The sequence below is a fragment of the Triticum aestivum genome, chromosome 2D, assembly GCF_018294505.1.
Source record: "Triticum aestivum cultivar Chinese Spring chromosome 2D, IWGSC CS RefSeq v2.1, whole genome shotgun sequence".
NCBI classification, from domain to species: domain Eukaryota; kingdom Viridiplantae; phylum Streptophyta; class Magnoliopsida; order Poales; family Poaceae; genus Triticum; species Triticum aestivum.
Window position 1 is genome coordinate 130,671,580 of NC_057799.1, and position 72,089 is coordinate 130,743,668.

A 72,089-nucleotide genomic window follows, 5' to 3' on the forward strand; every position below is an offset into this window, starting at 1 on the left:
TTATAGGATTTTTTGGCATTGGTTTCACGCTAGGATGGGCCTCGAGGTGAACACAATCCACCGGACAAGCCCGACCCCTCAGGCGCGCCCCGGTGTCTTGTGCCCTACTCCTTCACCTTCTGGTCCTTCCACGAAGCTTCGGGGGTCTCTTTTGTTCCAAAAAAATCGTCAAAAAGTTTCAACTCATTTGGAGAACTTTCATTTCTGCACAAAAAACAACACCACGGTAGTTCTGCTGAAAACAGCGTCAGTCCGGGTTAGTTCCATGCATCATATCAAAACCATATAAAATTATTGTAAACATGGCATGAATACTTCATAAATTATAGATACGTTGGAGATGTATCAATACTCCAGGTGGTTAAACCAAAATCACATAGAACAAGGGAGTAGCTTGCTCTGGTACCAATTGAAAGTGCGTTATATCGACTAGAGGGGGGTGAATAGGCAATTTTTACAAATTCGTCACTGAGGAAATACAACTTGAGGAATTTGGTAAGTGACGAACTACTAGCAGCGGAATAAGTACTCAGGTGTATGCATTACAAGACAGTAGCATAGTCATCACGATGAACTAAAACATACACAAAGCACAGGTAGCGTGTAAACAGGATAAGCAGGCAGAAGACAAGATGACTGAAGAAATAGGATTGAGGAAATTGAGAAAGTCTTTAGTCAAAGTCTTCAAACAGTAACGATCAATTTCATCAACACATGAACGAGGAAATGAAAGGGTTGAGGAAATAGAACCAGTAGCTCGGTGAAGACAGTGATTTGGTAGACAAGTTCCAACTGCTGTGACAGTTGTACGTCTAGTTGGAGCGGCTTGGTATTTAAACCAAAGAACACACAGTCCTTACCGTATTCTCCTTGAGCTAAGGTCACACAGACCTCGCCCAATCACTCGTGGTAAGTCTTCAAGGTGACTTCCAAACCTTCACAGACTAGGTCACCCGGCGATCCACAATTCCTCTTGGATGCTCTAGACCTTGACGGCTAACTGTCAGGAAGATGCACAGTCTTCTAAGGTAACAAGCGTCGGTTCCACACAGGAACAATCTCTTAAGTGATGCTCAATCACTTTGGGTTTTAGGTGTTGGGGTTTGGGGTTTTTCCTCACTGATGATTTTCGCTTAAAGTCCTCGGAGAATGGGATGCTCTAAATGACAAGTGTCAGTTTCTCTCGGAGCAGCCAACCAGCTAGTGGTTGAGGGGGCGGCTATTTATAGCCAGGGAGCAGCCAGACATGATAAGACATAAATGCCCTTCAATGATATGACCGTTAGGTGGATAAGATATTTGGTACAATTAGCACATAGCACAACAACGGTCGGAAATTTGAACTCTCAAATTCCTCAGGGCTATCATGTTCCTCACTTACAGGCAATCCGCACTGGCGAATTCCTAACTCCTCAATCAGAACAAATTCTCAGAGAACAGAAGATCTTTGTCTCTGTCACTGAAGAAATTGACCGAACTGTATGAGATTTCCAAATCCTTCACTCGAAGGATTGGGTAGGTGTAGGCTTTGAGATGAGCATCACTTGGAAATGTTTCCTTAGTATTACCTCAACCCCCTTTAACTGTATGGTGTTTCATATGACTCAATAAAGAAAAACGAAACTACGAAAACAAAAGTCTGCACGCTTCATAATCCTCGCATCACAATCAATGTCTTCAAGGTCACACCAATTTCCTCATTTTCAAAGTCTTCAAGAAAACCAAAGTCTTCAACTGAAGACATTCATTTTTAGGAATCGACTTTCTTCGGAAATATCAAACTCCTCAGAGACTTATAGAACTTGTGTACACTCACAAACACATTAGTCCCTTAACCTTTTTTTTTGCGAGAAATTGGTCCCTTAACCTATAAGTCTTCAATACACAAAAATCACTAAGGGGCACTAGATGCACTTACAATAGGGCTAAGACTAGTCTCAAGGAGGGCATGCTATCTTGTCTTGACAGTGTATGAATTAGATTGCCTCAAGAAACTTAATAAGTTAGATTAGTCATTTATTTCTAGTTTATCATCAACCATCTATATACAAGCCGCATTATTATTAAATAAATGACACAATAGGGGCCACCCAACTATTTTTGGTCAAAAATATAAATATTTATAAAAATGTTATGAACATATTTTTAAATACAATTTATATATTTTAAATGGCTTGAAACTTTTTTTGAATTACAAGATCGTTTTTTGTTGTATAAACATTTAAAAAAATGGTATGTACATTTATTTGAAATGCGTGAACATTTTTTGAATGCCATCTATATTTCTAAAAGCAGGATGGACATTTCTTAACACTACATAAACATTTATATTTTAAGATATTTCATAGTATGATACGAATATAAAAGAAAACAAAAGGCGAGAAAAAAAAGACGGACGATGAAAAAGAAGCGAACGAAGCAGTGACACTGGCAGCTGTGTTTCTCCGTCCGGGCCATTTACCTAAGCAATGTAGGGGAGCTCAAGTAACGGGAGCAACTAGTTGACGAGCGCTCATTCGGGAGTCTCACAACGATCAGCTCCACTTGGCGCGTTCTCAGCGCCCGCCACGTGTCGTGCTCTGGACGCTCCCTCTGGATTTTGTTTTTTATTTTATTTTTTCGCATTTGTTTTCGGCTTTTTACATGATTTTTTTCCGGGGTTTTTCGACGTTTCGGTTTTCCACCGGTCTTCCTTAGCTTTTCGATTAAAAATCATTTTTTTTCGTGAAAAAACGCATTTTTTTTTTCATGAGAGTCACGGTTGTGCCTCTCGGAAACGAAAAAAAAAACGCTTTCTGTTTTTTTCCTTCCGTGAGAGGCATGTTTTTGCTTTCGCGAGAGGCACGGCCGTGCCTCTCGGAAATGAAAAAATGTGTTTTCTGTTTCCTTTTCTTCTGCGAGAGGCACAACGAAAAAAAACGTGTTTTCTGTTTTTTTTCCTTCCGCGAGAGGCACGGGTGTGCTTTCGCGAGAGTCACGGTCATGCCTCTCGGAAACAAAAAAGACGCGTTTTCTTTTTTTTTCCTTCCGCGAGAGGCATGGTTTTGTTTCTGCGAGAGCCACGAGAGGCATGGGCGTGCCTTTTTCGGAAAGGGAAAAACCTCATGCTCCTGGTTCGGATTTTTCGTCCGGCTTTTTTCCTGAGAAAAGTTTGTCAAAACATATCAACATGGTATCTAGTTTTAAAGATCTCGACGCGAGGAATCCAACGGTCAAAACGGTTCAAGATTTGGACGCGCGTTTTAAGAGATAAAACGTTTTGAATAAACGGATCTACGAAAAAAAGGAAAACTTCCAGGTTGCGACAAGTGGCACACATGAAGCGCGACTTGTCGCAACCTGAAAAAATGGGAGTGATCTTTGCAACGAGTACTCCGCAATTAGTGATTTCGTAAGTTACATATTACAACAGATGCAGTATAGACGCACCCATATCTCGATACTAGCAAGACGGGAGAGCTATATCCCGCTTATAGCGAGAATGGCTCTTGTCTTCTGAAGGTTTTTCCTCTGTTTCTAGGACAGCCATTTGCTGTTTTTTTATTCACTTGATCGATTGTGTCTCGTTCGCTGTTTCTCATCCAGTTTTCTTTTTTTTCAAGAATTTCATTGTTATTTTGTTTTTCTTTGTTTCTTCATTATTTTTCTCTGTTTTCCTCCATTTTCATAGGTATTTCTTCTTTCCTAAGATTTCTTCGGTTCGTTTCTTCCTTCTCGGTTTTCACTGATATTTTTCTTTTCATTTTTTCAATTGTTTTTTTTGTTTTTTGTTTCCTTTTTCGTTTCATTGCTTTTTTTCATTTGTCTTTGTTTCTTTGTTGGTTCCCTCAATTACTTTTTTATTCAACATATGTCTACTTTATTCAGCATATGTTGTTTCCTTTGATTTCTTTCTTTTTAATTTTTTTGTTTGTTTTTCTTATTTCTTCTCTCGTTTTCTTTGGTTGTTTCTTTCTTATACTTTGGATTTTTTTTCCTTTTGTCTTTCTTTTGTTTCTTTCGTGGTTTTCATCGATTTTTCATTATTTTCTCTTGTTGCTTATTTTTTCAGTTTTTTCTATATTTATTTTTCAAGGTTTTTCTGTTTTTCTTTGTTTCTTTATCACTAATTGATATTATCTAGATATTGCATTTGTTTTTTCAGTTTTCTTTTTTGTTTCCTTTTTTCTCTGGTTTTTTTTCGAATTACATTTTTTATTTGTTTCTTTTGGTATTCGTTCTTCATTTTTTCTATATATATAAAAAAATATTGTCCATGAATTAAAAAAATTTAAACTTGTCAACATTTAACATTTTCATTCATGGACAACACTTTTTTAATTCATGGACAACATTTTTTCTATATATATATTTTTAATACATGGTCAACGTTTCTTCTATGCACATTTTAACATTTCCAAACGCTTGCTTAACATTTTTCAAACACAAGATCTACATTTCCTACTACATGGCCAAGAGTTTTTCTATACACATTTAACGTCTTTCAAATGCTTGATTACCATTTTTCAAATATTTGTTTTTTTTGCAAATTCTTTATTACATTTTCTAAATACATGATCACATTTTCACACATATTCTATATTATTTCTATACATTTTTTTCATACATGGGAAACATTTTATTTATTCATATTAACATTTTTCAAATGCTTTCTCAACATTTTTCTATACACTATTATGCTTTTCAAATGCTTCATTAACATTTTCAAATACAATATTTTTTTAGATGGTGGACCTTTTTTATATACATTTTAAAATTTTCAATTGCTTGATTAAGATTTTTGAATTACAAGTTTGACATTTTTTATACATGTTCAATTTTTTTTATACACATTTAACATTTTTCAAATGTGTGATTAACAGTTATCAAATACTTGTATGAAATCTTTTCAAATGCTTGATTAAATTTCTTAAAATACATGATCAACTTTTTTCACACATATTGTATTTTTATACATTTTTCGTATATATGAGAAACATTTTTGTTATACACATTTAACACTTTTCAAATGTTTAGTTAACATTTTTTCAAATGTTTTATGTAAGATATTAATTTATAATATTTGGAAGTATAAACGAAAGCAAAAAAAGATATAAAGACAAAAACAAAAAAAATGGGAAAACGAGGCCGTGGTCTACTGCACGCCTAAGCCGGCCCAGTTATGGAGGAGCCTGACGCGAGAGCACGCTAGGCCTCGCTAGAAGTAGAATCTTAGTCCTTTCGAATTTCTAAGTTGGGAATTTGATATCGACTAAATCAAGAAACTCGAGACATAGCGCTGGTTATTGCGAGATCTATGCACCTCTCGCCTAAAATCGTGCAGTGAATAGGCTGGCTTTGTAACAGATGTTATATCTTTGGTTTTCTGTCCGTTTCTTTGTTTCTTTTATTCAATTTTCTTCATTTACCACAAAAAACAATTGATTTTCTTCTTCAGTTTTTATGTTTTGATACCTTTTTTCAGTTTTTTCAGGCTTTTTTCTTCTTATTATTTTTGAATAACTGTCTACTTTTTCAATACATGTTGTACATTTTTCGAATACATGTGAAACATTTTTTAGGTACGCAATGAACATTTTTTAATAAATGATGAATATTTTCTCAAATACAATATTTGAATGACATTGACATTTTCAATGCTATTAAACATTTTCAAAAAAAATGAAAGAAAATTTATTTACATATTAGTATTTTTTAAATGCCAGTAAAAGAATTTGGAAGGATTTATCAGATTGGAATATTCTTGATCGATTTGGTCGGATATGTAGAAACCTTTTTCATTAACATAGTGGATCTTTGAAAAAATGGACTTTGTATCAACTATTCGACTTTTATGCGCTAGAACTTTAGCTCCTAAACATAAAAGCACAGTAGGAACTTTTATGCAACGATTGGCTTCGGCATTTTTACAAGATTTTTTTATGGAAGAAGAGCAAGTTTTCGTACATATTTTTGAAATGCATTGACATTTTTCTAAATGTGACGTACATTTACTTGAATGGTACAAAACATTTTTCATTTACTTGAACACTTTTTGCATGTATGAACTTTTTGAAAAAAAAAAGTCAAGAATATTTTTTCGAAACACATGAACATTTATTCTCACATTGTATAAGAAATTTTGAAAAATGTCACGGAATTACTTTTGGAAACGCTTTAACATTTTTTAAATTTCACAATTCTTTTTTTTGAATGCTCACAACATTTTTAAATGTTGTGCGAACATTGTTTTACACTGTATGAACAATCTTTAAACTTTCAATGAATACTTGTAAAATCTAAATTAAAGTAGTTTTAAAATATATATCATTTAGACTATTTCAAAAAAAAAAAAAGTTAAAACAAAAAATATTAAAAACTAATCTAAGGAGACTAATGAGCTAACGCTATTGCGTCGGTCCACTTCGTGCGCTCCAAGGCAAGGGGACACTCGGTCTCGCACCAAAGCGAGACAAAGCCACCATCCTCAAACCGGACAGAACCCCCCGCAACAACAGTTTCTCTAATAAGTAGCACGTCAATGGGCTGTGATCTTGGGTTGCTCATGGGGATTGGATATTACATTTCTGATTCGATCTTGAATTTTTTTATGTTCCTAATGTCAGACTCAGCTCAACTGACAGGGGGAAACGCAAGTTCAGGACAATAAGCCGGATGAAAACGTCCTCATCTCTTTCTTCACCGGCAAAAATCCAAATTATACAAGTTTAAACGTACTAAAAAACAGTAAGCATGCACAAATGTCTTAACGATTTTTGGTTCCATGTTTTGCATTCCACTGCAAGGTCAGATCCGGTTCCTTATCTAGACCAACTTGCTCCCGTACAGCTTTGCTTCGCTCTGCCTAAACCAAAGCTAAACTAACCACCCACATGCCCCATCTACACAAACAAGTCATTGCTTAGTAAACCCCCAAACAGTATAATATGCCCAGCTTAGCAAGCAAGCTTTCTCTCTTCGGGGCCGCGTACCAGTCTGAAATCTGAATAATGCAATGCAGGGCTGGCCTAGCTTCTGGAGGGTGCCTGTACCACATGACTGGCATGTGCCCCCCTGAGCTGCCAAGTATGCTGGTTGTGGTAGGTACTCTAGCCAGTCAATACGAACAGTGGGCACAAATAATGGGGATTGGTTAGTTAGTTAGTCGGTTAACGAGAGCTACTAGTTTGCAGTAGTATATTTCGGTGTCAATCTAGTGAGATCTACTCATCCATACTCTAACCGCGCTTTCAACGGTTTCGTTGGTCCAAAGGCCCCGTGCGCAACGCGGGAGTATCGTCTGCGATCCCTGCGGATCTTCGTGATCTTGAATTTTGACGCGCTACGGAGAGAAATGACACGTTCTTTTTTGACGGAAATGGCATGTTGATGGTGCATTATTAGCCTTTTGATCTTGATTTAACCGTGCAAACTACAAGGTCAGCAGCACTTGGTTGGTCGTGGCGGACTGGCGGGGACGGTGAGGGCTGGTTCCTGGTTGGTTAGGCTGCTGACAGTTGCATGGTTCGCTCGCTCGCTCGCATGTGAGCGGCACGTGGAATTTAACAACTTGTTGGCCGTGCATGTTCGCTACTAGTAGCTCTGTATTAAAACCCTTGGAACCTTTCTGATGTACGTACCCGTAGATCTGAAGAATCATGTGGATCTTGACTTTGAAGCCGGCCGGTTGCTTATCCCTAACGTGTCGTACGTACAACGTACACACACATGTATACATCCCAATCCGGCCCCAGCCATGTATGAAATGGAGAGTGCTACTAGCTAGCTTAGTAACATGCTTGACTTTGACTATTTCCCATCATTCTAATCGGAATGGTTATGTAACTACCCAAGCTACACTTATTAGAACCTTGTATGAAATGGAAAGTGCTAACTAGCTTAGTAACATGCTTGACTTTGACGATCTCCCACCATTCTAATCTGTTCGATATACTCCCTCCATTCCCTTATACAAGGCCATAAACTCATATTACAGGTATCAAGGTAAAATTTAATGAATGTTCCCACTTTTTTTCGTTAACCGGGTTCATTAATACGCCTGAATGCATGCAAAGAAGGAATGGGAAGGAAGTAGCACAATGTCATTTTGACTACATACATACAAATATTAAACAAGTTGCTAGTACTACGAGAAAACATTATTAATTTTTGCCTCGATTACTGTTAGTGGCCTTGTATAGATATAAAATGTATTTTTCATACTTCCTCCGTCTAGGTGAATAAGTCATCTTAGGTTGTGCACCGTGACCAAGAAGGAGTGGGAAACTAAAAAACTTAATGTTTATTTGCTAATTAATAGCATTGCATGCAATGAACTAACCACTGCATGTCGTGTTTGGTAGCCTCGAGTCATTGAAAACATGCACGCCCCGCATCTCTCATCATACGATAAAGGGTTTCCCCCCGCTTTATATTATAAAGCAAACCGCATCTCTTATTGGTTGATATGTCAAGAAATAAGATATGAGATGGGAGTTAATGCATCGCGCCTAAGTGTTTTAGAATTATTTGGTTTTTGTAAGGTGACTTATACACCTAGACGGAGGGAATAGTGGTCTTGTATAAGGGAATGGAGGGAGTATTCAAATGGCTGTGATTTCGTTACTACTACCACCGGTAATTCGTTTTAAAAAAATACCACTGTTAGCTGCTACCGTATCGAGTGAACCATGGTGTAATCTGACAATGATATTGATCGCACTGAAAGATGGGAACGTCAGCCAAAACGCTAATCAAAGGAAGCATTTTAATTAGTCCACGCCCATTTGTGTTGTGTAGGATCTACGTACGCCGCACTGTCAAATCACTGTCCAATCGGCGTGTTATTACCGAAGGACAACGTCATTATGAAGGCATGATCACTGCTCCCGGCTGCTGTTGGGCATGAGGAAAGCAGGCAGCTCAATGATTTTCCAGCTGTGCTAGGTAAGCTAGTCGATCTTGCTGGTTTAGGCCACTGATTGCCATCTACGGGGGACGTACTCCTACACCCTGCCTACTCATGGCGCGTGGGCCGGCCGAGCCACCCTTCATCTCGCTCGCTCTCCTGTTGGGACAGGGGCCCCACCTGTCTGCGCCCCACACCAAGTATAGCGAATCCCCTGGCTAGAAAAGCTTTGCTGGCTAGATGTTGTAGCATGTTCTGGCCTCAGCTTTCATGTCTCGTCTTGACAGGATACATGTACCAATCAGATGTTTTTTCCCTTTCCCAACCAAACAAGCTATGTTTGCACCTGCATGCGAACTTCAGTACTACGTGCTATTGGTGCTAGACTACTAGTACGAGTACTATTATTTATTCCTAGGCTGAAATGACAACAAAAAATACCGTAAAATACACAAATAACTGTTTTTTTTTCAGAAATCCTAAACCTACGGGCCATACTCACGGACTGTAACTTACGGGGCATGCCACTCCCAACTAATTGCCCCCCTCCCTCCCCGCCGCCCACTGGTAGTATGCCCATATTTTTTTCTTGAAACAGGGGCATAAACTTTGTCTCATCCATTTTTTTTGCATGGTTGTACGTGTCCCATTCACATCATAAAGATCAAAGTACAAATCATGTAAAGACCGACATGATAAAATTGAAAAGACAGCAGAACATCTCTAAGCTTGACAGCAATGCCCGTCACCTGCCTCCCCACCACCATGGCAGCCACCGAAGGAAAAAATGACGGATCACTTCCTCCCCGAGCTCGACGCGGCTCCATCGCTGATATGCACGATGAACGATGACATGTGTCTGAAATAAATACAAAAAAACATTAGTCTCCTGCATTTTTTGACCGAAACATTTTGCACCCGCGATGACCCAAAGTCTTGCTTACTCTTCTTGATGTTCTTGATAAGGATTGTTGGTGGCGGGGACTTGTGACAGAAAACCCTTGCATTTTTTTCTTTGTAAATGGTCCAACTAACAAGCATGGTTATAGATGCCATGGTGCTTCTGTTTGGGACATTAGCTCCGGACATGTTGATCCACCACTCTTTGGTTGAGCGCTCCAAGTGCCACGTCCAGTCACCTAATGCCACATCAGTCCGTAGATTGCTGATAGGTAGCTCAAACGAAGTTCTTTTTTTTTCTGCGATACATAAACCGCCGTGCTTTAAACATGTTGATCCAGCACTCTTTGGTTTGAGATTGCTGACCAGACCTACCGCCCGATAATTAGCAATCCTCATTGGTCAGCCAAAAGCAGTCTAGTCCAACTCATCCACCTATCAGCAGTTCTCGGTGCTCCATTGGTAGGAGAGTACGTGAGGTGAGGATGCACATCAACCCCGACCGATCAAGTGCATATGCACGACCTCCATCGCAGCCTCGCAACCACCAGTAGTGCATGGCATGACAGCACCACTTTTTTTTGAACAATGACAACACCACTTTTTTCACAAAAAATAAATAAATAACACCACCACTTTTTTCGCAAAAAAAAAATGACAACACCACTTGACATGCGTATATGCACAGCAATGCGAACGTACGAAAGCTCCCACGCACTACACGTACAACCGACCGGCCACTCCACGGCCGCGTGCCCCCATTTCACCGGGTTCGGCTCACCAGCGGGGTTCCCAGCAGGGATTATTATGCAGGGCCAATAAATGAGTGCCATGTGTCCATGTGGGCCAACAACTATAATTAACTTTAATTAATTTTGTTTCCTGCTGCTTCATCATCCGGCGTCTGCGCGGAAGAAATAGGAAGCTGGCTGTGCTTGCTCGGCCGCCGAGCCGAGTCGCCGACGATGTAGCTGGGTCGTGTACTGCCAATCGAGGACTATCCTGCGTCATTATTTTTCAGTCTGGTGGAGCGCCGCCGTCCTTATCTACCGTTTTGGCGAGATTACAATTTTAATGATGGATCTCTATCACACCGAGCAAACGACCACAGAAGCACGGCCATGGCAGTCTATACGATGACCCCGCAGTACCTGTACTTTCGGCCGCTCCAGCTCTGCACCAACGAAAATCAGTTCATCGTTTCATCCCTTTTTTGATCGGCCAAATTAAAAGAGGTTAAATATTGACTGAGGAATTGTTGGATCGTTGACGGAGGGTGCGAGGCGGACAGGTCTTCAACGGTGGTGTGCGTGAGCTCGGGCGCCATGGGCGCCGGCGGGCTGAGCGACTCCGACGAGGGAACATGCGCCTTCTTCTTGCCCCTCTCCTTTTTCCGCTTGTGCTTGTTCGCTCGTGGACGAGGCCTGGGCCGCGGCCAGCACGGCAGGTGCTTCGGCCACCGGCGGGGGCGTCGCCATGGGATGCAGCACTGCGGGAGCCACGGCTGGGGCGGCCATCCACGACAGGAGGTAGAACGCCCAGCGGTGCCGCGGGCCGACGAATCAAAACCCATCGGCGCTAGCAACTAGTCTCGGGGCGAGGAAGGATCGATGCAGCAGGAAACAAAATTAATCAAAGGTAATTGTAATTGTTGGCCCACAGAGACACATGGCACTAATTTATTGGCCCTGCACAATAATCCCTGCTGGGAACCCCGCAGGTGAGCCGGACCCCATTTCACCGGTCGATGTCTCAAAGCCGAACCCTGCATGGCTGCATGCATGCATGCATGATGCACGGGCCCACAGGGCACCACATCCCACATGGCCGGAGCGCAGCTCGTTTGTTCGGGCTCGTTTAGCCATATTAATGCGTTCGTATCATGCATGCATTGAGCCGTCGTGATCAGAACGGCAAGTTTACGAGCCCCCCGCAGGGCCAGCAAAGCTGGCGCTAGCCACCCATGGTTGTTAGTGGCGGGGGCCGGGCGGCGAAGTGCACATGCCGTCCCATGCCGATCGGCCGATGCAGCCACGACGCCGGCCGGCCGGCCGGTGATGCACTTCAGAACATGCCATGTGCACAGCCTCTTGTGGTTTTATTTTGCCTTATCGTCTACGAATCGCACGTACATGCATACTAGGTTCTTAGCAGCCGCATTGGTCGGCAAGGGAAACGGAACTGATGGCCGGCCCGCAGTGAGGAATCTGATCTACTACCCCCTAATTTACGTGGAAGATGCAGAGGCTGTCGTAAGAACTGAGAAGAGACGAGGCCGGCCGGTCGCCCCGCGCAGCGCAGAGCCAAGGAACTTCACCGAAACCCATGCAGAAGTTCCCCCGGAGAGACGCCGGCCAGCGCGACCGAGGAGTCCACGGGGAAACAGAGGCGGCTTTCCTGATTGTTGCCGGGCCAGGTTCCGGGGAGATTCTGCGTGGCTGCGGCCCTCCGATCCATGGTGGCGCACAGGCAGGAACCACGTGGGATGTGGCAAAGCACGTGGAACTGCTCCCTCGCAATTTCCCAAGTCTTATCTCTGGCGCACCAACCGGGGCAACCCATTGCTAGATGGAGATAGGTGCATCGTCTGTACGGGCACATGCCCATGCAGTGGGTCAATGAACACGCCATTGGCAAGGAGAAGAAGTTATCTACAGTATCTGGTTATAACGGTTAGATTATCTTCCAAACAAACTAACTTTTCTCAGCTCAAGCTCAAATGCTTCTGCCGTTACTAAAAAAGAAGAATTAAAACATTCTGAATTTTTTATGTGACATACTTTAAGGAATATTTGAAGTATATGCAAAGTTTCGTCACGAAATCCCATTGATGTTAGTAGTGGCCAAAAAAAATCAGAGCTCCAAAATGTTTTGATTCTTTCAAGTTTTGCATTTCGTAATGAAATTTTGCATGCACTTCAAACATTCTTTCAAGTTTGCCATAAAAAAATCAAATTTTTTCTTTGAATTTACTGTTCAGCTAGGAGTATATCGAAAAAGGCTTTCGCCCCGTTTTATATATAAAGCAAAGATCATCGACACAACGATACAAACGCACGCCACCACACACGCACATACCCAAGGCAGGATACATAGGCGCTGAGCGCAGCAACACCACCCCTATCTCGAAGAGATGAAGCCGCATACGACGAACCGTGGACTCCAAGGCGACGCCTTCAGAAAGGATACGACACCGGAGGGCCGCCGCCGCCCGACCAGAGGATCCTGGAGCAACACAATGGGCAATGAGAGTCGCGACGACGCCTTCAAGAAGGGAACGAGCTTCACCGTCGCCGGTCCGTCCGAGAATAGAACAGGTTTTCACCGCGGCCAACACTCACCGCCACCGAACGCCACACCCCGGCCACCACGCCGCCCACACGGCCATAGCAGCCGGGCAGCACCAAACCACGGGCTCTGCCCATGAGCACCGCGCTACCACCACCAGGGTCGCCGCCCCGGCATCCAAGACCAAGACACCACCTCACCCGAGACCCGTCGCTACCCAACCAAATAGACGAGCGGAAAGGTCCGGCCTTTCGCACCCCTGAGCGGCCCCCAGCGCCGAGACCCAATAGGCCGGCCACAACTGGCCACCATCGCCCCGTCCTGCAGCACCGAGCGCGATCTTGCCGCTAGGCGCGAGACGAGCTCGGTCCTGCTGCCAGGCGCGAGACGAGCTCGGTCCCGCGGCACCGGGCGCAAGACGAGCGATGGCCCATAGCTGGGAGCGGGCCAGCCCTTCGATGCAAGCAGAGCCCGGACGAGTAGGAGGTGAAGCAAAGGTCAAAACGGCCTGACCGCAGACGAGCCGACGCCGGATAAGCCGGCCGCCGCCGTGGACAGAGCCGCCGGCCACCCTGTAGCCGCCGCGCCATCGGGAGGCTAGCAGCCCCGGACCTCCCCGCGCCGCCGCCCACGGCCGGAAATGTCGCGTTAGATCCGGCCGGCACGCCCCCACCTCCGGCCCCGACCGAGAGGAGAGGGAGGCCGGGCCAGAGCCCGTAGAGAAGGGATCCACCAGATCGGCCCACAGCAGCCCGTGGCCAGATCTGAACCACCACCGCCACCAAGGGCACGCAGCCGCCGCGCCGCCGCCGTCGCCCACCACGCCACCGCACGCGCGCCGCAGCCGGGAGCCACCGCCACCGCACCACCGAGCCCCGCGTACGCCCGCCGCCGCCGCCAGACAAAGCCGCCCCACACCGGCCAACCCCGTGCGGCGGAGAAGAGGGGCCCCACCGCGAGGGGCTTTGCCCCGGCGGTGGTGGCCGGCGGCGAGGGCGGGAGAGAGCGGGAGAGGAAGAGGCGGGGGGAAGCCGCGCCGCCGCCCGAGTCGCCCGGGGGGGGGGGGACGACGCGGGGGCTAGGTCTTTCGTCTAAGGGCCGACCCATCTAGGAGTATATACTCCACGTTTGAAACGATGGCAAAAGCTTCGCCTCATCGCATTACTTAAGAAAGGTTAAGAGATTAACCTAACACAAGGCCGGGATATGTTTCGCTGGAACCTTACTACATTGGGGTCTTTCACGGTAGACTCCATGTACCGTGCACTCATGCATTCTGAGGTACCGGTGAATAATAATAAGAAACTATGGAAGTCGAAGATTCCACTAAAGGTCAAAATCTTCATGTGTAATCTTCGTAGGGGGGTTGTGCTAACCAAAGACAACCTCGCACGGCGCAACTGGCAAGGGAGTAAGAAGTGTTGTTTTTGTACTCATGACAAGACAATCAAACACCTTTTTTCAATGTAAGTTTGCACGTTCTACGTGGTCAGTCATCCAAATAGCGTCAAATTTGTATCCGCCCACAAGTGTTGTCAATATTTTTGGTCATTGGTTGGACGGTATTCCAAATAGGTTCAAAACGCTAATAAGGGTGGGAGCGTATGCCTTAATGTTGTCGCTATGGCTATGTAGAAATAATTTGGTTTTTAATGACAAAAATGCTTCTCCTCTACATGTTATTTTCAGGTGTACGCACCGCTTCGTATGTGGTCTACACTACACCGAGCGGAGTACCAACCGCTGTTCAAGGCGGTGTGTACGCGATTGGAGCAGGTGGCTACGGAGGTTTTTTTCCAACATGGGTGGCAGCATAACCTCCGGATTGACCCAACACCACTTTCGACATAGGCATATATATGTCGGTCTATAGGACTCTACTGTTGCCATTTTGTCGATTTTGTTTCTTTTCTTTCTGTCAAACTTTTTAGAATTGGCCGTGTGCATCTTAGTTATGCAGAGGACGGGTGTCACTCATAATGCTTTATATCCGTATGATGCTACATTTTTTAATAATAAAACGCCCTTTATCGAAAAAAGAAAGGTTAAGAGACTAACAAAAGACGGTCGATCAGGACGTGGATTATCTTAGCTCGGGTGAACAGTAATCCAGAAAAAAAATGTTTGAACAAACTGAGCTAACTATGACGATGAGACTGATAGGAAAAGATGAACAAAATATTTCAGCAGAATATTTTATGTAATTATGTTCGCAAAATGCCTCGACGTGAATTGGGAAATCACATGGGCGCACGTATCTGCAAGGACTTGCTCAATCTATCATACATCGTGTGCCTTATCTGGTTCTTCAATTATACTCCTCGTATGTACATCCCTGAGGTGTACGGTGTACTTCTTGTCCCATTTAATCATATCAGCGTATGACAATGAACTTTCATATTTATAGCACATTCCTGAGGTGCAGGCTGTACTTTTTGTCCCATTTAATCATGTCAATGTACAACGAGAAAGTGGCGTATATAGTCGTTTGTTTGCACATTCCTGAGCTGTACGGTGTACTTCGTCCCTCTGGTTTAATCACACCAGCGTATATAGCAATATTAAAAGAAAAGCCGGTATATATGGCTGAGTGAATCTTTGCAAGCATACACGGCTGGCGCCCAGGCTGGATAATTTGCTTGGATCATCTCAGGCTGTTTCTGCCTTGGCAATAATACAACAATACATGTACAAGAATTGTACGATTGTGCCTATACAAAGAACACCACAATTATATAACAGGGAATGAGCTGCGAAATTAAAATGAAACCACAAATTAACTGATAAGATTCCTAGCAGATAAATTAACCAGTTAAAGCCGCCTTTTTGAGAGAATATATTCTTGATGGTACGTGCAAAGTACATGTGCTGGTCAATTATTCCAGGAACATTTCTGCAAACCTAGCTAGCTTCCCCAAAAATTATGGTTCTAACTTCTAAGAGTCACATGCCCTGTCATGTGACTGTGATGCAACTTGCGATAATAATGCATAATCTCTTGGTGATAGAGTATTGGAGTGCATATAAGAGCGAGGAGGAACATGATGCACTATCATTGATCCAATATGTACAGGCACATACAGCCCATGCAATGGACGACGGACAAATACCTGGACCAAATAACTAGCTGTGTTAGCATTTGCATAATGGGAACTCAAAATATCTAATAGTTGCATTTCCAAGTTCTTACAAATAAAATTCTACACATTCTGTACATAGTGAGATGATCTACGCACATACATTTCTTCTTCTGCTGAAATATATCTTATTTGCGACGTAAAAAGGGGGTCGAATGTGATAGGCATTTTTTAGGAATATGCATTTTTTTAATAAACCAACTAAATGTCCTTCCTTTCAACAATAAACAATTAGAGTATGATTTACAAAGTGGCTTGGAATATGGATGAAGCCATGAGGCTACGAACCCCTGGGCGACATGCTAGAATTACTTGTGAAGAAAATGGCACTACAAGAGAGGCGTAGGTAGAGGGATGTCCGCTACTATTGGGGTGCTGCCTTGTTCCTTTTTAGTCTTGGTGGTTTCACTAAATTTTTTTAGAATACAAAATGGACATATGTATATTTTTTCAATAGAAGAGAGCGAAATGGCTAGTACAATGGCGTTTGGCTTACAACACTAGTAAAAATTAGGCACCACATACGCCATACCAATAATAAAAGGCCCCTCAACCAATAATAATAATAATAATAATAATAATAATAATGCACCAACTTACCAAATGAGAGTAACAAGGCCATGTCTCGACCAAAGGCAAGCATCTCCGTAGAACGATCACATCTTCAGGGCTGCCTTGGTCAATGTAACCCCCAACATTATGCACCTAAAAGAGTTAGTGGGTGAATTTACAGAACTCGGCTGATTCGAAGGAGACGTCACCTAGGAACTACCAGTGGTGGCGGTCAAGATTGACTAACATAACGTCACCCGACTTTTTGGCCACTGACATGTGGGGTTGCAACATTGGCCCACCTATTATTGGCCGAACTACGACAAAGTCAATGAATCTCACCCCCAATGGAGGTGGACATGGCGCCCATGAGATTGATACCATGAGAGCAACATTAACATCAGAGCGACACGCCATCATCGTTAGCCTCCTGCCAGTGGCACCCCCGCAGTCCAAGTGACCCAACAAACCCGAGAAGTACTGCCTCAAAAAATGCTTCTAACAAAGGGATGCCGCTGAAGACACATGTATCGCCGATTCAACAAGTATAATCTCGGTTTTCGTCACGAGACAACACCCCGAGAGTGAAGGAGAAGCCGGTGATCCTTAGCAATTTCTCCGAGGAGGAAGCGACCCTCAAAGCCATCATCATCGCCGGCACAAACAAAATTCAGGCATGGCTTTCTTCCAAAAAATCACACATTTATTGTCATCAAGCCCCGCTGCATCCAACAATGGAGGAAAGTGCTGAAGCCCGAGGCCAAACCATGACCATGCACCACCTCAGTGCCAATTTGATGCACCCCAACGTCAAGCTCCACCACGTACTCTGTGGCGTGGAAATATTTTTGTAGTAAGGATATGTACATTCATTTTAACTGCACACATTTTTCATTGAAAACATCAAAATTTGTTTTGACTAGTGGACAAATGCACATTTATTTGAACACTTTTCCGGTTGACACGATTACTTTTTTTTGAAAAATATTTTTCAGACGTGACCGTGTCAGTTCAAATATATGGCTATGATGTCGATGCAGCACCTGTCACCTGCTAGATTCTCTAGAAAATGTTCACCTGCAAGATCTTGCAACTTGTGTTATTTATGTCCGGTTAGTTTGTTTGCAATTGCAGGGGGGCAGGTTGCTTACTTCAGCAGCTTGCGTTGTTCGTGTCGGCACACCAAATACCGACGAGATAATTATTAAGCCCTAATCGCTGTCAGAAATCAAAATCACAGCTGCGAATCTCGTGTTAAACAAGAAGGGGGTCGTGCTTTTCTAGAGACGGTTGGTGTTCTTCTTGGAGTATGCAGAAAATGGTTGGTTTATTTGGTTGGAGGAGACGCGTCAGTGCGTCATGGCAATCTTTTCATTGCCTTTGTTTTTCGTTGAAGGAACACAGAGGGCTATACTTGACTGCTGCCAGTAATGATTAGAACTCAATGACAGTAGTTAAAGTTGACATGGAAACATATTTGCAGGAAAGAATAAGTTGCTCCCCCGTACACGATATGATCGACACATAAGTTTAGCTACTGGTAGTGTTTTGGGATGCGACGATCCTATTACTAAATTAATCGCATATATAATGCTTACGACAATTACTTCTAGTATGATGAAATGCACAACTTATTACAATCAACACAGAGGACCATTGATCTTGCATTGAGATATGTGCAAGAGTTCTGTTTTTTCCACTCTCAGAACAAACGCTGCAACTTTTGCGCTAGATGAATACATAATTATAATATGGTGGAACATCTTTCAGATTGCCATGAACATATTTGGAAATCAACCGAGAATCAGTTAATTCTGAGTCAACTGAGATACCATTATAATTATTTTTACTAGATCATTTTTTTAAAAAACTTCTGTAAACATTGTTTTATATTAACATTGTACAAATTCAAGAAACAACCCGTGAATTAGTCCATCGGGACATAACCACTCCCAAAATTCAATGTAGGAATATCGACGGTCACATGCATTGCATGGGTCGCTTTGCTATTGTTAGGTTAACAATCATGGTCATTTGGCACGGCCCTTTAATTCCCGGGTTCTTGCATCACTTGATTGACTTCTTTCATGATGGGATCTATGCATAATCCGTAGGGTTCTGTGCATGGATATATATACTCCATAGGGTTTTTGTGTGTGGGGAGACACTCCTTTCAAAGTACTTCCTTCGTCCGAAAATACTTGCCATCAAAATGGATAAAAAGAAATGTATCTAGAACTAAAATACATCTAGATACATCCCCTTTTATCTATTTTGATGACAAGTATTTCCGGACGGGGGGAGTATCATTTAGACCAAACAGTTGAATGAATATACCGCATCTTGTACTTCCTGCGTTTCTAAATATAAGTCTTTTTAGAGATTTCAACAAAAGACTACATACGGAGCAAAATAAATGAATTTATACTCTAAACTATGTCTATATACATCTGTATGTAGTTTATATTGAAATATCTAAAATGACTTACATTTAGGAACGCAGGGAGTATACACCGAATGGACTCATGCGTATTTAAAAAGAAGAAGAAGAAATTACATGTAAATATTACTAGACCCATCAACCAGCCACGGTAGCAATTGAAAGCTCACCAAACGCATGATCGTTTACCTGTCAAAATTGCACTGCGGCGCGCGCGCACATACTTTGCTGCACGCGTGCACGCTTTCACTCCACTCCGCACGTCCTTCCAAAACCAAAACCAAACCCCTTCACCTCTACTGGGTTTTTCTTCTCCCCATGCCGCTGACGTAGAACCTACATCCTACAAGCACACAAAAGGGCGCACACACACGAGCTAGGTGCTATCCAGAGCATCTGCATTTCGTGTAGATGAAACAGTGCCGGAGCCAGCGCCCGGCGACCCTGGGCACTTGCCCGGCCTCGCTGGTTGCTGGACAGCGTAGGAAGGCTTGTCACGATTGAGCAAACCCTCTACTGCCGAAATCACTAATTAAAGAGTACTCGTTGCAAAGAACACTCCACTATCCCAGGCCACTTGTCGCAATCTGGGAGTATTCCCTTTTTTCGTAGATCCGTTTATTCAAAGCGTTTTATCTCTTAAACCGTGTGTTCAAATCTCGAATCGTTTTCACCATTGGATTCCTCGCGTCGGGATCTTCAAAACTAGATCCCATGTTGATAGGTTTTGACGAAATTTTTTTCACGAAAAAAACCGGACAAAAAATCCGAACTGGGAGCACGGTTTTTTTCCCTTTCTGAAAGAGGCACGCCCGTGCCTCTCGCGAAATCACAACCGTGCCTCTCGTGGAAGCAAAACCGTGACTCTCGTGGAAGGAAAAAAAAACAGAAAACGTGTTTTTTTTCGTTTCCGAGAGGCACGGCCGTGACTCTCGCGAAAGAAAAGAAAACAGAAAACGCGTATTTTTTTTCCTTTTCCTAGAGGCACGGCCATGACTTTTGCGAAAGCACAACCGTGCCTCTCGTGGAAGCAAAATCGTGACTCTCACGAAAGAAAAAAAAAACAAAAAACGCGTTATTTTTTCGTTTCCGAAAGGCACGTCCGTGACTCTCGCTAAAGCACAACCATGCCTCTCACGGAAAAAAACCGTGACTTTCGCGAAAGAAAAAAAAAGAAACACGTTTTTTCGCGCAAAAAAGATAAAAAAATTTAATCGAAAAGCTAAGAAAGACAGGGGAAAACCAAAACGTCAAAAAAACCGTTTAAAAAGCCGAAAACGCGTGCGAAAAAATAAAAAGAACAAAATCCGAAGGGAGCGTCCAGAGCGCGACACGTGGCGAATGGCTGAGAGCGCGTCAAGTGGCGCTGATTGTTGCGAGGCTCCCGAAGGAGCGCACATCATTATTTACCCGGGAAAATTGTGCTGGGCTTCTTAAGTAATGGCTTAATGGGCTAATTATCTAGGCGTCTAGAGTCTGCTGAATTTGTTTGGATGCTTACTCGTGAAGGAAGGCCCAAAATAATTACTCACGAAGGAACACGAGCCGCCGTTACATCTCTGTTCAGTACTTCGGCCGTTCGTTTTTCATACGTATCGTGCAGACTTCTCTAAAAAAACGTATGGTGGAGACGACTGGCGGCGAGCGGAGGCTCGACGGAGCCGGATCCTCTAACATGCTCAAGGATGTCACAGAGCTACAGTATTCTTCTTGTGTAAAAAAGACAGGGAAAGTCAGGGAGCTTATGAAATTGAAATAGTTCTTTTGAAAAGAGTGAAATGAGTATTTCAAAATTCGAAATGAGTCTTCTAAAATTGAGTAAATTGTACAAAAGTACCACAATTGAGGCATTGGAAGCAGATTGGTACCAAGATTGGTAATTTTTACGTGTCAGTACCAACTTTGAGGCGAGACGTTGCAAAAGAGGCTAAAAGTGATGTTTATACGTATTGACAGGGAAACTGACCGGTTGGGCCCGCCCGTCAAGTGCCACGCTGGCCAGTTGGCGCGTGCCCGCGCGCTGACTCGGACAAGGCTGGGTCGCACCATTTAGTCGTTGCTGCCTCCGTCTCCTCCGTCGCCACCGCCGACCGCCCGCGCCGCCGCGAGCTCGAGGACCGCTCCTCCACGACCGCGGCCCCGCCCCGCCGCGCCCGCCTCGCGCTCTCCTCCATCCGCTTCCGCCGCGGCGCCAACTCCTCCTCCGCCTCCTCCATCGACGCCGCAGCCTCCTCCGCCTTCGCCGCCGCGGCTACCCTCCTGCCCCACCTCCTCTCCCCTTGCGCCGCCGCCTCCTCCTCATCCCCTTCCCCCTCTCCGTCAGCCCCCGCGTCCTTCCCCGCCACCATCTCGGCGCCTCCGCTGGCGCCCCGGTGGCCGTGGAGCTGCCGTGCGGGATGGCCGTCGGCTCGCGCGTCACGGTGGTGGCCCAGCCGACGAGGAGGGATAGGGCGGCGGCGTCGCAGTTCATGGTGGAGCTGCTCGACACCAAGGCCGTCCAGGGGGAGGAGCCGCCCAGGATCAGAGGCGACTTCAGCGGCCGCCCCGTCATCGAGCTCAACACCTGCTACCACATGCAGTGGGCGCTGCCGCAGCGCTGCGAGGGCCCGGCGTCCCGGCCCAACGAGGACAGAGGTGAGCTCCTTTGATTCCACAGTTCAATCTCGCTTTTTCTTCGTCGTTCGCTAAGAAATTTAATAGTAGCATCTCAATTTTGAAGCTATTTGTTCGTTAAAACCAACACAAATTTCATCAGTGAATTTGCTTGCTATTGGTTCCAATTTCAGTTGATGGCCTCACCTCTGCCGACTGAACCAGTCAAGTGTGAGAAATGGACTCGGGAATGTCTGCACAGTGGAAGGCCTCACCTCTGCCGACTGAACCTGTCGAGCTGTTCATTGGCATCCTTTCTGCAGCCAACAATTTCGCCGAGTGGATGGCCGGCCGCAAGTCATGGATGATTGCTACAAGGAAATCATCTAACAGTGTTGGCCGGTTCTTCGTCGCTCTGGTAAGTACCTGTGGATGATTGCTACAACTTTGAAGTTATATTGCTAATTTTTGCAAACTCTAATAGAAGACTTCTTTATAGAATGGGAAAAAGAGGTCAGCGAGGAGCTGAAGAAGGAGGCAGAGTTCTTTGGTGACATTGTTCTGGTCCCTTTCATGGATAGCTATGACCTCATTGTTTTAAAGACTATTGCCATTGCTGAGTATGGGGTAAGAAAAACTAGTACGTGTTTAACGGGTCATATCTGTTAGTTCCCCTTTCCGGTCTCATGTTTTAGTGCGTTCATGCTAGCCTCTGCCTTTCATAAAGCAAGCATGGGTTTAACTCCAGCTGGAACTATGATTATGATTGCAAATCTAATGATCGTCTTCTAAACACAGGGTGTTATGTTTATCATGCCTACTAGTGGTATTAGAGTATCATATTTATTTTAGAAAAAATAGAGTATAATCTTTCTGGCAAAGTTCTGGTACTGGTAGTGATATATTTCACCCTGCATACATGAGTGTGATGTAATTTTCCCGCTGCTCTTCAGGAATGGGAAGAAGAAGTATACCCACCTTACGCAAACGGACCGGGCTATGTGATTTCATCAGACATCGCTGAGTACATCGTATATGAGTTTGACAACTAGAAACTGAGAGTAAGTCATTACCACCATCCTTGTCAGTCAGTAAGTAAATATCCACTACTAGAAAAAGGCCTACTAATGGCGTACCTAATTTGGCCATTAATGGCGCATTAGTGGTGCGCCATTAGTAGCACGCCATTAGTATATTTTACTAATGGTGCACCACTGGTGCGCCATTAGTATGGTATACTAATGGCGCAGCCCAGATGCGCCATTAGTATATACAACAGTGCGCCATTAGTATGCCTCCCAGGGGGCCATCTATACCCAGGTGCTTTGGCATACTAATGGCGCACAACAACTGGATGCGCCATTAGTAACTTCGGCATACTAATGGCGCACTGTTTAGTGATGCGCCATTAGTATCCTCTGGCATACTAATGGCGCACTATGATGTGATGCGCCATTAGTATGAATATTAGGTTTTTTTTATTTTTTTATTTTCTGTTTTTTGCACAGGTTACAAAATGTATAATTGGACAAAATATAGACAGCACACATCAACAACAGATTCATCGAATACAATAGAAGATTAGTCTCTGAATACAATTCATCATTTTAGTCTCCGAATACAATTCATCATATTAGTCTCCGAATTGAAAAGACCGAACAAAGATAGAACATTATATTACAAGTCTCGAGACCGCGAGTTTGTCTTCACATTACAAGTCGATATCGATCATCTAAACTACCATCACATAGAAGAGAGCTGCGGTCATCACGGTGAGCATCATCACGATGAAACTCGTCTTCATCCGGTTCCTCCAACGCTCCCTCCCCTCTCCCGCTAGATAGCGGGCGTATCTAGATTCGGCCTCGGCCCTAGTGGCGTACCCTTTGTAACTGTTACCGCTGAATCGGTGAACCTGTCTCCGACACTCCTCCCAGTCGTCGTAGACTCCGGGAACCTTACCCTTGTACACGACATACCACGGCATCGCTATGCAGTAGCCAAACGAAACGTTAGTACCAATTCATAGACAATACATAAGCAATATATAAGTATGCAACAGAACGATCGGAAGAGAAAAGCAAGACATTAATAGCATCGATTAGATCTAAGTTGAAGGACTCTCGAAACCAAAGAGACATACTACAAGTTCATTAAAGTTTAATTACAACATGAGCCAATCGATGTTTCAGAACTAGACACAGCATCACTGCTTTCGACTCGACTCAAGGGACCGGAGCGTGGATGAAGCCGCCGTCTATCGTGGGAGTCATGAAACAACGGGCGTTGTCAGCCTGCATTTGTAGGATTGTGTCGATGTCACTGTTGGACGGTTGATTTCTGAGGTAGAACTGCCCCGAGGTATGAAGGACATCTTGATGGATGATTTCCGCAAACTCCGACTGGATGCGAAAGAATTATTGTCTGATGTCCGCGTCCTGGATTGCCGACACGCTCGCGGCCCAATCTTTGAGTCTACTCGGTAGCAGTAGTTGATGATGGTCCCGTACGATCGCCCGCATGTGATGGATGGCGTAGTAGGCACCCTTCTGATCGCCAGGCGGCTGCTTGATGCAGCAGAACGTCGTATTGTGGGAGAATACGTGCTTGCCGTACTTACGAATAGGCCTGGTGAAGGTGCCTCCAGATTTGACGTAGCCGGGGAGAACATCATCAAGAACCTTCTTGACATTTGTGTAGTCTACGTTCGACTGACGGTCCGGGTCGAAATACGTGGCCATGGAATATTTGGGGCTTAGGAGGATGAGCGTGCAATGTGTGTCACTGCAGAAAACACGGAATGTTAAAAGAAAAACGATCGAAATCTAAGAATTCATATGTTACGGGGTGGTTGAGGGGAGGACTTACTCGGGAAAGTAAGGCACGAGGAAGTTGTCCTTATCTTGGTTTGCCAGAATGACGCCTTCGAGGTAAGAACTCGCGACTTGCCGGTCCCCAGCGCTGCCCAAGATCTTGGCACACATGTAGAAGGGGTCGACTATCACGATGTCCGGGGTCTTGTCGCGAATGATCCGCATCTCCATACTCAGCGAAAATAGCCGAACGAAGGTGTAGTGCAGCGGATGAAGGTTCAACATAGCGTGGATGTCATCAAACCGCAGGACGATCGTACCCCCGATGGAGTTATCCACAAAGCCCTTGCCCTCTGGCACCTTGGCCGCGAAAACCGGGTATGCCACATCCTTCTCTCGGAGACGCCGCTTCTCCAAAGAAAGAACACTGTCATGCAGACTCCGCATAGCACCGGTTGCAGCATCGAGCATATTTCTCGGTAGCATCGGCCTACCCGCCACATGCACCCTCCTCGAGATATCCGCAGTTGAAGGTGGCCCGTCCTGAGCACGGATCGTACTCGGTGCCGGCTGGCCCGCACCCTTGTTAGTCTTTCTTTTGCGTGCCTTCTTCTTGATCTCCTGTAATGGGACCGAGTTCTGCTCACAGACCGCCTTCTTGAGTGTGTTGGGGCTGATCATATTTCGCACCTCGCCTATCTGAGGCTCGGTGAAGTCGGCAGCTGGAGGCGTCTCCTGAGAGCTGAACTGCAGACGACGCCTGTTGCAACTTGGCTTCTCCGCGGTACCAGCTAGATCGCACACGTCTTTTGTTGGGTTGGGTTCTTGAGAAGGAGGCCCCATGAAGTCGCCACCGTCCCCATGATCGGCAAAGTACTGATCGACGTTGGCAAATGTATCGTCGTCGTCGTCGTTCTGATCCTGTGCCATATGCATGTTTGGATCCAGTGACATAGGGATGTCCGGCACCGTTGCGGCGGTCTTGCCATGGGGCCGACTTGGCGCCGGCACGACTGGCGGTGTTGTCTTTGGGGTGGTGTCCCCCGCCCCCAAACGAATCTGGCTCTTCGGCCAAAGCAGGGGCCAGCTCAGGCAGGCGCTGAGGTTCATCACGTCATCATCGTCGGCCCCGATGGGTCGAATCGGAGGTAACACCTCGTCGCAGCCTGGCAGCACCCGAACCAGTTGAACCCTAAACAAGTTGGGTGGCATCTGGGTACCGTGGAACAAGGGGTTGCCCGGTTGAACGATTTTGCCCTTGGCGACATCGACCAACTCGTTGTTCACGAAGTGCAGGAGAGTGCACGGAACGTCGGCGGCGCCCTGCGAAAACATGTAGGGCGTTAGGGATGCCCAGTCAAAGGCAAGGAGATGAAGTCCTCGGCCGAGAGAGGCTTAATTAGTTACCGTGATGATGGCGTCGAGCTCGGCTAATGTCGAGGCACCACCAACGGCGGGCGTGCAGTTGACGGAGGGGCCGCTTGCTGCAGAGGTGCCGGCCGGCGTACACCCGGGTGCATTAAGCTCCCGTGCCGGCGTCGGAGACACCAATGCCGGCTCCGCCAGAGACACCAATGGCCCCGCCATCGCGTTCTGCGAGTTGCTGGCCGTGAAGCTAGGAATCGGGGGCGGCCCCTGTTGGCCGCCCGCAATCCACGCACTAATCCCCTGGATCAAGGTAGGCACAATGGCGGTGATCGTCGCTCCGAGTTGTTGTTGCACTTGCTCTTGGACAATCTCCGGAATCCGTGCCACCTGTGCCCTGAGTTCTTGAACCTCGCGCGCCTGGCTTTCCGAGCTGGTCTTTTTCTCCTTTCGCCCAGCAGTGTCATAGTATGACGACCATTTTGTCGACAAGCCTTTGCCGGCCAGACGACCAGCTGACGTCGGCTTACTGAGCTTATCCTTGTTCTTCATTACATTCAACGCCCTATTTAGAGTGGTGTCCCAAGGGTTGCTCTTAGTCGACCCCGCGCTACTGCTTTCAGTCGCCTGCGGAAGGAATGTGAACCATTTAGAAATTTGGCTTCATTAATTAGAATGCAACCATATGGAGCTAATTACGAGGGGGTGTATTCCTTACCAGAACAAGCTCAAGCGCCCTGGTCTTCGGATCCGTGGTAAGCTCCTTTGTTTTCGGGTCCTTCTTGTACCGGGCCCTGACAAAGTTCCTGGTCTGCTTGTCACCGTATTTATCGAAGAGGGGCGGTAGGCCTTGCTCGGCACGGTCCGCCTCCTCCTTGTCCCATATAGGCTCCGCCACTCTGTAACCGCCGGGACCGAGTGTGTGTTCCCCTAAGTTCAGCTCCCGCATTTCTTTCCCCCACTTACTTGATTCGGAGTGTGCGGTGCTCGAGCAATTGATCTTGAAGTCGTTGTAGTCATCTTCGGTGATCGAAGGATTTTTCTCCTTGATCTTCTCATAACTCTCACCTTTCTCGATCATTCTCTTCACATTGCTTTTCCAAGTAGACAGGGCCTTGCTCATCTTCGTGAGGGCAGCATTGTTCACTTTATTCCCTTTGAGGCTTGTGTTTTCAAATTCAGCGGGGAACTTGTATCGTTCGTGCAGCTTCATGAAGAGGAGGTTGCGCAAATTCCCTCGGTCAGGATGCCTCAGGTTCTCGGTGTTGATCGAGACGGTGCTCCGGAGAATGCACCCGAGCTGAAGCGAGTACCCCTTGACTATTCGTTCGGGCGCCGTTGGATTCCCGTCGGAGTCCACTTCAGTAACTTCCTCCTTGAGGGTGCGGAGCACGGTCGGGCGCCGGTCCTTCCGTTGCCTCTTCGGTTGGCTGCCATCTGTGCGTGCGCCGCCATCATCAGTGGTGGCATCCTCGGCGGCACCATCAGTGGTGGCATCCTCGGCGGCACCATCAGTGGTGGCATCAGTGGGGTCATCCTCGGCGGTACCATCAGTGGTCTCAGGATCGGTGGGGAAGGCGGCGTCCTCATACAAGTGAGGTTGTTCCTCCATCTCCTGGGACAGCTTCCAGAATGGCTTGTCGACGCCCGAACCCCCGGCCTCATCGTTGTTGGCCATGTTTCTCTCTAAATAGGAACAAAGTTTGGTCAAAAAGTTGGTTATTGTCAAGGAACAAGATCATGGTCTCATCATTTAGGGTTTGTCGACACCGAGGCATCCTAAAAGCTAAGCTTTTATCATTGAGGGTTTTTCGACGCCGAGGCACCCTAAAAGCCTAAGCTTTCATCATTTCGGTTTTTATCGACACCGAGGCACCCTAAAACCCATGCATTAGTCACAAGTACGCCGGGGCACTTGATCCTACTTAATTAACTACTAAGATACCCCGGCCCATGCATTAGTCACAAGTACCCCATATGTCCTATTTTTAGCAAAGTCATGCTAAAATTCACGGAAAATTTCAGCATGACCTTTGCTGAAAATAGGACATATGGAGTACCCGAATTTGCCGGAACGGAAGTTAATCGACATTCCGGCAAACTCAAGGGCCTCTCGGGTGGACAAGGCAAAAAAGGCCTCCATCACAACATGGAAAATACATTGGCATGTGAAGAGGTGAAACAATATATGCATCTCCAAGCAGTATCATCTCCAAGCAGTATCATATTTGTAATGACTGAAAATATTTACTTCAGGAAATATTTACTACTGTAGTTTCTGTTACAAACAAAAAAAAGACTGAAGTTTGTCCTAGCTATATTTCAGGATGATTTTTCAGTTGCTCATGCTTTTTACAAATTGTAGCTACTGTTTTTTATACCTAAACAAAATTGCCCTAGCTATATTTGCTACTGTTTTTATACCTAATTTTTTGCTACTGTTTTTTAATTTGCTACTGCTTTTTTTATTTGCTACTGTTGTTTTATACATACACCACCAAAGTCCAAAGAGTAACCACTTATTAGCTACCAGGAGTAAGTAACTAACTAAATACACTTCTATAACAAAATAAATCAAAAACTTAGTTTTCAGTGTAATGAAACTAATTTGGCGTTGTAGGTCTTGATATATTTTTCTTATGGACTTGGTCAAATTTGAATAAGGACAAAGCTAGAACTTCAATTAATTTGGAATGGAGAGAGTAATCCACAATAGATAAACTGAAGCATACTAAATGAAGACAAGCTCTTGGATGCTAAACCTTAGTTTTAGAATAGACAAACAGACATGTTCTAACTTCTAATGGAAAACATGGTTAGATAGATGATTACAAATTGCACATGAAAGAACAGGGGTAAATATTGTTAACAGAAGACAGCCAAACAAATATATTGCTCTTTATGAGGTTATGAGGTTACAGAGTACAAACTTAACTTGAGAATGACAGTGTTCAAAATAGTCAATGAAAAATTCATCGGTACTGAACATAATAAACAGAAGTTATTTTGATGGTATATAAGAATATTTATGGAACAAACAACATGAAGATAGCTGCAATCTTAAACAAAAATCAAAGCACACTTGTCTGTAAAAAGCTAACAAACTATGTGATGCTTCCAGCTAATATGTTCAGAGAACAGGAGCATGAGAAAAAATAACAGAAACTATATGATTTAACTGGTTTCAAAACATGAAGTCCTAAAAGCTCTTGTTTTTGACTTTGCATCCACTGATAAAGAAAAATCAGAGTAGTGAGCAAGACTGTAAATGTTCTGAAAATTAAAAGAAAAGAGAGATTGCATGTTCATCTTAGCTGCAGTCCTGATCGTGAGAAGTACATCCTATACGTTTTACCAAGGGAACAGTAGGGATAACAGAAAGTCACTGTTGTCACTGTCCTAGTGAAGAATTTTGTGCTATCTACCTTCTTGGTTTACCCCCTAGTGCTTCGATACATATGCAATTACACAACTGAACAGTAGTATGCTGGTTTTACTTACATGAACAAAATTTATGTTGGGAGCAGGGAGTATCCCTGCTGTACGTGTCAGAAAAAATATGGTTGATTCTAGAGCTAAGTTGATACTCCAAGAGGTGTTCTACGCATGGGAGCTCCATTTAAATCAAACATAGTATGCAGTTCCCAAACAAAATGTACTCAGGAGTCCAAAAGCGAAGTTCAGAGACAGATTGTTGTATTAGGAGCAGAGAGGGAGAGGTGGGAAATGGAGGCGGGGGTGATTTGGATGGGGTACCTGCGGGCGTAGAAGACGGGGGCGTCGTCGGGGACGAAGACGTCGACGCTGTGGATGTTGGTGGTGGTGCGATGAGGTCCGGGAGGCGACGAGGTCCGGGTGGTGGTGGTGCTCCGAGGAGACGAGGAGAGCGGCGCCGAGGAGACGAGGACGACGGGGCGGCGGGGCGGCGGCGTCGGGAGAGGAGAGGGCGGCGTCGCGGCGGAGACGAGGACGACGGGGCGGCGTCGAGGCGGCGGGGCAGCGGCGTCGGGAGAGGAGAGGGGAAGGGGATCGAGGGCGAGGGCGAGGGAGAGAGAGGGGATAGGTTATCCAACAGGTACATCCATACTAATGGCGCACCTCACCCTGGTGCGCCATTAGTATTTTTTTTGATTTCTGCTCGAGCCAACAGGTTATCTTCCACCTTACCTGATCCACACCAAGTTCCCTCTACTAGCTCGACTGGTCAGCAGCCAGTTCTCACACCAGGAGGTCCTGGGTTCGATTCCCAGGCTCCACAATTTTTTTATGCATTTAAAATGCTGTTTGATATTTATTTGTGTTTAAATATGTTCAAACTTGTTTAAATCATAACAGTAATATTTTTTTATAAGACAGTAATAATTTTTTTTTAAAATATCATCAAACAGTAATGCCGGTGGAGCGGGGGAGGGTGCGGGCCGGGGGGCCGGTGGACCGGGGGGTGCTCGGCGGCGAGGGGGACTGGATCTGGCGAGGTGGGATAGCTAGCGATCGAGATGGAGGGGGATCGAGATCGAGTGTCCATGAAATTTAAAAATATTCATGATAGTTCAAAAAGTGCCCATGAAATACAATCGAGAAATGAAGGCTACGATTTAAATACAATCGATCTTAGCTAGCTATATGTTCACAATCTTCTTGCCCTTCTTTTTCGCAAATGGAGTTCTTCTGTGGAACGGACGTCCTTTAGGTAGGGTGGTCCTGCTTCTTCTTGTGGTGTATGCTGCTACTTCATCATCGTCGTCATGTTCGATTCTCGGGTCGCCGTACTTGTCGAAGTCTTGCTCATTGGCTACTCCATCCATTCCGATGATCTTCCTTTTGCCTCTCCTCACGACAACACGACTGGGCTTTGACGGGTCGGTAATGAAGAAGCATTGGTCCACTTGGGAAGCCAGTACCCATGGCTCATTTTTCGCGGTGACGTTTGCGCCTGCGGTCTTGGATTTGGCTTCGGGTATAACCATGGTGGTGAAATACCGGTCTTCTTTTAGGACGCTCTTGGCCCATCTGACACGGAACATCGGGACCTTCTCTCCAGCGTAGCTCAGCTCCCAGATCTCCTCGATCCTTCCGTAGTATCTGTCCTTGTCGTTACCGGTGTAGGATTCCATCGTTACCCCGGAGTTCTGATAACCATCGCTCTTCATGTCCTTGGCCTCGGTGTAGAATGTGTAGCCGTTGATATCGTACGCCTCATAGGTCATCAGGTTGTGCTCGGCGCCCTGTGACAAGGCGAATATGAGTTGTTCTTCCGCGGAAGAATCATCATGTAAAGGGTACGACAGAAGCTTCTGCTTGAACCAACGCGTGAAACATGAGTTGTGCTCTTTGAGTATATCTCCGTCCGTCCTCTGTTGGCCTCGGTCATTGTACGTCTTCTTAATAAAGGTTTTGTGCTCTACCACCCAAGGATCGACCACGTCTATGTGTTGTAGCGCGACTAGGTTTGCTCTTTCAAAGTCGGCGAGTCGACCCTCGAAGTCGACATGCATTTCGCGGCGACCCTCACGGTGACCCCATCCAGCGAGCCTGCCGAGGTGCCTGTTGACGGGTAGACCAACGGGGTTCTCGATGCCTAGATAATTCGTGCAGTAGGAGATGCACTCTTCAGTCAGAAAGCCCCTGGCTATGCTTCCCTCTGGACGTGACATGTTGCGAACGTATCCTTTGATGACACCATTCATCCTTTCGAACGGCATCATGCTGTGCAGGAACGTCGGCCCGAGTTGGATGATATCGTCCACGATATGGACCAGCAGATGCACCATAACGTCGAAGAATGCGGGCGGGAAGTACATCTCAAGCTCGCATAGTATCACCACGATCTCTTCCTATAACCTTTTGAGTTGCCTCACGCCAACAGACTTCCGAGAGATGACGTCGAAAAAGTTGCATAGGCCAAATAGCGTTTCACGGACGTGCGCGTCCATGATCCCATGGATTGCAACTGGAAGTATCTGCGTCATCAGCACGTGACAGTCGTGAGACTTCATCCCGCTGAACTTCAGCTTCGCTAGGTCTAGGTATCTGCTTATCTTCCCCGCGTAACCGTAAGGAAGTTTTACTCCTACGAGGCAGGTGAAAAACTGCTCGATCTCCTCCTGACTTAGAGTGAAGCACGCGGGAGGGTAGTCATTTCCGGTCTTCTTGGCCTTTTTGCCTTTGCGACGACTTTCCGTGTCGTGCTTCGCCTCATCATCATCATCATCATCATCATCATATATAGCGTGAAGCTCCTGCCTGATGCCCATTGATTTCAAGTCTGCCCTTACTTTCGGCCCATCTTTGGTCCTCTCTGGCATGTTGAGCAGGGTACCAAGCAGACTCTCGCACACGTTCTTCGTGATATGCATGACATCAAGGCTGTGAGGCACACGGTGGATCTTCCAGTACGGCAAGTCCCAGAAAACAGACCTCGTTTTCCATACCTTCAGCAGCGGCTCTGGCGCCTTTCGCTTCTTTCCCGGCTCTGGCGCCTTTTGCTTCTTTCCCGGCAGTGGGCAGTCTTTCCAATTTTTCAACAACTCGTCTATTTCCTCGCCGCTCCTCGTACGCGGGCGTCCTCGGGGTTCGGTTTGACCATCGAATAGATCCTTGCGTTTTCTCCACGGGTCATCGTCGCGAAGCCACCTTCGATGTCCCATGAACACGGTTTTCGAAGACCCGAGATCTCTATCTAGCTGGCGATACGTTGTGTCATCCATGCACCTGACGCATCCAGAAAATCCGTGGACCACCTGCCTCGCGAGATATCCGTAACCGAGATAGTCGTGCACCGTCGTGAGCAGCGCGGCTCTCATAGGGAAATATTCTTTCTCTGCGGCGTCCCACGTATTGGCTGGCGTTTTTCACAGCGTGTCAAGCTCCTCTTTCAGCAGCCCCAGATACAGATTGATGTCGTTCCCTGGTTGTTTCGGTCCTTCAATTAGCATACTCATGTGAATGTACTTCCTCTTCATGCACAACCAGGGGGGAAGATTGTACATCCACACAAACACAGGCCAGGTGCTATGTGTGCTTCTCTGGCTGCCAAACGGATTGACTCCATCGGTGCTCGCGCCCAGCACGATGTTCCTTGGATCGTTCCCAAATTCTAGGTCTTCGAAGTTCAACGCTTGCCACTGTCTCGCATCCTTAGGGTGACTCAGCATCTTGTCTTTTTATCTATCTCCGGATCATTTGCGTCATCTTCTCGCTTCTTCTCCTCCCTATCCGCGTGCCAACGCAGGAGCTTTGCTACCTTAGGGTCCGCGAAATACCGCTGCAGACGAGGAGTGATCGGAAAGTACCACACCACTTTTCGAGGAGCTTTCTTCCTCTTCTTGTATCGAGTGACGCCGCACACCGGACATATGGTAGACTCCGCGTGCTCGTCCCGATAAATGATGCAATTGTTCATGCACACATGGTATTTCACGTGCGGTAAATCCAGAGGACACACGATTTTCTTTGCCTCCTCCAAACTGGTCGGGCACTTGTTCCCCTTGGGAAGACGTTCGTGCCAGAATGACATGTTCTCGTCGAAGCATGCGTCGGTCATTTTGTGTTTTACCTTCATCTCCAGAGCCATGAGCGTTACTTTCAGGCGGGTATCCTCGGGCCTGCATCCTTCATACAATGGAGTAACCGCGTCTAACTCAAGTTGATCCATCTTGGCTTTCTCTCGGGCGGCAGCTCTTGCGTTATCCGTCTGCTTGAGAAGCAGCTCTTGAATATGAGGGTCCTGCACCCAGCCCATCGATGGTCCAGCGTCGTCTGCTCCGCCGGCATCATCATCTTCATGATCATGCCCGTCGTCTGCTCCGGCATCTTCCTCATCATCATGTCCTGCATCTTCTACATGATGACTGTGTACAGCATCACCGTCGTGATCATCTCCTGGGGATTCTTCGTCTTCTCGCCCGCCCGAGCCGCGGTGGTTGTCTTGCTGCCCTTCCTCATTTCTTGCCCGGCCCCCATGGACGACTTCGTAGTCATCTTCATCACCTTGCCACCGATAGCCATCCATGAAACCACGCAAGAGCAGGTGGTCCCGCACCTGCCAGGATTCCGGGTCCGCAATAAGGCTCTTCAGCTTGCATCTTCGACACGGACATCTTATCTCCGTCTCGTTCTTTTGAAGCATCTCGGCCTTCGCGGACCTCAAAAACCTATTCACGATGCCTTCGGTCATCATGCGGACCATGGTCGCCTGCGGGGTAGAGCAAAACGATATTTTAGAACCAAGAAAAAATTTGGCATGAATTTCCCTAAAAATAGGACCAAAAAGAATGCTTAATGCCAAAATTCTCGCCGAAACGGAAATGAATCAACATTCCGGCAAAATATTGGCAACTATCGCATTTCAAATACCGGTACACCTCCAAACACAAACACATATGCAACACCACAAACATATGCAACACCACGAACATACATAGATCTAGCTAGGCCATAAAAAGTGCATGTGCACATTGTTGTAGGGAGAACAACATAAATATAGCTTCCCCCCTTACTTACCTATCAAAACAAGGTAATTTAACCACTTAAATTGAATGAATCTATGGTGGAAATGAGGTGAAAAAGAGGAGGCACCCGAGACAAGGAGGAGGTGGAGAGAATGAGGTGGGGAGAAAGTGAGTGTGGGTAGGAGAGGCTGTCCAAAATATCTTGTTGCTGCCCACTTACTAATGGCGCACCAACTCTAAATGCGCCATTAGTAATCCAGGTTACTAATGGCGCACCTTCTGGTGGTGCGCCATTAGTATGTTTGGACAGGCGCACTAGTTAAAAAAAAACTTTTGATACTAATGGCGCACCCTGGGCCAGGTGCGCCATTACTAGTTACAACTAGTAATGGCGCACTGTGTCTGGATGCGCCATTACTATGTTTGGACAGGCGCACTAGTTAAAAGAAAAAAAATTTGATACTAATGGCGCACCCTGGGACAGGTGCGCCATTACTAGTTACAACTAGTAATGGCGCACTGTGTCTGGATGCGCCATTAGTATGTTTGGACAGGCGCACTAGTTAAAAAAATTTTTTATACTAATGGCGCACCCTGGGCCAGGTGCGCCATTACTAGTTACAACTAGTAATGGCGCACTGTGTCTGGATGCGCCATTAGTATGTTTGGACAGGCGCACTAGTTAAATTTTTTTTTTGATACTAATGACGCACCCTGCGCCTGGTGCGCCATTAGTAGTTTCAACTCTAATGGCGTATCAGAAGGTGGTGCGCCATTAGTATATACTAATGGCGCACCGCTTGTCTGGTGCGCCAACAATTTCGCCGAGTGGATGGCCGGCCGCAAGTCATGGATGATTGCTACAAGGAAATCATCTAACAGTGTTGGCCGGTTCTTCGTCGCTCTGGTAAGTACCTGTGGATGATTGCTACAACTTTGAAGTTATATTGCTAATTTTTGCAAACTCTAATAGAAGACTTCTTTATAGAATGGGAAAAAGAGGTCAACGAGGAGCTGAAGAAGGAGGCAGAGTTCTTTGGTGACATTGTTCTGGTCCCTTTCATGGATAGCTATGACCTCATTGTTTTAAAGACTATTGCCATTGCTGAGTATGGGGTAAGAAAAACTAGTACGTGTTTAACGGGTCATATCTGTTAGTTCCCCTTTCCAGTCTCATGTTTTAGTGCGTTCATGCTAGCCTCCGCCTTTCATAAAGCAAGCATGGGTTTAACTCCAGCTGGAACTATGATTATGATTGCAAATCTAATGATCGTCTTCTAAACACAGGGTGTTATGTTTATCATGCCTACTAGTGGTATTAGAGTATCATATTTATTTTAGAAAAAATAGAGTATAATCTTTCTGGCAAAGTTCTGGTACTGGTAGTGATATATTTCACCCTGCATACATGACTGTGATGTAATTTTCCCGCTGCTCTTCAGGAATGGGAAGAAGAAGTATACCCACCTTACGCAAACGGACCGGGCTATGTGATTTCATCAGACATCGCTGAGTACATCGTATATGAGTTTGACAACCAGAAACTGAGAGTAAGTCATTACCACCATCCTTGTCAGTCAGTAAGTAAATATCCAAGCATTTGTGTCAGTGTGTCTAAAGGCTAACAAACGGATGTGCTTTCCCCTGATTGTTGCAGTTGTTCAAGATGGAAGACGTGAGCATGGGCATGTGGGTTCAGAAGTTTGACAAGACTCGCCAGCCGGTGGAGTATTCCCACGACGTCAAGTTCTTCCAGGCCGGCTGCTTCGACGGCTACTACACCGCGCACTACTAGTCGCCGCAGCACATGATCTGCCTCTGGAGGAAGCTGCAGTCCGGGAGAGCTCAATGCTGCAACGCCAGATGACAATGAGACTGCTTGGTAGTTGAAAAGCAGCACCCGGCTCTCTGGAGAATCAAACAGCAAGGATGAGTTCGAGTTTGATCTTGATTTGGAGGCCCTCTAGATAGTTAGCTTGCATAATTCGCTCATTCTTTTGGTCAGTGGCTGGTTAATTTTTCAGTTGCTGACTCTGACACTAGCTAGATGCTGTCACCATGTACATGTGTCAATTGTTTTTGACCTAGGAACTACCAGCTCTGCTGATCTCACTTGTATACCGGTTGTTCTTATATATACATAATAGATGTTTCGAGTAAATCATTTTGTGTGTTCAGAGCTGCTCCTGTGCATTGTCAATTCCACCTGCAAGTCTAATTGTTCTAAGAAGTATGCATGTCGCAGATGCCGGTTGAAGCTCCGCGACATGCTCGTGCCACGCAGCGCTACGGCAGCGCCCACTGCATGCGGTAGCAGGTGTTGAGCTCAATGACGGGGCGGCCGCTGAAGTCGCCTCTGATCCTGGGCGGCTCCTCCCCCTGGACGGCCTTGGTGCCGAGCAGCTCCACCATGAACTGCGACGACGCCGCCCCGTCCCTCCTCGTTGGTCGGGCCACCACCGTGACGCGCGAGCCGACGGCCATCCCGCACGGCAGCTCCACGGCCACCGGGGCGCCAGCACGGGACGCCGAGCCGGTGGCGGGGCAGGACGCGGGGGCTGACGGGGAGGGGGGAGGGGATGAGGAGGAGGCGGCGGCGGAAGGGGAGAGGAGGTGGGGCAGGAGGGTAGCCGCGGCGGCGAAGGCGGAGGAGGCGGAGGAGGAGTTGGCGCCGCGGCTGAAGCAGATGGAGGAGCGCGAGGCGGGCGCGGTGGGGCGGGTCGGGGGTCGGGAAGGTGCGCGTGTGGGGTCGGAGCGGGGCCGCAGTCGTCGAGGAGCGGACCTCGAGCTCGCGGCGGCGCGGCCGGTCGGCGGTGGCGACGGGCGCGACAGACGGAGACGGAGGCTCGGGCTACGACTAAACGGTGCGACCCAGCCTTGTCCGAGTCAGCGCGCGGGCACGCGCCAACTGGCCAGCGTGGCACCTGACGGGCGGGCCTAACCGGTCAGTTTCCCCGTCAATACGTATAAAAAGCATTTTTAGCCTCTTTTGCAACGTCTCGCCTCAAAGTTGGTACTGACACGTAAAAATTACCAATCTTGGTATCAATCTGCTTCCAATGCCTCAGTTGTGGTACTTTTGTGTAATTTACTCTCTAAAATTGAACTTGGTATGTCACGAATTGAAATTGATGTATTAGAAATGGAAACCTGTCTTTTGAAAATTGAAATGAGCACTGTTCATGGGCTAAGCCTGAAGGGAAGTCAGGTTACTGTAGCTTACCTGACTTCCCTTAAAATGTTAGAGGATCCAGCTCCAGGCTCGACAGGGCGCGCGGCCCGTCAAAGCCGGTGGAGATCCATCCCCAGGAACGGCTTGCATCCTCGACTGTCTTCTCCTTGGTGATTAGTGCGCGCTTTGCTGCGCCGTTCGTGTGTTGGGTTTCTAATAAAAATAACCACTCTGATTCAAAAAACAAGGTGTATTACTTTTTTTAAAAAGTCAAAACTTTTAAGTTTGATCAAATTTTTAGAGAAATATATCAAATTGATACTTTTAGATTCATCACGAAATGAATTTCTATATTATTTTTTGTTTAATATGGTGGATGTAGATATTTTTCCTTTGAACATGGTCAAAGTTAAAGAAATTTGACTTCCTAAAAAACTAATGCCCCTTATATTTTATAACCGCGGGAATATTTAGTTTGGCGGGCGGGGGGGGGGGGGGGGGGGGGATGATAGAGTGTGTTTTATTTATATTTATAATATGGTGATTTGGTGAGCCTTTCATGGTGTGATTCTGTGTTATCTGTTTTGGGATTGTTTTCTTTTTCTTTTTCTTCGCCCAGGATAGCTTCGGCCTTGTATGATTTATCTCTTTGTTAGCGTTATCCTTTGTGTGTGTTGATTTGTGTTGGTTGTGTACATCTAATTATGCAGAGGCCTGGTAGATTATTATAATCATATTCCTCGATGATATATTATTAGTCAATAAAAACACCCCCTATCAAAAATATAGTTACATAATAATTCAAAAGTTTAAAAGGGTAAATTTTACTTCATTATTAATGTGGACTTGTGAAAAGTTTGGTGCAGTAAAATGGTATATCTCAACATTCGACTTTTTATTTCCAAATTAGATAGTACTTTGGCTCAAACTCGCCCAGGCTTCACAAAAGTTCTGGCTCCGCCCCTGAGATGAAATGAAAGAAAATGATTCTTCCAAAAAAAAAGTGAAAGAAAATGAAACATTTACTCCGTCGGCCCAAGCATACGCGCAGGCATCTTCACACTCCCGACTGTGCCGCGGAAAGTGACCGTGACTCTCCCGAGAGCATTTGCAGTGATCGACAACGGTACGTGCGAGTAACATGCATGCATGGACGGACGGATGGATCGCTACAGGTTCATGCAAAGGAAAGGCGACGGAACCCGGCCAGCTGCGGCGCTAGCGACCCTGCCCAGCCCGGAAAGCAACCCGCAAGCCGGAGACGTGACACGGCAGGAGGAGGAGGCTTCCATTACTCGTCCCGGAGTAAGGGCGGAGCAGCACCATCGTCGGCGTCGCTCTCCATGTTGGGCGCCTGCCTGCAGCCCACCATACACGGTCGTTGCACTCCGCACCAAGAGGAGAAGAGACTTTTGCGCCGGGTGCAACGGCTCCATGCGTCGCCGGCCGGCCGTGTATCGTTGCAGTTGCAGAGTCCACACCCTGTTTTCGCGTGTGTTTCTCTGACCGGTTTCCAAGCAGGTTTTCGGAGCGGGCTCGCTCGTCGCCTTCAGCTAGCTGTTGGGAATTTGGGATCCAGTTGGATGGACGAGGTACTGCTTGATGCATGCATGCATGTTGATTAATCGCCGCTGACTGACCGGCACATTGTTAGTTCAGCGCCAACTTATCCTTCATTTTTTCTAGGATTATCAGGTGTCCTTGAATACAATCATTCCTACGTTCATAAATACCTTCCTTTTTTTTTTCCTTTCTAAGCATATAAAATTTGGCGTAGAAATTATAATAGAATTGGCGGGAAGGGGGAGACGTTGCTCACTTTTCTTCGCACGTAGTAGGACCCGAAAGCATAGCTGGCGGGAAATCTAACGAACGAACGCCTTTAATACGGAGAGATTCCTCCGCCTCATTAAACAAGACCACACCACCATTGAATTCCACAGTTTTGAAATCCCAGTGCCTCCTGGATGGGAATCTATTCAAATTCGGCAACCGGGACTTTCTTCTTGGTCATCTAACATGCCTTTTTTCTTCTTTCAGTTTTACGTTTTAACTCTTCCCGCACGATTTTGTTGTTTTCTATTCTGCCAAATGGTTGATCATAGTGCAAATCTAGGACCGGCTTGTTTTACTAACCCATGTTTCACAGTTGTGCAGGCTAATCATTTGGCCGACCCACCTGGCTCGAGCACAGCTTTTCCTTGTCACTAATTTACCATGAGGATAAGATAATGGAGAAGATTATCGATCATGGAGCCGCGAGCAAAGCAATGCTAGCTACTGGCTGGTCCAACTCCCAAAGCACGCAACTACTAGGACTAGCAAGCAGCAGAGCAGCAGCCCATGGTGCTCCCAGATCCACCTACACTGGTCCCGGGGCCCCACCGACCGGCGCCTCAATGCGCATGTTCTCTAGCTTGCGTTTTTGTTTGCTGCTCCTCCCTCCTCTGAGCTGGGCGCCGGCGGTGCATGCAGACGCAGAGACAACAACTACCGCGGTACACACACAAACTAGCTACTACTAGCTTGCTTGAGTTTGCAGGGAAGAAATCACTACTACTTGCAGAGGTAGTTACTGTACTGTTGTAGTTCGCTGCCGCAGAAAGTTACTGGTATACGCCATGGCCCATGGCGACAGCAGCTAGCAAGCAGACCGGGATGGTGTGGTGCCGCTTGCGCGCGTCCCGGCTGAATCCCTGGCGTCGTCGTCTACCTGGCTCCCGCGCGCGTCTGGATCGGTGGATCTTGGCGTTGGGACTTGCATTGTGTGTGTGGCGGCGACACAGGGAGGACCACCGCAGCGCCATGCATGAGAGTGCTCGCTGTTGCAGCCATGCTTCTTCTTGATTGGCCTAAAACCAGTCACCGATACACCTATCGGTGGACGACGGGTGGAGTACTATATTGCTGGTCAATTACACAAGCTAGATCGAGCAGTCATTTTTACTCCTGAAGTAGTATTAGATTATTATCACAAACACAATTTAAGGGAAGTAGTAGTAAAACCTCCTTTAAAAAAAGTTCCGATCTATTCACAAAGAACACCAGAAGTAAGTATTACCTTCAGGTCCGTAGACCATCTAGCGACGACTACAAGCGCTGGAGCGAGCCGAAGATGCATCGCCATCATTGCCCCTCTCTATCGAAGACGAGCAAACCTCGTTGTAGTAGATAGTCGGGAAATCGTCGTGCTAATGCGCTACAGGACCAGCACACGAGAACAACAATCGCCGTTGATGAAGAGAAGCGTAGGTTGGAAGGATCCAACTAATAGACACATGACCATTGACGAATGAAGACCGGATCCATATGGATCCATCGAAGACAAGCGCTGACCGAATACTACAAGATCCGCCGGAGACAAAGCTCCACACGCCCTCCAACGATGCAAGAAGCATCGCCAAACGGGGCTAGGCAGGAAGAACCCTAACGATTCAATCTACAGAGAGCCGTCGCGGCTTCGTCTATGAGCAATATACAAACTCTAACAAAACTTAGAAAAACACCTTATCACTGTGAGGGTACCCGGCACGGATGCGAGGTTAATTAACCTGCCTCGTGTTAGCTAGGCTCGAAGCCGTTCCCCACACTCGAGCAAACGATCAACTAGCGACGCTGCATCACTGCTAACACCGTGTTACTCGAATTTGGAGCGAGCTTTTTCGTTGAAAGCGCATTAAACTCCATTAGTTGGCCGTACGTTACATGCTGCCTCGTCATAACTGTCCTGTCCAAACGCGCTTGGAATACATCCATCCATCTTCAGATCTCCTCCTCTGTTGGATGGCGGGAATCGAGAGTTTTGCCAAAGGCAGAGCTTTTAACCCAGCCATGCAAGAATCCAGGTCCAGGGGTCCCACACGCAGGCGGCAGTAAAAGCGATCACCGATTCACCGTGATCTACATCTGCCGTCGAATCCCAGTGGCTCAGAGCGTGCGTGCCAGGCCAAGTAAGTACGTTGGTACACCGCACAGGTTCCCCCTGCCTCCCTCCCCGTCATGCATCGTCACGCCAAAAGCGCGGATAGAATTTACCTCTTGGGGTAAATACACGGTGTCACTGTCACGTATACGTATATGTATCCCAGTCACACTGACGTACGTACATACGCGGCAGGCAGGTCGTGCCCGCGGGGGGCCGGGCCGTCGTTCTCCCGTCATCCCTCGCCGTGTTTGGCAGCGAAGCGCAGCACGGCCGACCGGCCACGCCCCACCGGTGAGCTGTCGATCGACCCATTCTCTCCTATCCACAGAGGCCAGCAAGAACCTTAACGACATCACCCAATGGAGAGTACGCCACGTACGTTACGTGTCCAGCGCCCGGAGCCAGGCACGGTACACGGTCGGCGCGCCGTGCCGGTGGTTGCACGTACGCTCTGGCCCGGCGCCCGCGTCACGGGAATTTAACGCCGCCCCGGCGGCCGCGGCTGGCCGGCCGGTGCCGTGCCCGTGCTCCGGCTCGACGAAAACTCCTGTGCGGCGCTGTGCGGCCTGACACAGATCACATGCCGGCGGAACCGGCTCGCGCGCACCCACGCAAGCGCGCGCACCGGTGCGCGCGCCCGGGCACCCGCAATGATCAGCGCGCACATGGGCTTGTGATGGACGCGCGCGCGCGCAGGACCAGAGACACGGCTTGACCCACCCCAGCACCCCATGCCCCCCTCCCTCTCTTATTTCACGCACCCAGGCCAGCGCCCGCCTCCCTCTTAAAATCCCCGAGCCCCCCCTCGCTCCCTCTTCCCTCCATCCAACCCGAACCCGTCCTCTCCTCTCCTCTCCTCACCGGGTCACGAGAGCCGAGCCAGCCTCTGCATGTAGGAGCCGCAATCATCATCATAAGTAGTAACATTCCTCCTCCGAACTCACAACGCCCATCCCAAGAGCCTGCAACACTTCTATATCTGCACCTGCATCCATCCACACACCGCTGCCTCTTCTTCTTCTCTGGTCTCCGAACCTTCTCCTGCTTTTGCTATCTCCGACAGGGTGCCGCTGCCGCACGGTGAGCGTGCGTGAGGCCTGCTGTGGGCGGTGAATGTGCGGCGGCCGTCTCGTTTGGGCCGGCGTTTGATCGGTTTGGAAGCGTCGGGGGATGCCGGCGGCGAGGAGGGTGCTCAACGTCTTGGCCGACGACATGCCGGAGTTCGACCGCCGCCAGATGGGCTGCATGGCCGGCATATTCCAGATCTTCGACCGCCAGCGGATGCTCACCGCGCGTCGCGCCGGCGCCGGCGCTGGCGGGCGGCAGCCGCAGCAGAAGAGACTGCCCGCAGGTAACCGCCGCACCTAGCTCACCATCTCCACCATTGGCTCTCCTGCCATCTTGTGTCCATTCCATTCCATTCACACTGCCATCGAGCTCTGGCGTAATCTTCTTCTTGCTTACGGTTTCATCTTCTTCGGTTTAATTAGCGGATAGTCTCCGAGTTTTTAATGGCTCTCTGAATCGCGCGCTGCAACTCGTTCTGCCATCGTTGACCAGATGCCAGAAAGCTATCAAGTGGTTTTTCCCTTGTCAGAAAGATTGCTTGTTGCGTTCGCTGAACACAAGTCCTTTCAGACTGCAAATCCAGAGTTGGGTAACATGGACAGTTGGGGGGTTCAGAAAAAAACAACCCACCAAAATGGTTAGTAAATAAAACGGTACAATGGTAGAAACTTTCTTTGTTGCAAAAAGTACGGTAGATTAGATTCCCAAAGTTTAGGTTGGAAAACAAGTTTCTAAAATCCTGATTTTATTTCAAGCATTTTTTGCTGACAAGAGACAAAAGGCTAAAGCTCAAAAAGTTTGCTGCTAGAACTGCAAGGAGAACATCTAGAAATGCAGCAGTACATAAACAGCAAAGAAGAATCTGATGAGTCTGATCTCAAAAGCGTTTCATTAAAAATAAGAATGTTCAATGACAGCGCCTAACCACTTTTAGCACTATATGAACCGGGCATTGACATGGTGACAGGCAATTATGTGTGTTTTTGTATCCAGAAGTAGCATTACTATTTTCAGTGAAGAGGACAGCCGAACAGTTGATTACTGAATTTCTTTTCTAATGGAACTGAAGAGGACAGCTGAACTTTTGATTTAAGAAAACATTCTTGAGATGGTAGATTAATCAAGGAGATGACAGGTTAACAGTTGAATATTAATTTTTCTTTTCATGTTACAATAATGGTGAATAGAAACAAAAAGGCATCACCTTTTATCCCATCAAATCCATCCTTTTGTTATTATTACCATGATGGGATCATAAACTGATCTGTTTTCTCTGTTTAAAATTTAGACTACTATTCTAATGTCCTTTCATTTTTGTCCAGGCCGTACTCCACCAGAAAGCAGCAGCAATGTTCCAGTGCAGAGCTCAAGCACCCCCAAAATCATTCTGGTGATTCCACCATCTGGACTAAATCAAATTAATTTTATTGGCCGGAAAACCAAGGAGAGGCTCTGACCTTTCGGTTTATTTTGCAGGAGAAAACACTCAGCAAAAGCATGACCGAGAACAGTAGCCTCTCAATAGAGTCATCAAGAGCTTCTTGTTCTTCCTCTTCATGCTCGTCCTTCTCGTCGATCGACGGCAGCAAATCAGCCCAGCAGGAGCTACCGTATATCAACGAAGAACTCTTTCCACAAGGGCCACCGAAGAGCTCACCAAGTCTGAAGGGCGCTGACATGGACACCAAGACCGCACAGCCGAACGTCGGTTTCAGAGACATCGTTAAGGACTCCATCAACCGGGACTCGGGAGGGTTAACTGTCATGACCACGGCGAATGGAGCAAGAAGGAATGCACAGTACAAGGACTCGCCAAGGCCATTGCTGCTCTCCAAATCGATGGACGGAACCTACGTCATCAGCATCGACAGGACCACCAAGGCCGTCCCCGCAAACGTCGTCGAGTCCAGCAGGCGTTTCCCGGAGCAGTCGCGCTTCTCATGCGACGACCGGCGGCTCCTGCGGCCGGCTGAAACCCAAGAAGCCAAGAAGCCTTCTTCCACAAGGGCCAAAGAGCTTCCTAGGCTGTCCTTGGACAGCAGGAAAGAGTCTCTGAGCCCAAGTTCACGTCTGAAGAGCTACAGTTACAGGAGAACCGATGACTCTCTCCTGGACGCCCTGAAGCCTCAAGACTCCCCGGGCCACAGGCGTTCCAACACTGTCATCGCCAAGCTCATGGGGCTGGAAGAGGCACCAGATGCTATGGGGATGCTGGTCGCTGATAGCTACGAGCCTGCAAGATCACCAAGAACAGCAGCACAAGCCACACGGAGCGAGCGTCCATCGCGTTCGCCCAGGAGAGATTGCCAGGATGCGTGTGGTTCGCTGCCGAAAAACGAGCCTTCAGCACTGAAAACAAGACCTCCTCCAAGAATTCTCACCGAACCTGCTCCCTGGAGGCAGCAGGAGAGAGGCGTCAGCGTCACCAACAGCAAGGCTTCACAATGCCGAGACGCTGAGGCGAGGCCAAGAACCGCATCTCTCTATGCCGATATAGAGAGAAGGCTTGGTGGGCTCGAGTTCTCAGAGTGCAACAAAGACTTCAGAGCTCTCAGAATTCTGGGTGCATTGCATGCAAAGGATGCTAAGCACCAGAACAACGATGGTGATGCCGCATCGGTGGCTTTTCAGAGCCAAGAAGAGGATTCAGCCACCACCAGTTCCAGAAGCTTCCAGTCTCCCATCGTAGTCATGAAGCCAGCAAGAACCACCGAGAAGCCTGGGGTCTCAGTTGCTCCCCTTGCAGGGCTGAGAGGCCTCAGGAAGCTGCAGCCCAGAGATTCATCCTTCACTGACAAGAGCGAAGCCAGCACAAACGAGAAGATCCATTCTCGCGTTGCAAGGGCTCAATCCAAGTCTGACGAACCTGCCAGCAGAGCGAGCTCGCCGAGGCCTACAGGGTCATCAAGCCCCAGGTTAGTGCAGAGGAAGGCAGAGTCGGAGAGGCGGTCTCGTCCCCCGGTCTCACCAAAGTCTCCAAGCAAGAAGTCAAATGAAGCAGCATCCCCAAGAGGAAGAACAAGATCAAAGCCTTCTCAAGTGAAGAGCAACCGTGACAATGAGGTATCGCAGAGTCCAGGAAGAAGGATCAGCTTGGCGAAGCAGATTGACGTCAGTATAATGGATTGTCAAAATCCTCTGGCTGCTAGATCATCGTTCATTGACCCAAACACACCGAGCCAAAAGGTAGATAAATAGATATATGAAAGAAACCAGCCAGCTATTTTTTTTTCATATGCTCATTGTTAACACTAACTAACGAAACTTCTCATTTTCTTCAGAGCCCTTCTTCAATCCTGGGTTCAGATCACAAGATCCATTCACTGGAGAACGCCCTGAGCCCCGTGTCGGTCCTCGACACATCCTTCTACCATAAAAGCATCTCAGATTCATTCAAAGGTGAGAAGTTGATCTAGCATTTTTCCTGCATATTCCTTTGCAATGAAATAACAGATAAACCACCAATTTGTTAATAATCGATAGCCACCAGCTGTAAGATCAATGGCATAATAGGTCCTACTATTTGGTCCCATTCAATTCAGAAGCACACAGTGCTATGCAAAGGACAAACATAGTTAGCTGTAAGCATACCAATGCCGCTAGTGACAGATAATCTGCATTTAAGGCTACCAGAGGCAGCTCGTGGTCCTGCGAGTGGGAGTGGGAGGAACCACATCATATTGATAGTTGCATCTGATGTGCTGGTGCTGAACAGTGCTATTTTCGCAAGCCCCACATGTTGCACTCGCTCATACAGCAGCATGATGCATGTCCTCTGGTGTCTATGCATTGCTGGTGTAGATGTGCCCACCAGTGTCCCCTTTACAGATGCACCTAGTGTGTGTGGTTCAGTGAATCATGTAGACAGAACAGTACAGTGAATTCATATCTCCAGTCTGATCCATGTACATGTCTGTTTCAGTTTAACTGTCTGTAGCGGATTCAGTATTTCTGTCTGGTACATTATTTTTCTGCGGTTGTGTCAAGCATTGGTTCCTTAATATGTGTACATCCTTTTTCTGATTCTTCAGATGGCGAGACGCATACTTCAGACGAATGCTGGAATTCAAACAGCCTGCCGGACACGCCGCAGTCGAAGACGAGCAGTGAAGTCAGCCAGATCAAACCAGAAAACCTGGAGGCGCTCATTCAGAAACTTGAACAATTGCAATCGATGAACGATGAAGCTGCAAACTCCAAAGATCACCAGTATATCTACGAGATACTCTTAGCATCTGGTCTTCTGCACAAGGAACTTAGCTTCGCAGCGATGCCTGCACAACTTTCGCCATCCAGTTGCCCGATCAATCCAGAGCTCTTCCTCATTCTAGAGCAAACAAAGCCGCACTTCATTTCAGCGACTCAAGCTGTTACCGGAGCCAAGAAGAGTTCTGACCCTAACATGGAGAAACTTCATCGCAGAATTGTGTTCGATCTGGTAAATGAAATTATAGCTCAGAAGATGAACATATATAGCTCTGCAAGTGGAACAGCGAAACTTCTTCGATCAAGGAAGTTAAGTGGGTGGCGTCTTTTCAAGGAATTGTGCACAGAGGTCGACAGGCTCTTGTCCGAGAGCTCGGCAGCGATATGCTCCGAAGAGGATGAGGATGAAAACATACCATTATCTGAGGATGCATTGTATGAGATGAAAGATTGGGGTAGCCCTGAAGGTGAGCTACAAGGCATGGTTTTGGACATTGAAAGATCCATCTTCCGGGACCTCATTGACGAGGTCATAGGTGGCGAGGCTACAGAGAGGATGCAAGCTGGACAATGGAAATTGCGTAGGCAGCTGTCTTTCAGTAGTATAAACTGAATACGACTGGCGATAGCTGTTGTTTCCATTAGGAAGCTTAGCCACTAGTATAAATGTAACCTTTGTGTTTTTCTGAAGACTGAATTATATAGAAGAAATATAATTATTCCTGGAACACTGGTCTCGCGGACATTTTTTTGAGGGAAGGAAAGAAGTTCTTTTTTTTTAGGGTCTCGCGGACATTGACACGAGACGAAGCAAGCAGTTGAATATCAGTTATGCACTTGTAGAAAGTCTTATTTTTAGTAGATGTTACATACTTACTTTGATCAGAATCAGATCATGTTCCATTTCTTGATTGCACAACTACTGTTTGTTCCATAATACGCGATCACATGAAGCAACAGTTTCTTACACAATCTTCATCTATTTTAGATAAGAAGGGACCATTCGGCTCCTGCATGCCAGGAAGATCGCACACTGTGTTATACTACTAGATAACAAGATGTTTCCTGCCAGATGGGTGTGATAACGCCCACTAGAAGTTTCAGGCCTGTAGTTAGCTCCCAAAACTGTTTGTACATCACAAAGGAAATTCTACGGCAGCCCTACCCCGACACTCGGGCGGTGTCCCTTGAACCGATCATCGCCTCACAGTAAATGAATTGATGCATTTTACATGGATATAAATGAACATCCATAGGTTGGAATTGAGGCCCCGTACAGGCGAAAATCGCACCCCCACCTCGGCGCAACAACACGTCGTCGAGCTCTCGACAAGAGAACTGTACCACAGTCAGTGCCCGATCATCCAGGACGCCGGACACATGATGCAGGATGTTAATTGATTTGTACTACCGGCTAGAGAGGAATGAACAGGAGAGGGCACCGGACACATGGCGCAGTTTCATCGGCAACAGCTAGGGGAATGCACGGGAGGGGACAGGCATTTCTTGGAGAGGACGAGACGAAGGCGTACCTGGGGAGGGCCGACCGCGGCGAGCGGAGCTCCGGGGCCGCGGTGATCATTCTGGGCAGGCAAGGGGAATTTGGCACTGTAAAGACTTCAACGCCACTGTTAGAGAGGTCAAGAGGCTGATCATGGCGACGCACGTGGAACCGCGTCATCGCGGCGGCCTACCGGGGCCTGGCCTGGTGGAGGAAGACGGACGCGGGCTTGGAACCGCACATGGAATGCCACCGCTCCCGCTCGTGATTCGCTCGCTCGGTCGTCTGGAACAGGAAACCGGCACTGGTGGTGGTCGATGGCAGTGGAGCACGCCGTCCTGCTGCCCTGGGCGATATGCACACCTCGCGTAGGCATTGCGTCGAGCAGGTGGTGGGCGTGGCGCCGGCGAGCCCCGTAGATCTCTGGAGCAGAACGCTGGTGTCCAAGGCGCGCGAGCTGTCCAACCTAAGAATCACAGACCCATTGGACACGGTGAGAGCATCTACTTGGAGCACACAAAATATCAGTCATCAGCTTGAAAACATAGACCAATATATATGCACTGCTCCTCCATCTTTCCTCCAGCCATACCCAAGTACCCACTTCCATAACGGTGTGCAGAAATTCTGAACTCAACAGGCAGCAGCATACAAACACTGAACAGGTAGCAGTTTACAACTCGCATGCAAAAAAGAACAAACAAGGCGTTGCATTAAGCACTAAACATCAGTGACAACACCACTCAAGGGAAAGGGGCTAAGAGGAGTCACGCAGCAGATGACAGGGGTCTCAGGAAGCAGAAAAATACAGTGTCAAAACTGAACTCTCCAGGCGAGTCGTCCTAGGCGTTCTGATAGTGGTGCAGCTTGTACAGCAACACTTTTCCGCCGGCGTGTCCGACAGAGAGGAACCCGCAGGCACCAGGGGTACTGGAGGCTGAACCGAGGCCCTGGCCAGTTCTGGAACACGGTGAGAGACGGGACGTGCACGAGCCTCATTCTGTTCCGCTCCTTCCCCGAGCTTATCGCCAGAACCTGGGCGTTGTGGTTGAACTTCATCTGACCGATCTCGGTCGTGAGGTTCTCGATCGCCTTCAGCGGCTTCCTCTTCCCGCCGAGGAACACGCCCCTGCTGTACACGTTCACGATGCTGCTGCTGGAGCCTGTGGCGAAATAAGAGCCGTCCTGTGAGGTGCAGGCCTGTCAGGGAACCCTTGTCGATAGCCTTGTGCATACACTTCCTCGTTCTAAGATCCCGGTGGTAAACATGGCCATCCCCACCACTGCTCAGTAACTGATTCCCACCGTCCGCAAAAGCCAATGAACGCACATTTCTGTTCATCTTCAAGGTCCCAATTAGCTGCTTTGCTTTGGAAGATATCAAGAGAATGTACCCCTCATTACCAACAGACGCAATGGTTTTTGAGTCAGGTGATATCGCAAAGCTTTCCAGGCTTTTCTCCTCGCGCCCGGTCAAGGGTCCAATCTTACTAACAGCAGCTTCACCAAATCAAATGAGTAGAAGAATTTCCTCCTGCCTGAAAGGATCACTTCAGAGCCATCAGGTAGAAAGGATGCCTTGTAAACCGGACAATCCTCGATAATTTTTTTTTTGCGGGGGATCCTGGATAAATATGCTCTGGATCTTGGGGTTTCTTTCCCCGTCAATCTGGAAAAATCTCAGATGTTTATCCAGGCCAGCAGCAAGCATCAGCTGTCCATTCCTATGAAACTGCACGGAATTGATAGGACCAGTAGATGGCTCCTGCGCATTAGCATCAACAAGCCTTGAAAAGTCCAACATGCCAGGTAAAAAACTTAGCGGTACCCTTGACAACAAGCTCATTGTTGTTCTGAAGAATATTGTCGACTCCGCCATCCTCATCGCATTCATCATCATAAACCCCAGGGAGAGGAGCCTTACGGCCCATATCTGCCCAGCCAGTGAAGGGGTTCAACTAGGCATGATGACCACGCAACCTAGCTTCATACTCTCTGCCCGAGATCACACGCTCATCAGCCTCCTTTCTCAACTTCCTCAATCTTGCAACCTTTAGGCCTTGTTCGGTTGCGTGTGAATCCGAGTGGATTGAAGGGGTTTGAGTGGGATTTAAACCTCTTATAAGTCAAAATACGAACCAATCCTTGCCAATCCCCTCCTATCCTCTTGGGGAGAGGATTAACCGAACAAGCCGTTAAGATGTCCACCTCAGTCCTCTCGTCCTCGTCATCTACCCACGCAGGCTTGCTCCCCTTATTGACCGTTTCATCTTCATCAACTTCACTGCCGAAGTCCTCCTCATAAACAGGCAAGTCATCCTCACCATTACCGGCAGACCGATCCATGAAGAACAAAGGACCATCCCTGTCATGATCCGACACTGCAGCCCCAAGGTCAGTGCCGAACTTCAGTGGCACATAGATCGGCCCAAACAGTGAACTCTCCAGCTGCCTCATCCCCTCCGCCTCTTGGTTCTGCTTCGCTTCCAATGCCCTGGCCTTCTTTTTCTTCAAACCCTTATTGTGATTCTCCTTGGCCCTCTTTTGCTTCCTATCCTTACTGTGGCTCTCTGTCTTGGGTTCCTTACCAGCCTCTCAAAGCAACGGGGGAACCAATGCCCTCGTCACCATCATCATCGACCCCACTTCTCTCAATTGGGCGCTTCCGGGGCGCATTCTGGGATAGCAAGCTCATCCTGACCCAAGGAACAGCCTGCTAAATAACATCAATAAATGAGACCATGCTAATCCACAAATGTTCAAAGCTTGTGCCGATTGCAAGCCAGGGTACTGAGGCCTATGACCCCAGCCAAAATGGTGGCCACCGGCACACAATTTCGTTGGCTCATTAGTTTGGGCTTCATTCATATCCTATCACTGTATGACTAATTTTTTGAACGAATCGCTGTATGACAAATAAAAGCTCATACCTCGAACACCAATGTCCAATACTGCGGACGGGGTGGCGACAGCAGGGACGCGATGCCGCGACGAGATAGAACGGGGGCGGGCGGCGATGGAAGCAACGCGCGTGAGAGGTGCGAGGCGTCGGCGTCGGCGTCGGCGGCGGCGGATTGGAGGAGCTTGGGTGCAGCCGTGCAGGCCAGAGCACGAGCTAGGCTACCCAGGAGAGAAGAAGAGGACGTACGGGCTTGGTGGTGGAAAGCGACTGCGGAGCACACGGAGGGTCAGGTGGATGGCCGCCGCGCCGCCGTCAAGAGTGAGGGAGGGGAGCGCCGCCGCCGCGCCGCCAGGATAGGAGGGTTCGAGAAGAAAAAGAAAAAACAAAGACGAGCAACATCGGGGTCGTATAATAACAACGAAAAGTCGGACTCGTGGGTCGGACCGACGGAGCCCAGCCGTGCTGCGATCGGGTCCGGTCCGGTCCGACCGCAAGCTGCCGAGTGAGGGCCCAGAAGCCAGTGAGACGCAGTGGGAACATTCGCGACCCGTCCCCCACCCAAAACCCTTCCCGTTATAAACCCCCTCCGACTCCTGCTCTGTCCTTTCCTCTCTCTCTCTCTCTCCCTCTCGCTCCGCCTCCTCGATCGAGTCCAGTCCAACTGCCCCGCCCGCCACCCGCGTCGCCCAGCCGCTCCGCTAGGGTTTGCCCGCCCTCCCGTGGCCGTCGGCGGCCGTCGGCCCGTGCTCCGTCCGGAAGGTAGTGCTCCTCTCCCCTCTCCCCGCGCGCGCGTCTCGATCTCTCCCGTTTTACGCTCTCCGTTCCGTTCCGTTCGACCGGCTCTCGGTTCGGCCGGTGCGCGCGCTCGCCCTCCTCGTCGTGGCGCGGCTCGAGGGGCCCCGTGGGTCTCGTTGGTCTGCGCGGGGGTAGGGTTTGGTGCGGTGTAATGCTGCCGGTCTGGGCGGATTCCGGGTTTAAACCGCGTCGCCTGGGGATTAGCACCGGGCTGGTCTGGGTTGTTTGTTGGACATAAATTGGTCCTGGAGCGGCTACGGACAAGCTTTCTTGTGGTCTGTGTGCTTGGGTGAAGGAAAGGGACTCCCTTTGACGACAAAATTGACGTATTGTGTGGGTTGCTGGCTGGCTGGGGTTTACGTAACGATGTTTTGTGTGAAAATGTCATCTTTTTTTGTCTGTACTCTCAATCGCTATTAAACTGATGTTGGCCGTTGACTCGTTTGGAATATCAGGACGGCCTGGCGCTGCAAATCTAATGCATTTTTTTTTTGCTGTGGTCATTAGATAGGTAGCTTATGTGTCTTGTGTGGTTTCAGAATTTTGGTTGGAGTGCTCCATCATGGCACCGGGCTGCAGACATTTAGTATTTGCTTTTGCCTCGTGGAACATTCTTTGTTTGCATTGCAATAGGCTTACGTGCATCAGGTCTAGTGGATGGTTCCATGTATAGTTTGTTCATTTTGTTATCTATAAGTTTACTGTTTCAGTTCTGAAAGTTCAATCATTTTCCTGTTGTGAGTTGTTTTTTTCCCTATATGGATGTTACTCTGAACGGTAGTCGATTTACCTTTGCAGAAAGAGGTTGTAGCTAGCTTTTCTGATGATTTGTTTTATTTCCAATGTTGATAAGCTCAGGTCGAGTCTGCTGAATAAATGGTTACTTTTTTGTGTGATGATTGGGAGAAATTGGGAAAACAATTATGAGCTCAAGTTCCAAACGCTGTATCCATTTTTTCTCAATCTGATAGTTATTGTCATTGGGCTATATCTAGGATCTGATAGTTATTGGCATTGTTCCAAGTTCTTATTTTACGCTTTCCCTGCAATCAACTTGGCTTGCTTGGTGCACGCTTGTCCTTGTCGTGGGGTCGTGGCGTGGCTTTTGTGGGTTTCGTCGGTCGATGCGGGGGTCGGGTTTGGTGGGTTTAAAACTGTGTTTCTGTGAATTAACAAAGGATTATTCTGGGTGGGTTGTTTAATAAATTGGTCTCGTAGCAGTTATGGACAGGCTTTCATGTTGTTTACTTGCTTGGGTGAAGGAAAGGGCCTCCTTTTGACGAAAAAATTGATGTATTGTATGGGTTGCCGGCTGGGGTTTGCGTAATGGTGTTTGTTGTGAAATTGTCACCTTCATTTATCTAGACAGACTAGATTCTCAGTCACTATTAAACTAATGTTTTCTGTTGACTGGTTTGGAGTATCAACAGCCTAGCACTGATAATGAAATGCAATTTTTGCTGTGGTCATTAGATAGGTAACTTATGAGTCGTGTAAGTTTTCAGATTTTGGTGGGGGTGTTTCATGTCACTGTGCTGCAGACATTTGGTATTGCTTTTGCCTCGTGGAACATGATTTTTGCAATGCAATAGGCTTATGTGCAGCTGGTATAGTGGGTGTTTTGATGTATAGTTTGTTCATTTTGTTAGCTAGTTTACCATTTCAATTCTGAAATTTCAATCATTTTCTTATTGTGAGTTGGTTTTTCTATATGGACGTCAATTTTCCTTTGCAGAAAGCAATTAAATCTAGCTTTTGTGATGGTTTTCCAATGTTGATAAGCTTAGGTCGAGTCTGCTGAATAATTTTTTATTGTTTTATGTGATGATTGGGAGAAATTTGGGGGACAATTATGAGTTCAAATGCCAATTGTTGTATCTGAAATTTCTCAATCTGATAGTTATTGTCATTGTGCTATATTTGTACCAATTGTCTGTGGCTACAGTGATATATGTGATACATGCTATGTAAGTTGTGCCATTAATTCGTGAAATATGAGTCAGCATCCATTCATGATGGACAAAGACCACTGTGATACTGAGTTGTTGATAGTTATTTGCCAATGGTTTGGGTGTTTGGAAACTGTAGGACCTTATAGATGGTTGCTCAGCCAATCACTGTATTTTCCTTTGAGGCAACAGTTTGTTTTCCTGCAACAATGTTTACAGTTTACTGTGAACCTTTCTGATAGTTTTTGAATAGCTACAAACTTTTTATGCTGCTCGATCGTCACACAATATTCATTCGTCTCAAAACATTAGATACTAAGCAGTGTCATCTATTGTGCAGCAATGTCTACACCAACTGGGAATTTCGTACGTCCTTTTCATCCGGATGTGGTACTGTTTTTCTCCATCCTATTTATTATTAATCTAGAATAATAGCAGTATTGCTAAACATGATTGGTCTTGCTGACAGATTGGGAATGCGTTTGCTCAACAATACTACAGAGTTTTGGGTTCGTCACCAGAGCATGTCCATAAGTTCTATCATGATGAAAGTATCCTTGGTCGACCAGATTCTGATGGTCCATTGACATCTATAACCACTACATATGTAAGTTCTCTGCAGTACAGCAGTAGTATTCTATGATCTTACTATTATGTATAAGGTGTATAGATTAAAGTGATTAGGTGGAAACTAGAATTCAGGGCACACGTTCACTTATTTTATACCAGAGCTTGTTTTCGTCGATACTATTGATGGACTTCATTTCTACGATTTGCCACTTAGAATTAGAATAGCTTGAGGACAAATAACAGCTAGTTAGTTTAAGGGTAGATTTTGCTAGCATGTTGTGATCATCAGGCTGCTTTGGCGTGGTAATTCACAACGGGATACTACTTCCATGTTCTCATGTGGTATCCTACGCAGAGTACTTTTTTTACTGTAAATTGGGCAGGTAGTAGTAGCGGTAGTGGTGGTATTGTGCAATTAATCAAATCATGTAGGTAATGTTTCTCCACTACTATTATTAAGGATAATCCATGTAATATCATTTGCCTGCAGTAAGTATAGTTTTTCCAGCATCTCTTATTTAATTTGTCTAATATGTACTGTACTGTATAATCAGCTACATGGTCATATCACTTTATACATGTTACTTGTTTATCCATGTCTAGTCACCTGATTTGTTATAACTGACTTGTTTGATGTGCTTGACCAGGCTATCAATCAACACTTCTTATCTACAGATATGAAGGGCTGTTTGATACAGTTAGATAATGTAGATACTCAGCCATCCCACGGTGGTGGTGTGCTCATTTTGGTTACTGGATCTCTTACCATGCTTGATACTGTGAAGCATAGATTTGTTCAGTCATTCTTCCTTGCTCCACAAGAAAATGGAGGCTATTTTGTTTTGAATGATGTGCTTCGAGCTGTGCCGGAGATGCCATTGGCTGAGACAAATGAAGCTTTAGTTGACCATGTTAATGGAAACACTCAGATTGCTCCATTTCCAGCTGAACCAGGTAATGGAATTTCATCTTTGAACTGATGGTTTCATAGCTTGCTGACATTTCAATATTTGACCAGAAACATCTGTCAACGAGAGCATGGACCCAGAGCTTCCATCTGCAGGGAATATTTCCACCAATGGTGAAGTCATAAATCCATCTGCAGAGACGATTCCTGTGGATGCTGAAGTCATAACTCCATCGGCAGAGAATATTTCCATCAGTGATGAAGTCATGGATCCATCTGTAGAGAGTATTTCTAGCAAGGAGAAAGTCATAAATTCATTTGGAAATGAAAATTCTCAAATTAAGAATGATGCTATTAAGATACCTGAGGTAGCACCTACTCCTGCTTCAGCTCAGAAGGATGTTATTAAGAAGACTTATGCATCGATTGTAAGTTTCCTCTTGTTTTCCTGCAGTTTCCCCCACTAATTGTACTGCCAGAATTGAGTGAGTTCTGGATGTGGAATAATAATTAACTCGATCTGTTATGCTCGCTTACTGGCTTCTGTGACTTGCATGATAGGTTAAGGCCACAAATGAGAGCATACCGCCAGCACCCATTACCAAACCCAAACCCAAACCCAAACCTAGACCAAATCCAACAGTAAAGAGAGCTGAAAATGGGGAGAAATCTTCGTCTGTTCCTGCAAAAACTACGCATGCAGCTGATACTGCGCCTCCAAATGACCAAAATATTTCTGATGGTTTGTGCTTTCTCCATCTGTTTTATAGAAAATTGAAGCACATATCTTTGTTGTACTGAACTATAACACTACCTTGTTTGCAGACCAAGGGTATTCAATCTTTGTGAAGAACTTGCCTATGAATGCAACTATCGAAATGGTTGAGGCTGAGTTCAGTAAGTTTGGTTCAATCAAGCCTCGTGGTATACAAGTTGTACACCGTCAGGTTAGTTAACATTGTATGAATGTAGGCTTGGTTTCTATGAAACATATGCTTGCTAACATTAGTTTTGCATTGCAGGCTGATGGGTTCTGCTTTGGCTTTGTTGAATTTGAGTCTGAAAAATCAATGAATGCAGCAATCGAGGTTTGTTCTCCCAGTGTATTTTCTCAGTTCGCGCTATTACTTTACAAGTTAAATTTAGCTACGCTGCTGCATTCTGTTTCAGTTTGTGCAACTTTAAGTTAGCTGGAGCACATTTAGCTACATTGTCTAAAATAGTGGAGGGCTAATTGTAACTTGGCCTACTTGTCCATCGTCATTTCAGCATTTTAAGTATCTGCAAGATGTTGCAAGAGCTCTATAACTAATACTCGTTTTGACTTTTAGGTATTTAAAGTTCGTTTTGGCTCGTATGTGTCTTATGTCGAGGAGAAGCGAACTCCAAAACGAGGTGAGCTGCATCATGATATCGGCACGTCATATATGCAACTAAAATAGAATGATTTCTTCCATAGTTTTAGTCCGCCTTTCACAGGTGGACATGTCATATGCAACCGTTGGTGTGTCCTTGCTTTCCATCTGAAAAGAAGTCCTTACTCTCAAAAAATTAAAATGAACAACTTTGTACTAAATCAGCGACACTTAATTTCGAACGGAGGTAGTATAAGATAGCATCTGGATGGTTAGAAACCAATTAAATTGCAATTTGTTTTCCTTCCCATCTCCGATTAAGTTATGCTGCTGATAACTGATCCATGTGCACAGTAAATGCTGCCTCCTTTGCATATTTGTTTTAGTTTAATTCCATCGTTGCGAGTCATATTTTTGCTGGTTTCTAGGCCTTGCATGCTTGGATTATAACTTTCAGTTGTTAATTCCCCCCAAAAAAACTTTCAGTTGTTAATGGAGTCACCCATAGTGAGTACAATGGCAATGCTCGGGGCAGTCGGGTCCTGCCAGACAGAGGTGGTTACCATGGCGACAACTTCAGGGGACAGGGAGCAGGCTTTGTGAACAATGGCAACTACCGTGATGGCGACAACTTCAGGGGTCAGGGGCCGAGCTTTGGGAACAACAATAACTACCGTGATGGTGAAAACTTCAGAGGACGGGGAGCGGGCTTTGTGAACAATGGTAACAACTACCGTGATGGCAATAACATGAGGAAGGATAACAGAAATCAGAACGAGTACTCAGGCCATGGTCGAGGAGCGCAGGGGAATGACTACCGCCAGAATGACTCCCGTCAGAACAGGAATGACTACCGTCAGGACGGGAACGGCTACCGCCAGAATGGAGACGACTACCGCCAGAACAGGGACGGCTACCGTCAGAACGGAGATGGCTTCCGCCAGAACAGGGACGGCTACCGCCAGATCGGAGATGGCTTCCGCCAGAACAGGGACGGCTACCGCCAGAACGGAGATGACTACCGCCAGAATGGGAACGGACACCATCAGCCACGCCCCGTCCACAACGGGAACGGGAATGCGAATGGGAGGCCTGGCCGCTTCAATGGTCCCAAGCAAATAGCAGTTACCGCATAGTGTGTGCAATCCAGCAAAGTAGGAAACTAGAGTGTTCGCCTATTGATACTGTTTCGCACCCCCTACTCCTTTAGGAATCTCTGAAATCATCCGCATTCTATCGCATGTTCAACCTGATGATACCAAGTTTCGGCTGGTGCCTCTTTTGTGGCTGGTTGCTGCCCGCATTTTTGAATGCTCTGACCTGTAAACATCATGCGGAGATTTTATGTAGATGTGGTTCGGTATTTGTGCGAATCCTAAATCATTGACGCTGTTTGGTGTTAGTTCCTGGGGGCTTTAGCACAATTCTTTTATGGCAGGCTGGAACTCGCTTGAGGATGTGTGTTATGTTGAGTTGTTCCTCTCTTTCAGTTTGTTATCTTTGGTTGGCGTTTCTGAGCTCATGCCTCTTGTGCTAATTTCTTGATGCTTGACGGTGCTTATATAGACGAGTTTTAACATGACCGTCATGTGTGGCTGGGTATTACGACAGCTAAAAATTCGCTATTTCACTAATGTTGGCAGTCATGTGTGGCTGGGTATACTTTAATCCAATCTCGTTTCCTGTAAACATCACTATCAATCAATAAAGACCTGAAGTGTTAGTACGAATGCAAAGCATCATTGCTTTTTTATGGGAAATGTTGCTGCTTTATTTAATTAAAAGTTTGGGTGTTCATCTGAAATTACATCCAACAAAAGTCCGGGGAACTGAAAACCAGACCTTACAAAGATCATCTCCTACGCCTACTCTAGCAAACTTATGTGCGACAACATTAGCGGAACGTCGTACCCATGTAGCCTTTACCTCAACAAAGGATTGGAACATCTCCTTAATCTCTCCAATCCACGGCCCCAGTGAGCTAAAATTCTTCCCTGGCTGGTTTAGCATCTGAACCACCTTCTGACTGTCCAGCTCTACGTGAAGCCTCTGAACATTTCTCTCCTGTGCTACTTGAACTGCTCTTCTGCAAGCCAGTACCTCGACGGCCTCCGGATCACCAACGTGTGGAAAGGAATGGCATGCCCCTGCAAGAAAAGCCCCGTTGTGGTCACGGAGAACTAGACCTCCTCCACCTCTGTCAGCTTGTTTCGTAGTAGCTCCATCGGTATTCGCCTTGATCCACCCCTCAACAGGAGCTTGCCAACGCTGCAACTCCTTCTGCATCATTGTTGGCTTGTATCTTGTGGGGCACATCTCCACGATGGAGGGGGAAATAGTTGCCAGTTACCAACATCATTAATCAAAGATCCAAAGAAATACACCAATGGAACTCGAAATGAAAAAAAAAGACGGAGTAAAACCCTTGTTAGAATCAAGCTGAGACGCAAAGTCGATCTACCGAGGACCAAGCAATCACATGAGCACGACACTGAGATTTGTTAACGAGGTTCACCGATATGGCTACGTTCCCGGGGACCTGACTACGGGCGCTCCTTCCCATGACGCCGCTACAATACTGCACACCGGTCGCCCGGGCGCCGACACACGCCGCCAGCACCCCCGCGTGCCTGTGCTATTATGTTGGCATAGGTTACATTAGGAAAAGTAGCAGGTACTCCCATCCTTGGGGTACTCCCGGTACGCCAAATTCAAAAAAATCATTCTTAAATGTATCAAAAAAATTCAGAAAAAATATGAATGTTCACAAGGTATTCGACTACAACTCCTAAAAATATCATATCCAAACTCGAAATGCACATTGAGAAACAAAAAAGGTAAAATCCAGATGTGAATAGTGTCAATGTTGCTTTTGTCTTTTTTCTTACACTATTCATGCTAGATTTCACATTTTTATTTCTCAACGTGCGTTTCAAGTTTGGACCTGAAATTTTTAGGGATTATAGTACATTCCTTGTGAACATTCACATTTTTACCGTAATTTTTTGTTACAATTAAGAATGACTTTTTTCAATTTGGAGCACCAGGAGTACCTCAAGACGGGAGTACCTGATACTTTCCCAAGTTACATCATGTGTCTACCCCTTAATTATATAAGAAGCCTAGAATACAAGTGTCTTATTAGGACACAGCTTCATATTCTATCTACACATCATACGACTCAGAATCCCACTGTAACCTACCTTGTACAATAATATTCGACACAATTCTAACAAACTCCACCTCGGCGAATATTCTTCACCACCTTGGATTCATCCATGCGTCGAATCTTCATGTACTTTGGACTTGAGATTATACCATGAGTACCACCGCTACTCTAAGACTCCATGTGATTCCACCTGCAACTGTAGTCCCTTCTTGTCTTCTTCGCAGTCAATGCTTGAGCAAAATTAAGTTCCTCTTTACTCTACTTTGTGCTTCCAACTTTCAGAGTATCCATTCAACTCTATCACATATCGATCTGCGTGAAAGTGAACAATTCACATATTGGACGCCACACATAAGAGCTACCTGAACTCAACATCACCGTTCTTTCTTGACCATCTGTCTCACTCACAAGAAAAGACCATCTGTCTGGAATTTGAAGGAAATTCACCGTTGCACTCTGTCACGCTGAGTCAAATTCCCAGTTGTCTCACCCTTTTTTCTGGATAGTCTCTGGCATGTCCCACAGCTATAGCACTCCGTCTCCTTCTGTACTTGTCATCTGCACTTTGCCATGTGCACCGAACACCACAAAATATACGGCCATGTACTCTCTCAGCTTTTGACAATTTTAGACTTTCCGCGGATTTCAAAAACATTGGGTACAGAAGGAGGCGGAGTGCAGGCAGCCTCGCCTTTGTAACAGCGGGTCCACAAATCTCCCAATGTTTTTGAAAGAACCATGTGGGGTACTCGTGAAGGAAATATGCCCTAGAGGCAATAATAAAGTTGTTATTTTATATTTCCTTATTCATGGTAAATTTTTATTATTCATGCTAGAATTGTATTGATCGGAAACCCAAATACATGTGTGAATACATAGACAAACATCGTGTCCCTAGTGAGCCTCTACTTGACTAGCTCGTTGATCAAAGATGGTTAAGGTTTCCTAACCATGGACATGAGTTGTCATTTGATAACGAGATCACATCATTAGGAGAATGATGTGATGGACAAGACCCATCCGTTAGCTTAGCATATTGATCGTTCAGTTTTATTGTTATTGCTTTCCTCATGTCAAATACATATTCCTTTGACTATGAGATTATGCAACTCCCGGATACCAGAGGGATACCTTGTGTGCTATCAAACGTCACAACATAACTGGGTGATTATAAAGATGCTCTACAGGTATCTTCGAAGGTGTTTGTTGAGTTGGCATAAATCGAGATTAGGATTTGTCACTCCGAGTATCGGAGAGGTATCTCTAGGCCCTCTCGGTAATACACATCATAAGAAGCCTTGCAAGCAAAGTGACTGATGAGTTAGTTGCGGGATGATGTATTACGGAACAAGTAAAAAGACTTTCCGGTAACGATATTGAACCAGGTATGAAGATATCGATGATCGAATCTCGGGCAAGTAACATACCGATGACAAAGGGAATAACGTATGTTGTCATTACGGTTCGACCGATAAAGATCTTCGTAGAATATGTGGGAACCAATATGAGCATCCAGGTTCTGCTGTTGGTTATTGACTGGAGAGGTTTCTCGGTCATGTCTACATAGTTCTCGAACCCGTAGGGTCCGCACGCTTAACGTTCAACGGCGATTTAGTATTATATGAGTTATGTGATTTGATGACCGAATGTTGTTCGGAGTCCCGGATGAGATCACAGACATGACGAGGAGTCTCGAAATGGTCGAGAGGTAAAGATTGATATATAGGATGATAGTATTCGGACACCGAAAGTGTTTCCCGTAGTATCGGGTATTTATCGGAGTACCGGGGGGGAGGGTTACCGGAACCCCCCGGGGGGAATAATGGGCCTTATGGGCCATAAGAGAGCCCACAAGGGGTGGCACCCCCCCTTAGGCAGGAGGCCGAATAGGAGAAGGAAGAGGGGGTTCGCCCCCCCCCCCTTTCCTTCCTTCCTTCCCTCTTCCCTTTTCCCCCTTCCGGTAAAAAGGAAAGGGGGGGCAAATTGGGATAGGACCCCAAGTAGGATTCCTCCTACTTGGGACGCCCCAAGGCTGCTCCCCTCCCCCTCCCACCTATATATACATGGGGAGGGGGCGCCTAGAACACACACCAACAATTGTTAGCCGTGTGCGGCGCCCCCCTCCACAGTTTACGCCTCCGGTCATATCTTCGTAGTGCTTAGGAGAAGCCCTGCGCGGATCACTTCACCATCACCGTCATCACGCCGTCATGATGACGGAACTCATCTTATTACTCGACACCTTTGCTGGATCAAGAGGACGAGGGACGTCATCGAGCTGAACGTGTGCAGAACTCGGAGGTGCCGTACGTTTGGTACTTGATCGGTCGGTGAGGGAGTCCTGGGTTATGGGGTCCTCGGGTGTCCGGGCTGTGTGATGTGGGCCGGATTGATGGGCCGTGAAGATACAAGGTAGAAGGCCTTCCTCCGTGTCCGAATAGGACTCTCCTATGTGTGGATGGCAAGATTGGTGTCCGGATATGTACTTTCCTTCTTCTGCAAGCCGACTCTGTACAACCCTAGGCCCCTCCGGTGTCTATATAAACCGGAGGGTTTAGTCCGTAGAGGCTATCAGAATTCATATAGGCTAGACATCTAGGGTTTAGCCATTACGATCTCGAGGTAGATCAACTCTTGTAACCCCTATACTCATCAAAGTCAATCAAGCAGGAAGTAGGGTTTTACCTCCATTAAGAGGGCCCGAACCTGGGTAAACATTGTGTCCCCTTTGTCTCATGTTACCTTTGATCCTCAGACGCACAGTTTGGGACCCCCTACCCGAGATCGGCCGGTTTTGACACCGACATTGGTGCTTTCATTGACAGTTCCACTGTGTCGTCAGCAGAAGGTTCGATGGCTCGTTCGATCATCAACAACGATGCCGTTTCCGGGGAAACTTTCCTCCCCGGTCAGCTTTTTGTGTTTGGTGGCTTCGCTCTGCGTGCCAATTCAATTGGTCACCTTGAACAGATCGACAGCTACGCCCCTAGTCATTAGATCAGATTCGGGAGCCTGAATTACGTCGCTGATATCCGAGGAGATTTGATCTTCGAAGGGTTCACGACCTCGACCGCTGTTCCTCATCTCCAAGAAGGAAACCCATCGGATCCATCATCAGGCACCACTCAAAGATCAACTATCACCCCTGCCTTGGCTGTAGATCCAGAGCGGACTACCTCATCCGAAGATGGGAGTTTAAAACCCACCGGACTCTCTCCTACCACGGAGCAAGACCAGAGGCAACTATGTCTTCGGCGAGCCTGGAATTAAGCACGACTCTCCCTGTCATCGGAGAGCCGAACTCGCCTCTGGATGCCAACTCCGAACTCTCAAGGTCTGCGTCTAGTGAGCATAGCATGGTAGAATCTGCCATGCCCAGCCCCGCAGGTTCTCGGTTCCCCGTCCGGCCTTCGCTCCTAAGCGAGGCCTTGGACTTAATGCGATCCCTCGCCATTACGGAAGTATCGCTTCCGAACCACGCCCAGCCCGAACTAGGGGCTGAGCGCAAGGAATTTTGTGTCCCACCCACCACCCACTTGGTAGCCACTATCGAATACTTAACCGACATGCTCGACTACGCCTCCGAAGACATCGACGGCATGGACGAGGATGCCGGAGACAAACCAGGCCAAGACCCGCCCTTTACCGGGCGTTGGACGGCCACCTCCACATATGATGTGTATATGGTGGATACACCTAAAAAGGATGACGACGACGGCAGGAAGGATCCAAGCGAGGATAAGCCCTTCAAGGAACCACCAAAACGTCGATGTCAGCGGCGCCGCTGAAAATCGCATCGCGAAAAGGAAAGCAATACTGGCACGGGAGACAATAACACTCCGGATGATGCCGAAGATCACGAAGACCCGGTCGAGCCAGCGTCCGAGCAGGATGAGTGGGAGGAGGGACAAGTTAACCCAGACGAGCCGGTCGGGAATGAGGATTCGGAGGATAGTAACTACCGATCTCCGAGGAGGATGTCAACCTCGGCAACGAAGATTTCATCGTGCCAGAGGAACCCCTCGAGCAAGAACGCTTCAAGCGACAGCTAATCGCAACTGCGAGGAGCCTAAAAAAGAAACAACAACAGCTTCAGGCCGAACAGGATACGCTCAATGACAGATGGACCCAGGTCCTAGCCGCCGAGGAATATGGCCTCGAGCGCCCAACAAAGAGTTATCCGAAGCGTCGGCTACTGCCAAAATTTGACGATGAGGCCCTTGAGCCAATACCGTCAAGATATGATCGTGCTGATGAACCAGACCGACCACCACATGGGCGAGACAAAGCGGCTGCTTATGCCGAACATCAACCCGCACCACCTCGCCGTAGAGGCAAAGAGGTGGCGGCTCCCGGATACACCTATGACTTACGCCAGGACCTGGACAATAGAGCCGGCCAGGCTAGATCAATCTATGGATCAAGGGGGCGTACCCCAACGCGAGATGAGGACCATCAAGCTTGGCGCGATATGCATAACCTCACCCGGGCTGAAAACCGAACACGGATGTCATCCGAACTCCGTCGTGGCGTTGCCTGATACAGAGGCGCCGCACACCCCTTATGCTTTACCGATGAGGTAATGCGGCACCAGTTTCCAGAAGGGTTTAAACCCATAAACATTGAATCATACGATGGAACGACAGATCCCGCGGTATGGATTGATGATTTTCTTCTCCATATTCACATGGCTCGCGGTGACGATCTCCACGCCATTAAATACCTCCCCCTAAAGCTGAAAGGACCAGCATGACACTGGTTAAACAGCCTCCCAGAGAACTCCATTGGCAGCTGGGAAGATTTGGAGGATGCCTTTTGAGACAACTTCCAAGGCACCTATGTCCGGCCTCCGGATGCCGATGACCTTAGTCATATAGTCCAGCAACCCGGAGAGTCAGCCCGCAAACTCTGGACTAGGTTCTTAATTAAAAAGAACCAAATCGTCGACTGTCCGGACGCCGAGGCCCTCGCGGCCTTTAAGCATAGCGTCTGCGACGAATGGCTCGCCCGACACCTCGGTCAGGAAAAGTCGAAGTCTATGGCAGCTCTTACCGCACTCATGACCCGCTTCTACGCGGGAGAGGACAACTGGTTGGCTCGTAGAAGCAACAGTACCAGCGACCCTGGCACCTCCGAAGCCAGGGATGGCAACGGCGGGCCACGACGCAACAAACATAAGCGTCGAAACAACAACGAAGAAACTGAAGACACAACGGTTAACGCCGGATTCAGTGGCTCTAAATCCTGTCAGCGGAAGAAGCCATTCAAAGGAAATAAAGATGGTCCATCTAATTTGGACAAAATACTCGATCGGCCTTGCCAGATTCATGGCACCCCTGACAAGCCGGCCAATCATTCCAACAGAAACTGTTGGGTCTTCAAACATGCCGGTAAGTTAAATACAGAACACAAGGGGAAAGGGCCGCCAAGCGAGGACGATGATGAGCCCCGCTGATGTCGCTTGAAGCTACGTCGGTATTTCCCCAAAGAGGAAGGGATGATGTAGCACAGCGGCGGTGGGTATTTCCCTCAGAAATGAAACCAAGGTTATCAAACCAGTAGGAGAACCAAGCAACACAACGTAAACAAACCCTGCACACAAATAACAACACCTCGCAACCCGACGTGTTAAAGGGGTTGTCAATCCCTTTCGGGGTATGGCGCCAGAAATTGCGTGCTGACGGGAGAAAGTTGTAATAGATTGAAATAATAGATCGCAAATAAAATAAAGTGTAGCAAAGTATTTTTGTATTTTTGGTTTAATAGATCTGAATAAAAAGAGCAAATAAAATAGATTGCAAAGAAAATATATGAGAAAGAAGACCGGGGGACCGTAGGTTTCACTAGTGGCTTCTTTCGAGAAAGATAGAAAACGGTGGGTAAACAAATTACTGTTGGGCAATTGATAGAACTTCAAATAATTATGACGATATCCAGGCAATGATCATTACATAGGCATCACGTCCAAGATTAGTAGACCGACTCCTAACTGCATCTACTACTATTACTCCACACATCGACCGCTATCCAGCATGCATCTAGTGTATTAAGTTCATGGAAAAATGGAGTAATGCAATAAGAACGATGACATGATGTAGACAAGATCCGTTTATCTATGGCGGTAGATATAGATCCCATCTTTTTATCCTTAGTAGCGATGATATGCGAACCAACCTGTGGTTGGATGGTTAGAGGGACTGTGGTATCCCCAGCCCACCAGGGTTCAAGTCCTGGTGCTCACATTTATTCCTGGATTTATTTCAGGATTTACGGCGATGCGCATTCAATGGGAGGAGACGTTCCCGTCGACGACGAGGTGGCTACGGTGACTTCGTAAATTTCAAGATGATATGCCGGCTCAGTCTTTCGGAGGTGCTCATAGGGGTGAGTGTATGCGCGTGTATATGAGCGCTTGCGTCTGTACTATGTTAAAAAAAGTAGCGACGATACATACATGTCGGTTCCCTTTCTGTCACTGGGATCAAGCACCGTAAGATTGAACCCACTACCAGGCACCTCTTCCCATTGCAAGATAAATAGATCAAGTTGGTCAAACAAAACCCAAATATCGGAGAAGAAATACGAGACTATAAGAGATCATGCATATAAGAGATCAAAGAAACTCAAATAACTTTCATGGATATAAAAAGATATAACTGAGCATAAACTCGAAGTTCATCAGATCCCAACAAACACATCGCAAAAGAGTTACATCATATGGATCTCCAAGAGACCATTGTATTGAAAATTCAGCGAGAGAGAGAAAGCCATCTAGCTACTAACTACAGACCCGAAGGTCTACAAAGAACTACTCACGCATCATCGGAGAGGCACCAATGGAAGTGGTGAACCCCTCCATGATGGTGTCTAGATTGGATCTGGTGGTTCTGGACTCTGCGGTGGCTGGATGAATATTTCCTCGACGCTTCTAGGGTTCTGGGATTTTTGGGCTATTTATAGAGCAAAAAGGCGGTCCGGGGGGCACCCGAGGTGGGCACAACCCACCAGGGCGCGCCTGGGCCTCCTGGCGCGCCCTGGTGGGTTGTGCCCCCTCGGGGCACCCCCTAGGTGCAACCAGGGCCCATTGCCTTCCTTCTAGCCCATAAAAAATCATCGTGGAGTTTCGTGGCATTTGGACTCCATTTGATATTGATTTCCTGCGATGTAAAAAACATGGAAAACAGCAAGTGGCACTTGGCACTATGTCAATAGGTTAGTACCAAAAAATGAAACAAAATGACTATAAAATGATTATAAAACATCCAAGATTGATAATAAAACAGCATGGAATAATAAAAAATTATAGATACGTTGGAGACGTATCAGCATCCCCAAGCTTAACTCCTACTCGTCCTCGAGTAGGTAAGTGATAAAAACAGAATTTTTGATGTGAAGTGTTGTTCATCAAGTCATATCATATTCTTTTCTTTATAGCATGAACATTTGGACTTTTATGTGATTCAAAGAAATAGTCTAGTTTTGACATAATAATTTAGATACTCAAGCATATCAACAAGCAACCATGTCTTTCAAAATATCAATGCTAAAACAAGTTATCCCTAGCCCATCATGCTCAAACATTGATCCATTCATGAAACACACTCGAATATTAACTACACCCAATACTTAAGCATGATCATATTGCCTCCTAGTTGGTGCTTTTTGTAAGAGAAGATGGAGACTCAAAATAAAAATAAAAATTGCATAAAGTAAAAGAAAGGCCCTTCGCGGAGGGAAGTAGGGATTTGTAGAGGTGCCGGAGCTCAAAGCGGAAAAAATAGAGATAAAAATATTTTGGGAGGTGTATCCATCCCACCAACGAAAATGACGTAGAGCTACGAACACTTTCCATGCTAGATATGCCATAGGCGGTTCCCAAACAGAAAATAAAGTTTATTCCTTTTTCCATCATACTTTCACTTTCCATGGCTAACCGTATCCACGGGTGCCCTCCATACCAACACTTTCCAAGGAATTTATTATTTGACAACATAAAGTAAATTCATTTTTGCATTTTGGGACTGGGCATCCCTAAGACCTTTTCCTTACTCTTGTGCAATGACAAGTGAATACACACTCATCGTGAGAATAACACATCTAGCATGGAAAATATTAGCCACCCGTTACCGTTCCACGAGCGAAACAAACACACAAAAGAGAAGTTTATTTTGAAAATTAGAGATGGCACATGCAAATTTGCTTAGAACGGCAAAAGCATACCACATATAGGTAGATATAGTGGACTCATGTGGCAAAACTGGTTTAAAGGATTTTGGATGCACAGTAGAGGTCATACTTAGTGCAAAATGAAGGCTAGCAAAAAGATTGAGAAGCGACCAACCAAGAAAAGAATAATCTCATAAGCAAGCATTAAGCATAATTAACACCGAATAATGCACCACAAGTAGGATATATTTTCATTGCATGATTACTGACTTTCGGGCATGCATAGGGAATCACAAACCTTAACACCAATATTCTTACTAGAGCACAATTACTCATCAATATAACGCACATATCACATGATCATATCTCAAAACTATTACTAAGAATCAAGTTTATTTTGTCCAATGATCTTCATGACATTATTTTACTTTATCCTTCTTGGATATCTATCACTTTGGGACTAATTTTCATGTGTTGCTTTTCATAAGCTCAAACAAATATAAGTGAAGATCATGAGCATAACAAATTTCCTTTCTCTTAAAATAATTTAAGTGAAGCAAGAGAGAATTTCTTCAAAATTTTACTAACTCTCAAATAAATCTAAGTGAAGCAAGAGAGCATTTCTTCAAAAATACTAAGCACACCGTGCTCAAAAAGATATAAGTGAAGCACTAGAGCAAGTCCTAGCTCGTAAAAGAGTTAAGTGAAGCACATAGAGCAATTCTAACAAGTCATGATATAATTTTGGCTTTCTCAAACAAGTGTGTCCAGCAAGGATTGATGACTTAAAACACAAAATAAAACAAGCAAAGACACATATCATACAAGAAGCTCCAAGCAAAACACATATATGTGATGAATAAAAATATAGCCTCGAGTAAAATACTGATAGTTGTTGGAAGAAAGCGGGGATGCCACTCAGGGGCATCCCCAAGCTTAGTTGGTTGCTCATTCTTGAATAATAGCTTGGGATGCCGGGGCATCCCCAAGCTTATGCTCTTGCATCCTTCCTTCATCCATCGTAAGATAACCCAAAACTTGAAAACTTCAATCACACAAAACTCAACAAAACCTTTATGAGATCCGTTAGTATAAGAAAGCAAGCCACTACTATAAGTGTTGTATCAAACCAATTCATATTTTGTTTTTGTATTATATCTACTGTATTCCAACTTTTCTATGGAAAAAACTCATCAAAGAAAACCATAGAGCCATCAAAATAAGCACACAATACAAAGAAAACAGAATCTGTCAAAACATAACAGTCTGTAGTAATCTGACTTTAGCGAATACTTATGTAACTCCAAAAATTCTACCAAATTAGGACGACCAGGGTAATTTGTATATTAATCTTCTGGAAAAAGAATCAGAGCAAAAGCTCTTTTCTGTGATTTATGAAAATTATTTTCATGAGCACAAAATTTCTGTCTTTTTCAGCAAGTTCAAACAACTATCACCCAAGAAGATCCTAAAGGCTTTACTTGACACAAACACTAATTAAAACACAAAAAACACAATCATAACAGTAGCATAATTGTGCTAACACACAAGAACAGAAAGCAAAAAGTAAAAATAAATTTTATTCATTGGGTTGCCTCCCAACAAGCGCTATAGTTTTACGCCCTTAGCTAGGCGTAAGGCAAGGATCTAAGTTTTGTCATGTTTGTCCAACTCTTCAATCAAACACTTAGAATCCCTCAAAGATTTAGCATATAGATTTTCAATAACAACACTCCTAGGAATAAATTCAAAGATTCCATTCTTGCAAAAAGGATCTCTTATCACTTCAACAAAATCAGGGTGAATATTAATCATCTTAAGATCTCCTTTATCATTAGAAGTTGCACCCTTGTTTTTGGATATCCTACTCTTTATGAGAGTTTCCTCAATAATTTTAGTGGTAGTAAGAGCCGTGCTTAGATTACTAAAGATTTCTTCCAATTTATCAATCCGAGACGGACTTTCTTCTATTCTTTCATGGATTAAAGCACCCCTCTCTTTTAACAACTTAAAAATATCGCCCGCTTTTGATCCAAGATTAGTGGCAAAATTATGCATCTTTTTATGTATAATTTCCATATGATCTTTGGTGAGCATTTTCTTTTCGATAGCATCTAGTCTTTCCATAACATGCTCAAGAGTCAAAATTGTTTCATTAACCATAAGAGGGGGTGAGCCCACTAAATTTCCCATAGCATTAAGAGCATCAAAAGGAGGACTCATTAAGAAATTTCACCGGTAATCGTGTCAAGGACGAATCTATACCAAGCGGTGATGCCGACATAAAAACAACGCAGAAGCACAACTGTAGATTGCTTACGGATAGATCTATTATGAGCATTGCAAATTCTATACCAAGCATCTTTTAAACTTTCTCCTCCCCTTTGTTTAAAGTTGAGAACCTCGTTCTCGGGGGTGCAAGCAATAGAGGAGGAATTTTCCATAACGGCAAACAAGATCTCACACACAAAAACAGATCCGGCAAGAAAACAGCGAACAGAAAAAGAGAGGCGAATGGAAAATAATGTAAGTTGCAAGGAGATGAGATTTGTGATTAGGAACCTGGTTATGTTGAAGATCCTCCCCGGCAACGGCGCCAGAAATTTCCTTTTGATGTCGCTTGAAGCTATGTCGGTATTTTCCCAAAGAGGAAGGGATGATGCAGCACAACGGCGGTAGGTATTTCCCTCAGAAATGAAACCAAGGTTATCGAACCAGTAGGAGAACCAAGCAACACAACGTAAACAGCCCCTGCACACAAATAACAACACCTCACAACCCGACGTGTTAAAGGGGTTGTCAATCCCTTCCGGGGTACGGCGCCAGAAATTGCGTGTTGACGGGAGAAAGTTGTAATAGATTGAAATAATAGATCGCAAATAAAATAAAGTGCAGCAAAGTATTTTTGTATTTTTGGTTTAATAGATCTGAATAAAAAGAGCAAATAAAATAGATCGCAAAGCAAATATATGAGAAAGAAGACCCGGGGTGCCGTAGGTTTCACTAGTGGCTTTTCTCGAGAAAGATAGCAAACAGTGGGTAAACAAATTACTGTTGGGAAATTGATAGAACTTCAAATAATTATGACGATATCCAGGCAATGATCATTACATAGGCATCACGTCCAAGATTAGTAGACTGACTCCTGCCTGCATCTACTACTATTACTCCACACATCGACTGCTATCCAGCATGCATCTAGTGTATTAAGTTTATGGAAAAACAGAGTAATCCAATAAGAATGATGACATGGTGTAGACAAGATCCGTTTATCTATGGCGGTAGATATAGATCCCATCTTTTTATCCTTAGTAGCGATGATACATACGTGTCAGTTCCCTTTCTGTCACTGGGATCAAGCACCGTAAGATCGAACCCACTACCGGGCACCTCTTCCCATTGTAAGATAAATAGATCAAGTTGGCCAAACAAAACCCAAATATCGGAGAAGAAATACGAGGCTATAAGAGATCATGCATATAAGAGATCAAAGAAACTCAAATAACTTTCATGGATATAAAAAGATATAACTGATCATAAACTCGAAGGTCATCAGATCCCAACAAACACACCGCAAAAGAGTTACATCATATGGATCTCCAAGAGACCATTGTATTGAGAATTGAAAGAGAAAGAGAAAGCCATCTAGCTACTAACTACGGACCTGAAGGTCTAGAAAGAACTACTCACGCATCATCGGAGAGGCACCAATGGAAGTGGTGAACCCCTTCGTGATGGTGTCTAGATTGGATCTGGTGGTTCTGGACTCTGCGGCAACTGGATGAATATTATGCTTCTAGGGTTCTGGGATTTTTGGGCTATTTATAGAGCAAAGAGGCGATCTGGGGGGCACCCGAGGTGGGCACAACCCACCAGGGCGCGCCTGGGCCTCCTGGCGCGCCCTGGTGGGTTGTGCCCCCTCGGGGCACCCCCCAGGTGCAACCAGGGCCCATTGCCTTCCTTCTGGCCCATAAAAAATC

At 46.4% G+C, this 72,089-nt stretch overlaps 2 protein-coding genes and 2 pseudogenes across 2 annotated transcripts; 3 read left to right on the forward strand and 1 right to left on the reverse strand.

The window, feature by feature from the left end:
- Positions 1-35,232: 35,232 nt before the first annotated feature.
- Positions 35,233-36,373, forward strand: LOC123055713 (hydroxyproline O-galactosyltransferase GALT4-like; annotated as a pseudogene).
- Positions 36,374-42,320: 5,947 nt separating this feature from the next.
- LOC123052159 (protein LONGIFOLIA 1) lies at positions 42,321-47,538 on the forward strand. The gene is made up of 5 exons (XM_044475262.1): positions 42,321-42,872; positions 43,912-43,979; positions 44,066-45,775; positions 45,871-45,988; positions 46,621-47,538. Exons 1-5 carry the CDS (start codon positions 42,692-42,694, stop codon positions 47,406-47,408), a joined length of 2,865 nt encoding a protein of 954 aa, XP_044331197.1. The 5' UTR covers positions 42,321-42,691; the 3' UTR covers positions 47,409-47,538.
- Positions 47,539-48,905: 1,367 nt separating this feature from the next.
- On the reverse strand, positions 48,906-50,991 carry LOC123052161 (U3 small nucleolar RNA-associated protein 18 homolog; annotated as a pseudogene).
- Positions 50,992-51,801: 810 nt separating this feature from the next.
- On the forward strand, positions 51,802-58,176 carry LOC123052160 (nuclear transport factor 2). Its single transcript, XM_044475263.1, has 10 exons — positions 51,802-51,957; positions 54,283-54,332; positions 54,412-54,549; positions 55,160-55,466; positions 55,531-55,847; positions 55,981-56,161; positions 56,245-56,366; positions 56,442-56,507; positions 56,751-56,814; positions 57,261-58,176. Exons 2-10 carry the CDS (start codon positions 54,285-54,287, stop codon positions 57,908-57,910), a joined length of 1,893 nt encoding a protein of 630 aa, XP_044331198.1. The 5' UTR covers positions 51,802-51,957; positions 54,283-54,284; the 3' UTR covers positions 57,911-58,176.
- The last annotated feature ends 13,913 nt before the right edge of the window (positions 58,177-72,089 follow it).

Coding starts and splice junctions, on each gene's coding strand:
- LOC123052159 (XM_044475262.1), top strand. CDS start 42,692: ATGCCGGCGGCGAGGAGGGTGCTCAACGTCTTGGCCGACGACATGCCG. Junction 42,873..43,911: donor GCAGAAGAGACTGCCCGCAG/GTAACCGCCGCA, acceptor ATTTTTGTCCAG/GCCGTACTCCACCAGAAAGC. Junction 45,776..45,870: donor CAAACACACCGAGCCAAAAG/GTAGATAAATAG, acceptor CATTTTCTTCAG/AGCCCTTCTTCAATCCTGGG.
- LOC123052160 (XM_044475263.1), top strand. CDS start 54,285: ATGTCTACACCAACTGGGAATTTCGTACGTCCTTTTCATCCGGATGTG. Junction 55,848..55,980: donor AGAAGACTTATGCATCGATT/GTAAGTTTCCTC, acceptor CTTGCATGATAG/GTTAAGGCCACAAATGAGAG. Junction 56,162..56,244: donor TGACCAAAATATTTCTGATG/GTTTGTGCTTTC, acceptor CCTTGTTTGCAG/ACCAAGGGTATTCAATCTTT.